At 43.2% G+C, this 72,089-nt stretch overlaps 2 protein-coding genes and 1 pseudogene across 2 annotated transcripts; 1 reads left to right on the forward strand and 2 right to left on the reverse strand.

The window, feature by feature from the left end:
* Positions 1 to 451: 451 nt before the first annotated feature.
* VPS33A (VPS33A core subunit of CORVET and HOPS complexes) lies at positions 452 to 22,606 on the reverse strand. Its single transcript, XM_088449165.1, has 13 exons — positions 22,427 to 22,606; positions 21,607 to 21,672; positions 21,384 to 21,511; positions 20,705 to 20,894; positions 18,983 to 19,099; positions 14,926 to 15,100; positions 14,307 to 14,500; positions 8,245 to 8,371; positions 7,269 to 7,336; positions 5,964 to 6,101; positions 4,021 to 4,158; positions 1,878 to 2,046; positions 452 to 1,472 (listed from the first exon to the last, which is right to left on the reverse strand). Exons 1-13 carry the CDS (start codon positions 22,556 to 22,558, stop codon positions 1,279 to 1,281), a joined length of 1,836 nt encoding a protein of 611 aa, XP_088305291.1. The 5' UTR covers positions 22,559 to 22,606; the 3' UTR covers positions 452 to 1,278.
* Positions 22,607 to 34,736: 12,130 nt separating this feature from the next.
* Positions 34,737 to 39,915, forward strand: LOC148502915 (hydroxycarboxylic acid receptor 2-like; annotated as a pseudogene).
* An 8,475-nt stretch (positions 39,916 to 48,390) lies between these two features.
* Positions 48,391 to 62,866, reverse strand: LOC148502916 (uncharacterized). Its single transcript, XM_088449083.1, has 4 exons — positions 62,567 to 62,866; positions 54,766 to 54,895; positions 53,482 to 53,615; positions 48,391 to 49,600 (listed from the first exon to the last, which is right to left on the reverse strand). Exons 1-4 carry the CDS (start codon positions 62,684 to 62,686, stop codon positions 48,791 to 48,793), a joined length of 1,194 nt encoding a protein of 397 aa, XP_088305209.1. The 5' UTR covers positions 62,687 to 62,866; the 3' UTR covers positions 48,391 to 48,790.
* Positions 62,867 to 72,089: the final 9,223 nt, after the last annotated feature.

Genomic DNA, 72,089 nt, shown 5'->3' on the forward strand with positions numbered 1-72,089 from the left:
CTCCGGTCTGTCTCCTGAGACTGGAGGCAAGACTGCGCATAGACGCGGGTCTCCGCTTTACCTGTGCCCTTGAGTCCCGGCTGCAGTCTGGGGTCCGAGGAGTACCTAGCCGAGGGCTGGTGTCACGGCGCCACAGAGGGGTGATGGAGCAGCAGTGCAGACCGCCAGGATACTGTCTAGTGCTGCTGCTCTTTTGTAGTAAAAATAAATCATAAAAATAAAGCTTGGGCTGCTTAATAGCTATTGTTCTAATGGTGATCCAGCTCCTGCCGGACACCAACGAAACTGAGTTGCCCTCTGTGGGCAGGGCATAGGGGGAAGGACTGGAGCATCCTGGGACAAGAAAAATCTTTGCTGTTGGTGTCCAGTCCTCCAAGTACTACCTACACCCCATTGTCTCCCTGTGGAGCCCTATGGACCCTGAAGAAAAAAAATATACCTTTATCATAAAAATACAAATGAATCTTTTAATAGGAAGTGTACCACTTGTTTATTAATAGAGGAATGATTACAAGGCTCTGTGCAGCTCTTCGAGCCTCCTGGACGTTCCGGGAGATTATAAAGAATAGTTTACCCTTATCTTTAGTTTGTATTAACTTTTGTTATTTCAACCTCTTCCTTTTACATATACACAGAAGTCACTGATCCAGGCTCACCTTGGGTTGTTTTTCCTTCCAATCTTCTGCTTAGTGGCAGCTTAAGAGCGGAGGGGGCACATGTGCAGTCTCTGTGCAGACCCTTACTCTCTTGTGGGTATAATAAAGGCAGGTGTAATCAGAGGGTCCTGATACTTGGGCATAAAGCTGTATTTGAACAATTTTATAGCCTCCATGAAATAATGAACTTCTCCTTATTTGAGCCCATCTAGCACTACTGAAATATATGAGGAGCACAGAACTGTTCTGGAGTGTTTAAGGATTCCAAATCATTTTCATTTACTCACAAATATTTGTGATGAACTTATAAGTTCCTTGGCTAGCTGAAGGCTTCCTGTTAACTGTGAGAGGTTCAATTTCTGGGTTCTCTTTCTCAAAATAAAATACAGAAGTTGGAATTTCATCTTCTACTTGCTTATAAAGTGCTGCTGTGGGAAGCATAGATGTTACAGATCTTTTGCATAATGCTGTGGGCTCAGCAGCAGCAATCTACTGCGTTTGCCCCTAGCATTGTCACCATATAACAGCACAAACAATATTATGCAGGAACCAGTTAAGTGTCTTGAAAACGTCTTTTGAAAATTCAGGTCTTGAATTCCCCAGTTTAGGGGGGCTTGTATCTTTAAAATGGTGGTGCCTCAAGCTTTTCCATCAGAGATTTAATCCATGTTGTGCCGCTGATCAGTTTGGTAGTGGCAATAATGTATTCTGTTCCCCCATCCTCCAACTGCGTCAGGAAACGGAGTGCAGCAATCTCCGCAAATGTCACTCCACCAAGGAAAAAAACTAGTATTACCTTGTTCTCTCCTTGCTGGCCTAGAGTATAGAAAAACAGTTGTTAAAGTACACATGATATAATAGCAATATACAACTCCTAAATATATATGCATACAGCATGCAGGCCCTTGTCCTAAAGGACCAATGCACATAAACCATTGTCACAGGCAGTCATCAAGGCAATGCCATTATCAGCACCTGAAATGTAAAGAGAAAACCCTGAGTATATAGGACCTTAGCCTGAAGAATAACAATCTGTCTGGTCATCTTATTCCTTAGGAGGAGAGAGGACCCCATGTCAGCTGTGACTGGTGGAGCATGAGAGTCTATTCCTAATATTAACACTATCGTTCTCTTTGTTTTTATCCTTTTAAGTGTAGCCTTAAACTATGACTAGTTAGTGGCTCTTTGATCAATTGAGACATGAATGAAGAGATCCCTTACGTTTCTTCATAAGGCCAGCAGGTAGGGATTGCCGCTCTTCAAACTGCGGCCCAGGAAGAAGTTTGAGAACCTCCTCGATGCTCCTCCAGCCTGGACGAACCAGCACCTGGGCCAGGCGGACGCTGAGAGGAGCATAACCGCTATACACATAGGAAATATCATTAGGGTTCTAGAGATAAAGACAAATTATTCAGGTTTGTGAGGCTCAATTGGATCATGAAATACTGAAAGCAAATGAGCTATTCCAAAAGAAAACAAATATGTAAAGGTACAGACAGCGCTAAAGGGTAAAGCATACACCTATTCAGATAGCAGCTGTGGATAGCAATTTTCGTAATTATCCCTAATTAGGGGAGTATATAGGAGATTTATTTATAGCGCCTGGTTCTTCTTTTTCCTATTCCAAAAGAGTCTCTTTGTTCTCTGCACAGTAAACAACTAAGGGGTATACACAGATCTGTTCTACGAGTGAACTGGACCTTTCTGGTGTTAGAAATGTAACCAGAACCACACCATACCACCACCACACCATACCATACCATACCCACAAAATTGACGCAAAGGATGTGCTTGGCAAATATAATACCTAGGGCCTGATTCATTACGGATCGAAACTGCAATCACACGCGCAAATCGGTTGATTGTTGCGATCTGCTCATGCATCGCAGTGCGTGAACTAGCCACCGCGATCTCAGGGACTACTCAGACCCATCGCAGAGTGATTGACAGGAAGTGCATAAATTATCCACTGCGATGCCATATGCAGCTCAAGTGCTCAATGCGTGCGATGAGGTCAGCAATTCCTGAGTAAGGTCAGAGCTTGTGCAAGTGTGGCTGCGATTGTTCTCGAGGTTACCGAGTCTTGCTAAGTATTACAGATGTGTGTAAGGTAAGGTGGGCGATTTCTAATGAATCAGGCCCCTAGTCCTATTTGCCAACACTATCTAGCAGAGTGCATATAGGGTTTAGCTTTCCTGTAGCATCAACAACGGAGAAGAGACATATACTGGCATGGAGGTCACTGATCTCTATTTAGAGATAGGCAGACGGGTGCTTTACAGAGGTGGGAAACATAGGAAGGATGTTACTTTCTTCATCCCTGCTTTGTCACTCATCCCTGCTCAGACATCCATCTCTGTAAAGTACAAGTATGGACCCGTCTGTCTCTATAGAGACCATAGGTTACTATGTGAATGAATATCTTATTCGTTCAGCTGCCTAAAACCAGAACTCTGAGATAATGGATATAAAACTGGCTTTTAGCCTAAATGTTTTCCATTGTCAGCGGTTATCGTGTATGACATCAGAATACTCTGACAGCATGTAATCATTGAAATTATTACTAATTACTCAATAAATGAATATCCATTCACCACGGCATGTGTCCGTTACGGGATGTAGTTACTATGCCTACAGACAGGATGCCAGCTCTCGAAATCTCGGCACTAGAATCCCCCACTGCCGGCCAGAAGGTAGTAGTGGAGATGCCGACACTTGAATCCCGAGACCCGGAATTCCGATCGTAAGTATAGTGGGGTCGGTTAGGTCTTAGCCGCCACTGTGGGGGGTAGGTTTCAGCATCACGGAGCGGGTTAGGCAATGGAGGGGAGAGGTTAGGGTTAGGCACCACTGGGGGGAAGGGTTAGGCACTAAGGGGGGCGGGTTAGGTTCAGGCACCAAGAGGGTAGGCTAAGGTTTAGGCACTAATGGGGAGGGTTAGGGGGAGAAGTGGGGAGGGTTACCATACTCACCGGAACCGTCGGGATACTGAGCATTGGGGTGCCGCTGTCGGTATAGTGACAGCTGGCATCCCGAATGCCGGTATTTCATACCCAACCCGTCTATCACTACTTTATTACACAGAAACTAGGCCTCACTGCTTTTCTAAAGAATGCTCAGGAAAAGTTAAAGGCATATGAATTATGGTTATTCTGCAGTCTGACCTCTGGATATTTCTATACAATAACAGCAGATATAGACAAGACACAGTAAAATGTGATATAATGACTGTACTAGCTGAATGATTCTGAAAAACCAGAATGGAAAAAAATATAGACCTGGCTTATCTATTGTAACCCTCAATCCAGGCATCTCGCTAACATTATTTGATTCAGCAAAGAGATTTATAAGCCTCCCAGTTTACCTGCTCATTCACATCATCCATCCAAAGACGTAGGGTTTTCCTGATAGTTGGGTAATTATTCCTGCTCACTGTTTGGGATTTTAAAAGTCCAGCTTTTTCCAAATTATGCAGCGTTAATATGTGCTCATAGCCATAGGTCTGCAAAGCAAACAACCTGTTATACTAGATCAGAGAGCACGTAGTTACAGTATAAATCACAGCAATCATATTTATGCCTCATCAGGTTTATGCTTTATTAAACGTGCTTTCCTCTCTACACACAGACCAAAACCTCAAGACTGCTTATTACATTCAAAGGTCATTTAAAGCTTATTGGCAGAAATGTAAAGTGTATCATCCTAATGACATTCTATCATGTCTCCAGGTGTTGCTTAACAAAATTACTAGTAAAGCTCCTCAATGCGGTTCTATGCCTTATAACAAGTGATTGGAAACTGCTGCACCCCACCTCTACAACAGGTGAGCAATAAAACATGTCACCTTTTTGTGTAAGTTCATCGTGAGAGCGGCTAGCATGCCCAACTTGCACCTAATTGAATTGACCCTCTTTGTTTATTCACCATATAAATGTTACTGTTTATTTTGGTTTGCAGATATAAATACAAAGTTTTAGAAGAAAAAATAATCATTACGAATTAAAAAGTGTGCGCTATATTTTTGGCAAAATTTGCTTCTCAAAGCCGGCTACACATCAGAATGGCGTAATGAAGAATGGAACATCCCTCTTTCCGTCCTTCATTACCTTGGACAGCGCCGCATGCAATATAGTCTGGTTGGCTGTGCAGCACAGCTGCCCGGAAGATATCGCTAATGACTGCGTGAGCGCACAGATTGGTCATACACACAGAACAATCCGGACAATATGTGGTTCTGGTTTGGCTGGAAACTACATATCGGGCAGATATCGCTCCAGTGTGTACCCAGCTTAACTTTTCACTGCCCTTCCCCTGTGGTTCCTTTGGCTAGATAAAAAACAGTGTGTATGGGAAGCTCCAGGCGATGATGAGACAGGAGTACCCAGTGCAGGGAAACTGTCATACATGACCAATTAATATCCATGTAGTAGTTAACATTAAAATAAGGTGATGGCACAAAGAGATGTTAATATTTAAACCCACAGAACCCTAATAAAGCACTGAGAGACACAAGGCTTCACCTGTAGATTCAGAGAAGATTTCAATTTGCAAAAGTTCCAAAACTGTTCTACCAGTGATAAAAGTATGAAAATATGGCACGTGTATGGCGAGAAAGAGGATATACTTTATGAACAGGAGTTTGGTCTTCTCTTAAAATCGGGTTGAATCAGCTATTCTCATAAATACAAAGGAACTCCCATCTCATGTATTATTCAAAAGTAATCAATAGATTCCAATGTCCATTGCTGTATATGAGCTTTCTATACACAGTATTTATTTGCAGCCTTAAAACAGGTACTGCACTCTATTAACCCTAACTTCATTTGACATTTTGCAACATGCTAAAAATGACTGTGCACAGTGACCTCCCTGGAGCACAGTCTGTAACAGCCAGAAGGTGCTACATATTTCATATGGGATGTAGCTGAAATCCCGACTGTCGGGATGCCGACGCCGGAAGACCGACACAGTCAGAACCCGTGGCCAGCATCCCGACGGTAAGTAGTGGGGTTAAGGGGAGGGTTAGGCACTAGGAGGGGAGGGTTAGGTGTACAATGCGTGGAGAAAGGGTTAGGCTTAGGTGTAAGGGTAGGGTTAGAATACTTACCGAAAGGTGTCAGTATTCTAACTCTGTTGGGATGCCAGCGTTGGGATTCTGACCGCCGGGATCCCGTACCCAACCCTTTCATACAGGACTTGTTATCCTAAGTCTAACTATATGAGCTACTTCACAAAAACATAATGGCACTTAGAAATAGAAGATAATCATTTTAAGTTGATTATTGCACCGGATAAGGAAAGGATCACCTGTAGAATCTCTTTCTTGTAGAAGTCTAGCACCTTTTGCTTGAGCCCGGTGTTGCAGACAGACTGGAGGCACACCAGTCTTAAGATCTTTATCAGGGGATCTTTTTTTGCAATACAATCCTCTATGTATGGATTCACCTGTAGCAAGAAAACAGCAACAATAGACAAAGCAGAACTGCGCATGTGTGTGTTGAGGAAAAAAGTCAGGGCAATATAGATATTTTCCATTATTACCCCTTCTCCTTACTCACAGAACACTGCTATTCACCAGTGTATCAGCTGCCTCCAAATAGTGAAAGTATTATATTGTCTTAATTAACCGGGAAATCAGCAAGTCGACGGGTCACTCACAACAGTGATAGTGGTGGGATTAGGCATGGTATTATATTGGGGTAGGGCCAGATTAAGATTTGGACACTTGATTGGACAAGGTCAAGTGATCTGCTCAAGTAAATTAGCTACAGATTTACTAATGTTGCTGGTCAGATGACCATGTACACAGACTGATAGTGGACATTCTGAACACATATTCCACTATGGAAGATAAAGTGGTTTTCTGTAGGATAATTATATGGCCCCAGACACACCAATATTTGGGCAACTACCCAGTACTGGCTGTGATACCACATTTTGTGGAGCCAGTATTGAGGCTTCGGGAAAGGTATATATTTTTTTTACTCTGAAATTTTGAGCACTATGCCTAACAGACGCTAAGAACAGGTACCCATTGGTACTTGGAGGTGTAAACTCTGCATGTCAAACATGGATGATTTATGCTGCACACAAAAAAAATGGAGTGTTTAGTACAGGAAAAATCAGCCCATTCTACAATACAAATGCAACACTTCAAACCGAAGTATGACATAAGTGGCATGGCGACATTTTAAGCAATGAGGTTCAGTGTCACCCCCGTTTACATGTGTTCTACTCATTTTAAAAACAAAAAGCTAGTAAACACATGCAGTTTTACACCAGTATGTATAGACATGTGTGATAGAGATAGATAGATAGATAGATAGATAGATATATATATATGTGCATACACACACACACACACACACACATACATACATGCATAAACACACAAACCTTGACTGACTAGTGTTAGAGGGAGAGCCCCCTGGATCCGCTACTATCTCTAGCATTCTGCTCTCAGTAAGCTGTGCAGCCTGCACACACTGAGCAGCTCAAATGTACACTTATTTACTGATTTTTCGGGCTTTCTGGATGACAGGTTTCTGTAGAATAGCTCCCATTCCTGTAGTAATTGGATATATTACTTAGATTATATAAGTCAGCACTAACCTTATCAGTGTCAAACCCTGACATGAATTCTTGCTCCACTGTTAACTTGGCAAAAAAATCTTCAGAAGCTGAAAGATACACATAATTGGCACACAGTAAATGTACATGTGTGACAGCATGTAATAGCAGTGCAGGGATACAGATGTTGGAATTTCTAAGCCACCCATAGTTAGAGGTATGTAATAACTAAAAATTAAGTCACCTGGAGAACCTTACTTAAAAAGACAGCCCCTACAGGGGCGACAATGAGGCAGGAGAGAACAGTGTCCTCCACCCCTAGGATTACGTATGCGGAAACAAGGTTCTCATCTTGCTTCATGGGAAGAACAGCTCCAAGTGTAAAGGCCCCATATATCAGCAATCTGAAAACCACAACTGAACAATTTGAATTTATTGCCCGATCTTAGGATTTCCCAATCTAGCAATCTGCGCCCATGCATTACAGATCTTTTTCAGTGATCTGCAGATCATTTTCAGCAAACACAGATCTGTTAATCTTGAAAGGCCCATCATTTTACTAGTAACGTCTGCAATCTGCTGATCATCTCCATACACTAGCAATCTACAGCCCCAATCCATCTGTGAAATCCAACATGTTGGACAATCTGATTTAACAATTCCAATCACTTTTTGGTTGAAATCTGCGATCTGTTAAGCCCATACGTGGCAGATTTTTACACACAATCTATTGCAAATTGCAGAATTGCCACAATTGATTGCTGATGTATGTGGGCCTTAAGACACACTATTACAATTTGCTGAGCTCTTAATTTCACAACTGGAAATGCTCAGGTCTCTTCAATATAATCATTATGCTAGTTTATCTGCTCCACCTGTGCAAGAATATGTCCCAGTTAATCAATAGTCTCTAAAAGCATGGGTGGTCCAAAGCCAATAATTTGCTCAACAGAATAGCATGACTTATGATCTTTAATATAATGAGACAAATACATATTGGAAAACAACTGTGTCTTACTTGTTATCTCCTTAATGAGTTCAGCAATGGATGTATGATTTGCTAAAGAAGCTCGCTCTGCTTGCATATGAGGCAGTTGTGAGACAAACTGTTTGATTTCCCCCACTGTTTTTGCACTGTGTCTCCCCTTCAGCGACAAAAAAAAAAAAAGAGAAGATTTTGACAAAATGTAATGCAGATAATCAGAGGTTACATAAGAGGTGCAAGTTGTGTTAAAAAAAAAACAAAAAAAACACCACAATAGATTACTGTAGGTCTTTCGATTAGCTAATCGAGATGTTGAGCAAGAACATTTTGCCCTGATATTGGGTCTTCCTTCCCATAGTCGATGCTACAACATCAGACACAGTAGCCTAGATGTATGGGCAATAGCAATTGGTGGGGTTCGCCATAGCTATGTAAAAGTAGCACTGGCAATCATAATGAGACCTCCCCAGTTATCTGCTATCCATTAAGACAAAGAGGAAGAGAAAATGTTCTAAGGTGTACAATGGCTTAACAATATACATTAGCTAATTATATAAATGACTTCATCCCGATCAAACACCCCCCCCTTCCCCGCCCAGGAAATATAAGAAGTTGTGCAACACAGATTGTAAAACCAACACATTCTACAAAGCTGGCAATGAGACAATGAGACGCACATTGCTGGTCATGACGTGTTGGGCAAGTCTTGGCAGGAGGGTGATAATGATGCACAGCTGTTAATTATTTTATTTCAATGGGACATTCAGTTTCATTATCACCTATTACAGACATGTCTTTTGTTCAATAACAACAATTTCTCACTATATCTGGGCAGACGTAGCAATTAATGGCATTAACCTCTGTCAGAATAAAGTTACAACGCTATTAACATTCTATTACTCAGTGCAGTGAATGCTTAACCTCTCCTAATCAAGTCCCTAACCAAAACAATTGTTATAATATACTGAAGAATACACAGTTCTATACAAAAATAGTCAAAATCATCGTTTCACTTTAATACCCCTTTTACACCAAACAAATAACCCGGGTTATTGCCAGGTCGATCCGGGTTGAGGCTCTGTGTGAACGGCTCCCAAAAAAATAACCCGGGTCGATTTACTGGGCAATCTTACTCGGGTTGAGAGCAGGGTTGAAAACGGGTTGTTCCCGGGTCATGAGGTAGTGTAAATGGGTGCTACCCGGATTATTTGACCCGGCTAGCTCTGAAAGATGCTGACTGGAGCTTCTTGGGCACCGGCAGATGATGTAATTTGTCAGTGCCCTGCAGAGAGAGATGCACATGAAGCGTCTAACCTCCTGCACCACAGCAGCCTGACCAGCAGCCACAAAAGCAGGAAGACAGTGCCTGCCACAGCCAGAACTGCAGCCTGACCAGCAGCCACAAACGCAGGCTGATACACAGGCTGCCACAGCCAGAACTGCAGCCTGCACCACAGCCTGACCAGCAGCCACAGGCTGATACACAGCCTTCCACAGCCAGAACTGCAGCCTGCACCACAGCCTGCCCAGCAGCCACAAACGCAGGCTGATACACAGCCTTCCACAGCCAGAACAGCAGTCTGTAGCAATGCTGTAAGCAGTCCCCACCCCTCTCTTTTGTTGCCTTTTGTGACCATCTTTGTCAGACTTTAAAACAGACCATTTTTAATGACTTCTGCACAAGTTAAGGGAAACTGGCCAGATTATACAGTACCAGGCAGAAACCAAGTATCACAGAAAAGATGAAATAGTAGTAATGCTACAGAGTACTATACTTTTATACAACAATGATCTGCATGGAAGAGGTGTAGAAGAAAACATTTCCTAAGAGCTCATCACAAACCTCAACAACTGAATTATACAAAACAATCCGTTATGTAAGTGCTGTGGAATGATAAAACAAACATTTTACTTTTTGGTCACAACCAAAAGCAGGGGGCAAAATGCCAAGCATGAAGCATGGGAGTGGATTTATTTTATTCCCAAGTAGGAGGATGGCATCTCCTAGACTCATTTGAATCACAGCATTGCTACCTGGGAGATGATTTGGCTTGTGGGGTGCCAGACCTGGGAGCAGGTATTCTGCATGGTACTGCAGGTGGGAAATAAATCAGCCAGTCCAGGTAATCCCTCCTGGCAGTATGTGGGCGGATGGGAAAACGCACACAGGGTGACTCACAGGTGCACAGAGTTGCTGCCGCGATAATATGCAGATAACACTTTATGACTTCACCTCGTATACTAGTGAGCACCTGAATGTGCAAGCACTGAGATGTTCCATTTTTACATCGCTGAACAGTGTAACACCACCGGTGATATAAGATACTCCACCATTGGCACACCATTGCGTGCACCAACGACACTTCAGGCAGGTGCAGTATCTGTCTGATCATGGCATATCTGGCTGTGGCTATGCATCTGAGAACGCAGCAGTTTTCAGACACACCTGTGGCACTCCCACTTTTTTACATTCACTTCAGGCCACCCCCCAGTCACCACCCTAGAATGCCCATGGTTTCCCCTAGCTATTTGTTATAACATCGGTCCCATAAGCAACAGCGCATTTGTGCATACACTCAGGGGTTACGCATGCGCAGTAGTGGTTTTCAGAATAGTTTGCACATGTGCAGTAGCAAATAATCACCCAAGTACATGAATGTCGGTATTGCGTGCAGTTAGCGTGCATCTCTGAATGCTGCCACTGAGTACAATGCTGCAAGTGAGAACAGTCCAGGCTTATTTGTGTGCAAGATAAAGGAATCAAGGTTAACTGAATTACCTCGCGTCACCTTACCTGTGTTACACGCTATAGAGAGGGCTGAAATGCCCAAAGTGTGTGCAACAGCTGCTAGTGGGTGTTGTGTAAAACAGCTTTTAACAGCTATCACTTCAAATAAAGATCCTGCTCTATTCCTGGGTCACATAGACAGGAGCTAAAACTCTCATCCATCCCACAGCTGTGTCTCAAACCCAGCATCTGTGGTTCTGCCCAAGTCTCCGCAGTCCTGATGTAAAATAAGCAGTCGAGAGGATCCAGCCACAGTACAGCACAGAAGTGCTGCAGCACCTACATCCCACCCAGTAGTAAGCTGGTGCCAGTGACGGAACCTAGTAGCAGCAGAAACTATTCTCTTACAACTGGCGCACCACAGTGGTGCGCAGTTGTCACAATCAGCGAGGCTCTGGGGCCAAGTAGCTTAAGTGCGAGTGATCCGTAAGGACAGGTTACAGGTGATAGTGTTGCAATGCAAGACCATCTGGTCACACTTTGCAGGCTTCCCTTCTCCAACCAAACCTGTATTTTGAGAAGAATAGCTACTGGGATTGATAAAGGTCTGATAAAAATGTATTAACTGGGTCACAACCATAAAACAAAAATATGTAATCATCTATTGAGAATATAAGCTATATTACATACATTTTAAGATATAAAATGTAAACACAAATTTTCTATTTTTTCACGTTTTAAAAAACATTCTTTGTATATGGAAGTTTTGTTTTACAGCATAAGAAGTTGAGACATGCAGTAAGGCAACAACCAAATATCACTCAAATACCATGCACAATGGGTATTATGTATGACAACGGTTTCATGTAACTGTAGAAAGTGTGTGTTGTCCATGACAACCAGTTAGACTCCTTCATTCATATGTAAAGTTCCCGCTAGGCTGTTTCAGCGGGGCGCAGCATCCTGCTCTATTTCTAAAGGGCAGAAAGCACCCTGCTCTCCAGCCGGCGCCCCGCTGAAATAGCCTGCGGGTGCTGTCCCCTCCGGCTGGCGGCAGTGTCCCGCGGGTGGGGAAAACGGCGGTGCAGCAGTCACTGCCGGTGAATGGATGCTGGGCGCATACGCCCAACATCCATTCACAGTGACCGCAGCGCTTGGGAGCTGACTGGCATTTCTGTAAGTGCTGGGCATGCCCCCAAGAATGACAAAAAGGGAATGCGTGATAAAGACATGCCCCCTTTTTCTTGGCCACACCCCCTTTTCGGGGGTAGGTGCTAGAGGCGTGCACAGAAGTGCCCTTTCTCTAGATCTGGCGCCGGACCTAGAGTGAACACTACATATGTCTTTTCAGCATAATGAAAAGAAAAAACCCACACAACAAAATATGAAAGCATATTTGCTTTGTTGCTATGGTAGACAACCACTAACCATGTGAACGATTTACCTTCAACAGTTTTCAAAATGTCCCCAAATGGTTTGAGAATGTTCATAAAATTGTGGCTAGTAAGTTTTCTATAGCGTAATGCGATGCGGATCACTCCGTCCATTTTTCCTTCTACAGTAATGACCTCTCAGAAGGTAGATCATGTTATACAAAAACATTTTACATTTTTTATATTGTGGTTTTAAACTCTAGACAACTTTGGGAAGTCTATGAAAATCTTAACCAATTGTATACAGTCAGGTGCATAAATATTGGGACATTGACAGAATTTTAATATTTTGGCCTCTATTCACCACCACAATGGCTTTGAAATGAAACAAACAAGATGTGCTTTAACTGCAGACTTTCAGATTTAATTTGAGGGTAATTACATCCAAATCAGGTGAACGGTGTAGGAATTACAACGGTTTCTATATGTGCCTCCCACTTTTTAAGGGGCCAAAAGTAATGGGACTATCAACTCAAAAGCTATTTCATGGACAGGTGTGGGCTATTCCCTCATTATTTCATTATCAATTAAGCAGGTAAAAGGTCTCGAGTTGATTCTAGGTGTGACATTTGCATTTGGAATCAGTTGCTGTTGACTCTCAATATGAGATCCAAAGAGCTGTCACTATCAGTGAAGCAAGCCATCATTAGGCTGAAAAATCAAAACAAGCCCATCAGAGAGATAGCAAAAAAATTAGGTGTGGCCAAATCAACTGTTTGGAACATTCTTAAAAAGAAAGAACGCACCGTAGAGCTCAGCAACACCAAAAGACCCGGAAGACCACGGAAAACAACTGTGGTGGATGACAGAAGAATTATTTCCCTGGTGAAGAAAAACCCCTTCACAACAGTTGGCCAAATCAAGAACACTCTCCAGGAGGTAGGTGTATATGTGTCAAAGTCAACAATCAAGAGAAGACTTCACCAAAAGATGTAAATCATTGGTGAGCCACAAAAACAGGAAGACCAGATTAGAGTTTGCCAAACAACATCTAAAAAAGCCATTACAGTTCTGGAACAACATCCTATGGACAGATGAGACAAAGATCAACTTGTACCAGAGTGATGTGAAGAGAAGAGTATGGAGAAGGAAAGGAACTGCTCATGATCCAAAACATACCACCTCATCAGTGAAGCATGGTGGTGGTAGGGCATGTATGGCTGCCAATGCAACTGGTTCGCTTCTATTTATTGATGATGTGACTGCTGACAAAAGCAGCAGAATGAATTCTGAAGTGTTTCGGGCAATATTATATGCTCATATTCAGTCAAATGCTTCAAAACTCATTGGACGGCGCTTCACAGTGCAGATGGACAATGATCCGAAGCATACTGCAAAAGCAACCAAAGAGTTTTTTAAGGCTAAAAAGTGGAATGTTATGCAATGGCCCAGTCAATCCCCTGACCTGAAGCCGATTGAGCATGCATTTCACTTGATGAAGACAAAACTGAAGGGAAAATGCCCCAAGAACAAGCAGGAACCAAAGACATTTGCAGTAGAGGCCTGGTAGCGCGTCAGCAGGGATGAAACCCAGCGTATGGTGATGTCTATGCGTTTCAGACTTCAGGCTGTAATTGCCTGCAAAGGATTTGCAACAAAGTATTAAAAAGTGAAAGTTAGATTTAGGATTGTTTAGTTTGTCCCATTACTTTTGGCCCCTTAAAAAGTGGGAGGCACATATAGAAACAGTTGTAATTCCTATACCGTTCACCTGATTTGGATATAAATATCCTCAAATTAAATCTGAAAGTCTGTAGTTGAAGCACATCTTGTTTGTTTCATTTCAAAGCCATTGTGGTGGTAAATAGAGGCCAAAATATTAAAATTCTGTCAATGTCCCAATATTTATGCACCTGACTGTATGTATCTTGTAATGTAACTTTCAGTGCAAGATTAGAATGTAACTATTAGTAAAAACACTTGTCCAACGTTACCTCAAAAGCTGCAGATATAATTTTGGCCTTTTTACTCAACACTGAACCCACAGCATTGAAGTTTTTGTCTCGGATTTCAGCGTAGAGCTCCTCTGCAGAGTTTAAAAGCAGTTTCTTGGGTTCTGTAGGCAGATCCTTCCCACTCTCACCCTGCTTCTTGGGAGCAAATTTTTCTGGGGGAAGCTTCACGTGGCCTATTGTGAATACATAGTTCATGTCAACATGACCACTATTACCAAACACATATATCCTTAGACCCTAGCCACCATTTTCCCAGCTACATTGTTAATTGTCACCTTACAGTTAACAATGTTGCTAGGTAAGAAGGTACATACATTTTTACCTTTAACTACTGTAAATATTGGATTACTTTTTTTTCTCATTAGTTCTCTGTATTACATTCACTTTCTGTTTCTGCTTATGCTATAAGAGCACATTAGCAGAAGATAAATAACAACACATAGCTTATGCCTGTGTAACATAAACCACCCACAATAGGAACTCTATAAAACACACACAAATAGAGAAGTGCAGGAAATACAGAAAATATCCAATAACATTAACACGTGCAAATGTAGCCTGTCAAGAGGTTTTCAGAGCAGCACCATGAGCTACTTACCATTCTGAATCCCATACACCTCATCAATAAGTCCTTCATAAGTGAGCTGAGTTGCCAGAGGTGTCATTAAATCAACATTACGATCCAGTAACAAAAGGGTGTCGAACACTGGAGATACCTGGTTGTGGCTCCCACCCAGCTCTCGCTTCATTCGGATCATCATATTTGCAACATGCTAGAAAAAGTCCCCAAATTACTGTTATTTTGTTTGCTCTGTCTGTCTTAGAAGTTTTTGTAAAGAAATAGACTATAAAATATTGTACAAATACATTTTTTACTTTTCCTAAAGACGACAAAACAGGTCAAGCATAAGTTCCACATCAGTACAGATGTGTCCTTGCTCACCTCAATATGCCATGCCGTGCGAGACACCTGGCATCAGTGAGCCGCCAGGACCTTTGCGATTCTGCTTCGGGCCAAGCGTCTTTTTCACCTGAAAATGCATCTTAGTTGCAATGCAATGTGACTAAAGGTGCATATCCACTACACGAGTGTAGAATGACTGTACGATTACATCGTAATCGTTCATCATACTGTGCAGTGGATAATGTGCCCACCCTGAACAATATGTCGTCGTTCAGTGCAGGCACCCTCCATCATCCCCGAACATGCACAAACTGACGATATCAGCAGGTTGGCCTGCATGTTCAGGCGATGACAAATGCCGGCAACAACCAGTGGGAGCGCGCATCGCTGATTGTTGCCGGCATATTCACTGCACGATTAATGAACAATTGAACGTTAACAATGTCGTAATCATTCATTTTGCCGCATAGTGGATATGCGCCTTTAGACGAATCACTAAACTGTACTGATTAACTTGATATGCGACATCAGAGTCAGAATTTGAAGCACAACGGAATTTGGCGTGGAAAAAAGCTGTGGCTGCTACATCATAGCTCTTAATATACAGATTCAGACCCAGCACACAGATATACAAGTGTCACATATAAAATTAAGTAGTGCAGTCTTGTTGTGAAAAAGATACTCGGCGCAAGCATTGTCGCATGGGACCTGTGCGCTGAGAGGGGCTGTTTGGCGCTGCGACAGCAATAGTGTATGACGACACATCTGTATGATCAGGAGGTCATTTTTTATCCTTTTCCATGAATTTTAAAATTTGCCACGAACTGTAAGATGGAAACATGAGAGAAACGATCCAGTCATCAGACGTATAATATAATTCCAACCTTTCATCTTCTTACATAAACAGTGATATAAAGCAGCACCAGGGGCCAAATGTAAAAGCCTATGGAATTGTGGCAAGTGGTTTTGACATTGAAAACAATTGCCACTTTCATTTATAGGGGGAAAAGCGCTCAACTGATCAAGCTTGCTGTGTGTGTGTTCAAAATAATGACCTTGTACTGGGAATTAAAACAAATGTGTGTATTTATTATTCCAATAAAAAATCGTCAAACAAATTTAAACCCCTATTGTTTCGTCACAGGCAAGGCGAGTGACAGGGTTAGTAACCTCTACTCTTAGTCACTGCAGGAGGTCAGCTTTTCCTTCAGGGATGACTTTCCATATAATTTGTGCTTGTGGCATATATCATATGTTCCCCAGGGGAACTGCTGTGCAGCCGTCAGTGAGGGATGAGTGAAATGGAAGAGGTGAGTACTACGTTTTGTAGGCGGCATCCTGGACGTAAACTCACCAAACTCTTCTGATAGTGTATCCTGGGTCACTAATGTAGCTTGGTATCGGTCACCTTACTCCTTCCAAGTTGTCTTTGTAGATATGAATGATAAATACCCCCTGGAGATAGAAAGTGGCTGTGTTGTACTCATAGATAGATGGGTTCAGTCCTATTATGCTGATTGTAATTTGCAGTCTGTAATCCGTGCACTGCATAATAGGACTGAACCCATCTATCGGTACAACACAGCCACTTTCTACCTAGAGCTAGTGGGAAGATTCTCCTTTCTTGTGACCTCCTGGAGGTATTTATTATTCATATCTCCAAAGACAACTTGGAAGGAGTAAGGTGACCGATACCAAGCTACATTAGTGACCCAGGATACACTATCAGAAGAGTCGGGTACTCACCTTTTCCATTTCACTCATCCCTCACTGATGGCTGCACACACAAGATATATAACTACTCAGAGCACAGTATATACAACCCACATTACAATTGCCACTTTAAAACTTGCAGTTAAATCACTGAAATCTTAGCCCTGACCATAAGCTCGCAGGCTATTATATTTGACCCTCGAAGTGGAACATTTATTATGATAGCTAGCAGTTTAGTTTACCCTATCATGTACCAATGGAAATAAATCAAATCAGTTTGGAAATTGAGTACATTGCAATGAAGTAAAGAGGGCAAATTTCATGAATGACAAGAGGCTATCCACAAAATATGCTGTAGGGATAGCCATCTGACTTCTACCCGAGTCTGTCTGCTACAACGCTGGGTTCCCCTAGGTCAAGGCCCGGCCAAAAGGTTGATCGTGATCTATAACGGTAGCACGCGGAGGTCCCGCTGGTAGATCGCGACCAGCCTGCTGCAGTTTTTGGGAATGCTGGTCTCTGAAGCGATCAGAGACTAAAGAAGCCTCTGATCGCTTCAGAGGCCAGCGTTCCCAGTGATGCAGCGCGCGGGTGCGTGGGTGACGTCATGACGTCACCTGCGTCTCCCCCGTTGTGAAGAGCCTGTGCACTTGCTGGATCTAATTAGATCCAGTCAGCAGCAGGCAGCGGACGTCTACGCGGGACCGCTGTCCAGGTAAGTACTGCACAGGGGAGGGGGCACCAGTACTGGGGGCACAGCATAAGGGATACTACTAAGGGCATTAGTGGGGGAACAGCATAAGGGGCACTGCATAAAGGGCACAACTGTGGGCACTGCATAAGGGGCATTGCATAAGGGGCTCTAATACAGAGGGCATTTCATAATGGGCACAACTAGAGGGGCATTGCATAAGGGGCTTTAATACAGAGGGCCTTGCATAATAGGCTCAAATACAGGGGGCATTGCATAATGGGCACAACTACTGGGGGGCATTGCATAACGGGCACTACTACAGTGGGCATTAAATTAGTGGCACTACTACAGTGGGCATTAAATTAGTGGCACCACTACAGTGGGCATTAAATTAGGGGCACTACTACAGTGTGCATTAAATTAGGGGCACTACTACAGTGGGCATTGTATAAGGGGCACTTCCATTGGGCATTGTGTATAAGGGGCACTACTGTGTGTCGTAACGTAAGGGACACTACTATGTGGTGTTATGTGAATAAGATTGTGATGCTATGTGGAGTAATTTGAATTGGGGATAGTATGTGTGATTTCGCCAGGACAGATCCCACGTCCCTTGCTGTGAGGCTATGCCCCTTTTTTGCATGCCACGCCCCCTTTTTCGGCTCGGTAGATCACGAAGGGTTTTCAGTTTTAAAAGTAGATCACAAAGTCCAAAAGTCTGGCCACCCCTGCCCTAGGTCATCAGAGGAGTATCTAACGCTGACAATGGGACTAGAGCAGAGGTTCTCAAACTCAGTCCTCAGGACCCCACACAGGTCATGTTTTCCAGGTCACCCAGCAGGTGCACAGGTGTATTCATTACTCACTGACACATTTTAAAAGATCCACAGGTGGAGTAATTATTTCACTTGTGATTCTGTGAGGAGACCTGGAAAATATGCACTGTTTGGGGTCCTGAGGACAGAGTTTGAGAACCAATGGACTAGAGCAGTGTGTAAATACAGTCTCTAGTCCCTATTAATAATGAAATGGAGTAGGTTATCTCCTGTATAACTTGTACTGGGGGTGCTACCTCACACTCCTAAATTATCATCACAAAAGTACAGTTAAACAGATGACTGTGTTACTAATATATACCATTAAGAGTTAAGTATTACAAATAAGAGACAATCATCTCTTGCTTTGTTCCTCTGTGATGATTGGACCTCATTTATTCTGGAGAAATCAGGAACTGACACACATATGGAGGGAAAAGATGGCTGCTCCATAAAAGGAATATATTTATATCACTTCAATTTCTGTGTAACACCAGGCAAAAGTAAGTAATGTGTGGTCCAGACTTACCCTGGCACACTCTCCTTTCCCACATATCTGAGGAATGGTTCCATACAACGCTTGTAACGTGGCGAGTCCTTTAGCTGCATGGTAAAGAGTGGTCTGATCATTCTCCAAGTAACATTCCTGGTAAAATAAGAAATAAAACACCATATTTTAAACTGTTGAATAAAAGCAGTTGTTTCCAAATTGAATAGTGGTCAGATATTAAATTCATTTCACAGTAGTAAAAATCTAACTTTCTGAGTAAAAAAAAAGGACTAAATAACAAACAAACATTTCCCAGGTAGCAAATGTTTTATAGTGCTGGGGGTCTGCTGTCACACAGATTAATGTTTTAGATTTCTAGTCTTATGAAGCAAAGAAGTGCCATGGTATGGTAGTTCTTCCAATTATTCAATGAGTTGTTGCTATGGCTCCATTTATGGCCTAAAACATTGTTTCTCAACTCTGCCCCACAAAGGAATGTTGTGGGGTCAGTGGCAATATTCAATACTGACCATTCCGCCAATGAGTGGCGGGAAACAATCCACCTCCGCTTCACTGCAAAGATTGTTAGTCTACACCATGTTGACTCTTCACCAAGCACGGCTCGGAAAGTTCTATGCCTCGCTGTAGCCCAACTGTCAGTCAGTTAGCAGAGCTATAGACGCAGTGGGCGGAATTCAATTGTTTTCGCGGCCCGCATCTCCCGTCTAAAGTGACAGGAGATCGCGGGCCGCTATACAATTGTCCAAGATTTTCGTGCTGATTGCACCCATAGAGGTCAGGTTTAGCCGCGTAAAGCAGCTAAACCCGACCAAAGTGCTGGGCGCGATCGCGAAAAGTGATGTTTGGGCGCCCAAACATGACACTTTTCGCACATTTCAGCTCTCATCCCCCAGGGGCTGCGAGCTGAAATGTAGCGCTGGCAGCTCATCGTGCCCGACGGGAGCAATAATTGAATAGCTCCGTTGGGCGCGATAGGGGCTGGAAAGAATTGAATTCCGCCCAGTGAGTTTTATATGCTTGTTTTTGTGAACTTTTTTTATGGCTAATAAGTGGTCATTTGAAGATAAAACTAGAAGAGAATACACCCAATTTAAGTTAAGAAACAGGGGAACCCAGATAGTCTCTTAAAGGCTAACGTAAACCTGTAATGAACAGGTAGGGGATGATCAGTAAGTTCTGTAGCTGTGTTAGAGTTCTGTGTGCCAAGATAGACTGGGAGCCACTGCCCTAAAGGATCTTTTACAAAATGAACCATTAAACACATACACTACAAAAAACAATAAATACCCCTTTTACACCTAGCAAATAAACCGGGTTATTGCTGGGGCAAGCCGCTGCGACCCAGGTCCCAGCTCAGTGTGAAAGAGTCTACCCAGGTCGTGCATCCCGGGTCGCAAGCAAGGTTTATCCCGCGTCCAACCTGGGTAGGTGACAGAGTGAAAGCGCAATCTGGGTCATGCTAAAAGTAGCAGAGAACTGGATGACAGGCGCTTGGTAGATGAGGTCATCTCCAACCGCGGGCTAAGGGATAACCCAGGTCCAGCCAGCAGTGTGAACACGGTTTCAAGCAGCTGTGACACGAATTGAAAGAGTTTTAATAACCCAGGTTGGACTCGGGTTTTAGATGTGAAAGGGGTATTACTTGGTGCATACCACTGCATTTATTTTTAAGATCAAATCTTGTTTAAACACATGCCTATTAAAATCACATGTAATTTGTTTTAGCAAAGCTTTGATTACCTTAAATGCATGTTCAGATTCCATTGACAACAAATCACCATCAAAAGGAATCAAGTTCAGACGGTATTCCTCACGCTTATGGAAAGATCCCAGGACCCCCAGATCCTTTAGCCGCTGCTCACACAGCAAGCTATGACGCGGGACAAACAAGATGTGGAAGTCCCGTTGTGGGAATCGCCCCTTGTCTTCTCTGTGGTAGCAAATGAATCAATAAATTAAAGAAATATTTATAAAATATTTTTTTTTAATATTATTATACACAAAAAACACATATCAATTATCTCCTGCTGCAGTCAGAGGCGCAATGTCCAATTATTTCATTTAAGGAGCAAGCAAAGTGTAGCATAGGAGAAAAACAGAGGCATTCAATAATCAGCAATTTGAAGGACCGCACATAAATGACAATTACAGTACCAAAATATTGCAGATTTTACTGCGTACCTCTGTGAGGATACATTCCCAATGTTGGTGGTCACAAGATGCTCAAGAAATAGACCAAATTATGGTACTACACAAACATTTGCGATACTTAGTTTCCTCCTTTAAATGTTATTTAGTAGTATATTCTAGCCTTGGTGCTCTAGAAATTCAGAATAACTCCTTACCAGGTATATAATGCCCCATGTACCGAGCATTAAATAAAAGATAATAAAGTTATATAGTCAATAATCACAAATACCTCAGAATATTCTCAGCAATTATATCCATTAGTTCAAGCTTGGGTCTGACAAAAAATATGATGTTTTTAACATCAGATGATGGTAATGGGCCCGCCTTAAGTGTAAACATTTTGTCAACTTCATGTTCCTGAAAAAAAACATTGAACAAAATGTTTCAATAAATCAAACACACGTGTACGTGTGTGTGTGTGTGTGTGTGTGTGTGTGTATCATGTACAATACCTTTAAAAGGGAATATTGTGCAATTAATCCAAAAGGACCGGTCAGATATTCATCCCAAACGATTGCCTATAAAAAAATAGAGCAGATTTTGTCTGAGAGTTCAAAATATAATAGTCATTAATACACTGGAAGAGCTCCAAAGTTAACATATAAAAAATGTGGATCACTGGTATATGATATAACCAGAACTATATATATTTCAACTGATCTGAACACATATTAGCCAGGTTTACAACTGCAACTAAAAGAACATCTTGTAATTCAGCTAAAAAGTAAACTAGTGATTAGCATATATGACACTGGGAAAGATGTATCAAACCTTCAAGAGAGATAAAGTGAAGTTACCCCTAGCAACCAATCAGCGTCTGACATTTCATAGACTGTGCTGGATAAATAATAGCCAGAAGCTGTTTGGTTGCTATGGGCAATGTCCGTCTCCACTTTATCTCTCTTGGAGATTTGATACATCTCCCCAACAATGAGTAAGAAACCAACACCTCGATTTCGAGGTGCTTGTTTTCTAAATTGCCCAAAGTGTAATTATGTAATATCCCATATTAGAGAAATATTATTACATACAATTATGGCTAGAATTGCGTAGGTTAGCAAAAAGTATTGTCAATGATTGTCAGTGCTTGCAAAATAAAATGTAACTTAAACATTATCCGCAATATAAGTAAATTTACACTGTATGAAAAGGAAATATATCATGACAAATAGTGACAGGAGTAGCATCAGACCGGCCAGAGACCCGTGTCATGCCGCTACAGAACTACTACAATCCCCAGTGGGGTCTGGCGCTGCTACAACATGCCCCCACCTTACTGCCAGCACATTTATCTAGGAACTCCCGCAGCTCAATGCGCATCGCCTCCCGTAACACATTCAGATTCACCCGGCCGCAGGACAGGTGCGCCGCCATCTTGAAGCTCCTATTGACAGTCAGATTCATGTGACAGATCACGTGAGGATCATGTGACCACCGGGCAAGGGAACAACAATGAGAGCGCCGCTTAGTGACTGAGGATACACTTCCGTACAATCTAGCAATATCGTATGGAGCTACAAGTATCACGTGGTCTTCTCTTCAGCGTGAGAGAGTGTATGTGGTGATGATGATGATGATGATGAAAGAATAAGGCAACATGTAGTTACTTAGATAAAACCTGCTGCATGCATTCTCCTTTGACTGTTGAAATCTGCCAGGACCTCAGTGGCAGGTTGAACCTTCTGAACCTTATAGCGCTAGTGTTAAAAAAACCCACTCTTTTCCCTACACCGACTTTTTTTTCTCCTTTAATATGTAATAGATGCTTCAATACTGCAGTGACTCCCTCTCCTTCCACTTGAATGAGATCTTACAAAGAATTACTATGAACACATATGTGCATTTTTACTTTTGGAATAGGCTTAGGCACCCCCGGGGGGAACTTATGGTTAGACATCACCCCAGGAGTTTTAGGGTTAGGCACCTCTAAGGGAGGGTTAGGGTACTTACTAGCGTCGGGATCTCCTCCTGTCGGGCTTCTCCTGTCAGGATTTGAACCACCACTATTTCATTCTGATTTGCTGGGTAATCATATATTTGCACCAGGCATCTATTATAGAAAAACCAATGCTGTCTGGAATTCTCTGATTTGTTAGATATACTGTCTTTAATTAATATCTGTAAACTCCAGAGTAACTTTAAATTTAATTATATAGTCAGATCTTATCTCTTAGCTTCATGGGATGCTGTTTTGGCTCTGCTTGTTTGTATTAGAATTTTATGACTTTTATCTGTTGTGGATTAGGGTATTGAGGGTGGGTGTAATCAATGACTACACATGTTATGCTTAACTATATAATCAGTAGGTCACTAGGCTTTAGGCTTGTACAAGGCTGCTAGGTTTTATTTCAAAGTGGATTTTTTTCTAAGTGGGACTACATGTACAGCATAACTTAAAGAGTTAGTCAGGAGTTAAACAGGAGGAAGACAGGGGGACAACATTTTAAAAGAACTCTATAACTTGGAAAAAAAAAAAAAAAAAGGATCTTCTGAGCTTCTGGAAACCCTGCTACTCAGCAACCAGCTTCCATTATAACCTGGACACACCTTTTGCCAACACCCTGCTTCAGCATTGCAAGCAACCACCTGCTTACTGAACATTTAATACTTGTATGTTTGCTTCTCCTCTCTACTTTGTTTAAATCATTCCAATACCACTGTAGTACTTACCATTGTTTCACACGTATTTATATATATATATATATACATACTTTTGACTAATTCTCAAGTCTTGCTACTTTAACAGCTCTATACTCCTTTTTTGTTTATAATATACTTTTGCAGTTGTGCCTTTACATCTTCCAGCACTGTTCTTCCTTTTATCTGATTTTGACCTTTGACCTGTACTGCTCCCACATCACTACTACTGATTTCCCCCCCGACTGCCTCATCTACACAATGTCTCTTTTATTCTACTCCTCCCTCACTCAGCTGCTACATTATTTTCTCCTCTACCACCAGTTTTCACCTCTTTTCTCCATCCATAGTCCCCTCTACATTCTCCCCCTCCTCTGTCTCTCTTCATCACATATAAGTCTCTCAACTGCATCTCCTACAACTCCAGTATTATTCACTACTCTTCCACCATGGTCCTGCTGCACCACCACTAAACCCTGCACCCTCTCTTTTCTCCAAGATAACTATCCTTCTCCCCCCCCACACCACACTAAACCTCCACCTTACCCATCACCTGCTGTCATCCTTCCTCATTCAGAAGCCAGCCACATAACCCCACACTCCTTATCCTCCTTCTCTAGATCAATATCACCTCCACACTACATCAACCCTAATAATCTAATTCTCCTCTCGCCTCTTAACTCTGTCCCTCTCTCCTGTTCCCTCTGGAAAGCCAGTTTTGTCTATAATTAACTGGTCCCTGTTCATGAGCACTTCATCTGCAATACCTTGATTCTCCTTGCCATCACCAAACCCTGGCTATACCCCTCTGACACCACTGCTCCTGCAATATTCCTCCATCACTTGGCTTCCTGGCTTTTAATCTTCAACTGGGCCCTCAAGACCCATTTCTTCCTCAATGCTATCCAGCGCTCATCCTAACCCACTACTCTATGCTCTTTCCTCACTATCTAGCCCATCTGTGTCACCCCTGTTTGTCTGACCCTCCCCTCAGAATGTAAGCTCTCACAAGCAGGGCCCTCTTTCCTCACGTGCTTCTTCTTGCCTTACTTTTACTTTCATTTACAATGGTGCCTAAAACTGCTTACTGACACCCTGCTGCTTATTTAGGTGTTATGCAGCATTATTTATAAATCATGTACTTGTCCTGCATTGTCTGTACTGTTAATAACTGTTGTCTTGTGTGCTCATTTGTTTCTGTACTTTGTAAGGCGCTGCGGAACCCTTGTGGCGCCATATAAATAAAGGATAATAATAATAATACTGTTTCCGAAGGTAGACCCTTTGATGAGTCGCACACAATGCCAATGTTCACAGAGTTGAGTGATTTGTTGGTAAAAACTCGAACACTGCATGCGTTCCACTGTGTGGGCGCAGTTGCGATTGAGCCGCACGGTGCCAAAAATGTATTGGAGGTGGCTATTTATATGCACAAAGATGGTCAGTCTTATGGGCGTGTTATGGAAGTGTTGTGGGCGTGTTGCTGAGCTGGTTGCGAAATCGGGGCCTGATTCAGAGATGTACGTAAACCCGATGGTTTGCGTACATCTGTGATATTTTGGGGTCTGTACCATTCCCCAAGCTGCAGCATGATTGACATGCTGCGGCATTTGGGGGGTGGAGCGAGGGCGTGGCTGGCCAGCTAGCACGCTGTGATACAGATTGGTACATCCTTATGCACCACCATCGGTTACACCATCCATACTATAGCGCTCCTATAACCAGAGCCGTAACTAGACATTTTGGTGCCCTGTGCCAGAGAGAACATTGCGCCCCCCCCCCCCCATTTTTTAAATATGGACCTAAGATAGTGCACCTGAAAAAGTCCCAAGGCTTCATGAGGAAGGGCCAGGGAAAAGATAGGGGAGGCCATGAGATGCTGCAGATAAAAGAAGAGGAAGCTACAAGTGAGGATTATAAACAGAAAATTGGCAGGCTCAAACAGTGCCCCCTGCCCTGGCACATGTCGCTCTACCCTAGTTACAGCCCTGCTTGGAATGCCACAGTATTTTCTTCTACTATATATACGTACATATATATGTAATGTAAGTTTATATATGTATATACTACACATATATACATATTTCTATATACTGTATATAATTTTTTTTTTTTTCTGAATACATAGTCTTTAATCATCATTCAGCAGCACAACCCAGCTTAGGGTGGGGCCACTGCTCTTGGAATGATACTGCTGCCCCAGTCTCTGTATGGACTGGATCTCACCTGGCAGGTCCTCCGTCCTGTCATCCAGTCTAGTGTCCACACTCCACAGACTCTGCCAGTGCACACAGCGCCACACCGTGCCGCTCCCTGCCAGCCAGCCCCACCCGACAACACACAGCAGCCAGCAGCTCCTCACTGAACTGTGGAGTCTTGGGCGGGGAGACGTCATGACGTCTTTCCCGTCCCAATAGCTTGCCGGGAAGTCAGAAGGAGGTGGGGAGGCTGCCGCTGTCTGACTCCTCTGTGCTGGGCGCCGCGGCCGACCGATGCCAGATTAAAGAAGATAGAATCATGAAGTGGTGGACGACCAGTGTTCCGCCCTCAGCGCTATTGCACTCTGTGCGGAGGCACCGACCGCACCACCATAGCTACGGCCCTGATGCTCACCATAAGATTTTTCTGAGATTTGATTAGATTTAAAGCGACAAGTAGTTTTAAGGCAAAACCAGGTAAATCTACTGTAGCAGCTATACTGTAAAATTGCAGCGGTGCCCCCAAATCGTAGGCTATTACATTTGGGACTTAGCATTAACCTTGGTAGAGGTTAGACCAGTGGTTACCAAACTGGGTGCCGTGGCACCCCGAGGTGCTTTGGGTTACTTATAGGAATGCCACGGATTTGTTGTCCAGGACCAAATCAAATTTTCTACTTCAGGGTCCATAGGGGTTCCACAGGGTTGACCTTGGGGTATAGCTGGATCTGGATCCACGGGCACCACGCATTTAAAGCTTTTGCTGCTCCCAGGATGCACTGGGTCCATCCTCCTCTATACTCCGCCCCAGCCACAGGCACCTCAGTTTTAGTTGGTGCCCGGCCGGAGTCGGGTCACCTTAGCGCAGGGGGGCTGTTTAGCAGCCCCTAAGCTTTATAGAGTTTTTTTATTACATTTTTTTTAGTGACTCTTCAGAGCGGCAGCATCAGACTGTCCATTGGACGTCCAAGCTGACGCTCGTACACTCCGTTGGTGCCGCAACGCCAGTACAGATCTGGGGATCGCGGCGGGACTCCAGAGTTTGTACTAGCATGGGCTCTGGGCTCTCCCACGACTGCTGCCGAAGCACCGGGGATAAGGTAAGACGCGGGTCACTGCTTGCGGTGACCCGCGTGTCTATGCAGTCGCATGCATCCGGTCTCTGGGGACGGACCGGAGGCATTAGCAGTGGCTACTGGCTTCCCCTCTCTGGAGGCATACCCCACGGGACCACTAGACCACCAGGGTATTATGCGGGAGCCAGCATGCGTGGGGTTAATTGCTAGCCAGGGGAGGCAGCCTTCCCTGTTTAGCAGCTCCTCCCCTCAGCTCAGCGCGCCTTTCCGGTTAGGTCTGGCGATGCTAAGTTGCTTCCTCCTGCGGCCACTCCTCCTCTGAGGTCTCCGGCGGCCATCTTCTCTCCAGTGGCAGCGCAGATCTTGCAGGCAGTGTGCGGTCGGTCCCCCTGTGTACCCAGCACTATAGCCCTCCCAGACACTGAATCTGGGCGGTTGATTGTAGTGACAAGGTGCAGTGAGTATCTTTCTACATTGTATGTGACTTTTGCTAGTGCTGACTGTGATTTATTTCTACTTACTGTCAGTCTATGACTATCCCTTTCCTTCTCCTACGGCCCTGACAGGTGTGTGTGGGAAGGGCTTCGCTTGGATCTCACTTATATAAATTCATGTACACGGTGCCATATTTGTGGGCTTGTGTGCTGCATGCTTGTGGGTGCACCAAGAGTAAACACTGAGCTTCCATATTGTGTTGATAAAATATATATACACAGATATATATAGCATGTCTGATGAGGAAGTTGAGTGCTCTACGGCTCCCACTCTGCTGTCCTGCAGACGCTACGCTGCAGGGGCGAATATGGAGGAATTATCACAGGATGTGTGAGGTGTCGTCAGTTACCTGGTCCCTCTAACCCCCCAACCTTGGGACAGGATCCTCCTTGGGCGGTGTTTCTCAGGTGCTGGCTTCCATCGCGGACTGCCTGGCAGTCCTGAATGCTCTTCCCCCATAGGGGGTTACCCCGTACAGCCATCACCCCTTCTCCGGGTATACCACAATTATTGCAGTTTCCCCCTGGGCCTCTGACTGTTATCCATATACGGGGTTCCCTATGTATATTCAGCCTCCGGTGACGCAGCAGTCCATCATTCCCTTCCAGGGTCTCCCGCAGGCGGGTCAACCACCATGGGTGGATGTGTTCTCCAGTTCAGTCCAGAGTTTGGCGGCCTCATCTTCAGTCTTTCAAACTATGTTGCGTAGTGACAAGTCTCAGAAGGCATCAAAACGCACTGTTAGGTCATCCCATTCTGCGGACTTTGATTCGGATTCCCCTGCCCGGTAAGTGGAGACGACATCTTCCATTAATGTGCAGGCGGTGTGGTCCATTCTTGATATAGAGGATGAGGCCCCGGCCCCTAAGTCCAAGTATCCAAATTTTAAGCAGGCAAAGGCTGTTTTTCCTCTCTCTGACCAGCTGACTGATCATATGGCGGAGGCCTGGCAATCGCCTAGTAAGAGGTTCCAGCCGCAGAAACGTTTAGCATCTAGTTATCCGTTTCCTGCAAGTCATTGCAAAAAGTGGGAAACCCACATTCAGGATGGAAACTTTGCACTCCATCATTCTGGCTATGGAACCGGGGGATTATATGGTCTCCCTGGACATCCAGGACGCCTACCTCCATGTTCCTATAGCACCTTCACACCAGCGGTATCTGAGGTTTGCTATACGTCAGCTTCACTTCCAGTTTCAGGCTCTGTCCTTTGGCCTTTCCACAGCTTCAAGGGTGTTCACCAAAATTATGGCTGTCATGGCTGCCCATCTGCGCAGCCAGGGTATACGGCTTCTGCCGTATCAGGACGACCTCCTATTGCTGGCAGGCTCTCCGGAGGTACTTTTGCAACATCTGCACCCGACGATCGCTTGTCTGCAAGCGCACGGGTGACTGATAAACTGGAAGAAGTCCTCCCTTATTCCGTCACAGAGGATGGTTCATTTGGGAGCCCTTCTAGACTCTCGTCAGCAAAGGATCTTTCTGACTCCAGACAAGATTTCCTCCCTACAACTACGAGTGAGCAGTAGTCTGATGAGTTCCCAGGTGTTCGTTCACTCGGCAATGAGTTCTGGGTACATGGTGTCGACATTTGACATGGTGGAGTATGCCCAGTTTCATTCCCGGCCCCTTCAGGGGCTGATCCTATCCAAATGGAATGGATTACCACAGCAGATCAGGACTCAGATGCTGGTGTTATCTCCGGAGGTGCGCCTGTCGCTGGCTTGGTGGCTTCAGACATCTCATCTCAGCAAGGGTCGCCCCTTTTGGATCTTGGACTGGGTTCTGGTCATGACAGATGCCAGTCTCCGGGTTTGGGGGGCAGTGTCGGGTCCACTTTCACTTCAGGGCCGTTGGATGGCGGAAGAAGCCGTTCTTCCTATCAATATTCTGGAACTTCGGGCCATGTACAGGACCTTCCAGTAATCTGGTCACGCTCTTCAAGGCAGTGCAAGTTCAGTCCGACAACGCCACCACGGTGGCGTACATCATCCGTCAAAGGGGGACTCGCAGTCGAGCAGCAATGTCAGAGATGTCACACATCCTGTATTGGGGGGAGTGCCACCTTCCAGCCATCTCGGCAGTCTTCATTCCAGGAGTTCTCAATTGAGAAGTGGACTTCCTCAGCTGTCACGACATGCATCCCGGGGAATGGTCCCTTCACCCAGAGGTATTTCAACTACTTGTGGACAGGTGTGGACTGCCGGAGGTGGACCTCATGGCCTCCCGTCACAATCGCAAGTTGCCTGTGTACGGGTCCAGGACAAGAGACGCCGCGCAAGCCTGGTGGACGCGCTGTCAGTGAAATGGACATTTCTGCTGGCGTATCTATTCCTTTCCATATCCCTGCTGCCTCGGGTCCTTCTGAAATTCAAACAGGACAGCGGCACGCTTCTGCTGGTGGCTCCGGCTTGGCCCAGACGTCCTTGGTACTCCGATCTTTGGGGCCTATCCATCGACGTTCCGTTTCTTCTGCCTCAACATCGGGACCTGTTGTCTCAGGGACCCTGCCTTTACTCGGATCTGGGTCGTCTGTCTTTGACGGTGTGGCTCTTGAGACATCTGTCTTAAGGTCCCGGGATTTTTCCAGCTCAGTCATCAGCACAATGCTACAGACGCACAAGCCTGCTTCCACCAGAATTTACCACAGAGTGTGGCATACTTATTTTCAATGGTGTGAGTCCAGAAACTAAGATCCTCAAGCGTTTTGTGTTTCTAGAATTTTGGCGTTCCTTCAGTCTGGGTTGGACCTAGGCTTACAACTTGCAATTGCTTAAATAGAGTACAAATGGGGGGTTCCGCCGGGGTGCCAGAGCAAGTCCCGCTGTTTTTTCCTAAAATTATCGATTAAAGAAAAAAAGCACACTTGCTCTGGAAGTGCGTGCTTTTAATTCTCCCTGCGCGTTAAAAAAGAAAAAATCTGCATATTTTTCAATTGCAAAAAACCCGCACCTGCAGGAAAAACCTTGCAGGTGCAGGTTTTTTTCTATTCTTGCACACAATTGAATATGCTCCTAAGCAAGGGCGGGTTCAACTCAAGCATCATGATATCAGGCTCTTCCAGTTTTATGAATGATCCAAATAGTGGAAAGTAGGGCAATGTGTAGGAACCACCATCAACTAACTGTGTGGGGCCAGGATCTCCTCGTGAATAGTGTGATGTAGATAGTAACGGTTTGCATCCCAGCTGCACCTGTTGCTCAGGCTAGTTCTTTGTTACACAAGGGCAACCTGCTACTTTGCCACTCCAAGCTCAATGCCAGAGCCAAGTAGTAGCTGCCAGCCTGTCTAACCCCGGTACTGCATCCTAATTAAGCCACCAAGGGACCATTTATAAATCCAGCAATAGGTCCGGTGCTGTAGTCAAAGCTTGTGATGGGGTTCTTCAAAAAAAAACACCAAATACACTATGTAGACAAAAGTGATTGGACACTGACAGCAAATACATCAATAAGTTTTTATTGACGTCAGTACTTTGTAGGTCCACCACATGCAGTAATTACTGCAGACACCCTTCTTGGAAAACTGCCCACAAGTTCCTGGACAACAGCAGGCAGTATGTTTTGCCATTCCTCCTTAAGTACAGTGACCATCTGTGACACTGAAGGTCGAGTCAGCCTAGAATACACCTGTCGCTCCAATTCATCCCAGATGTTCTCAGTGAGGTTAAGCTCTGGACTCTGAGCTTACCAGTCCATCCGGGTTACTGAATTTTCTGTATACCAGTCCAGCGTCGCCTTGGAAACATGACAGGTGGCATTGTCTTCCTGATAAAAGCATGTGTTGTTTCTGTAGAACTGTAAGTGTATGGGCCTCCCTAAGAAGAGTTCTTGTTGAAACCGCCACATTAGTGGCCATTTGGAACTCGTATGCATGGTATGCATTTCACTTGCGCGGGGGTGTCCAATCACTTTTGTCTACAGGAACTCTAACATGTTTCTTCCCATCAAAGGGGTGTATCCTAATCATTTGGTTGGTGCTAGTGAAAAAGTTAATCTTAAATATCTATATAACCACCTCCAAGTCACAGCAAAACAGTCTTCAAAGAGAATAAATCCAAAATGGCTCTTGCCGGAAGCTGAATGTACTAAAACATCAGATTTGTGCTTCCATTACACTCCATTATTTTTGGATTAATTGCAACATTTTATACCACTCATAATTAACATCATTTAGTATACAGACAAAGAAACTAGCACTACACTTGTGTCAAATTTTGGATTATCAATTTCAAAATAACATATATTAATAATATTAAGAATAATATATTGTAACTAGATGGCAGTATTATACTCAGTAAAAATAACTTCATCTCTTAGCATGTAAAGCCTTAACATTTTATCATAAGTGCATTCACAACCTTGAACATGATACATAATAAAATATTTGTTATGAATACACAATGGCATTCTATATTCCCCTTATATACCTTATCTTACTAATAAGTTCACACAGCAGAATTTCTCCTGCAAGGACAAATTCTTAGTTGAAATCTATCGTATAACATGTCTGTGTTTGAAATATTAAAATTGAACACACATACAAAACAAAATGCTGTTTCAAACGCCATCTTGTTTTCCTGCTTTTATCACTAGTAATAGACCAGCTTCAATTAGGAAATAATTACAGCCTTAGTAGACAATTATTTAAAACAACAAAACTGCAGCATTAAAAATGGAGTCTAATGGGTCCAAAATATGTATGAAAAGATTTTTTTGAATATAATAATATTACTAGTATGCAAAATATGCAATAAATATACAATAAGGAATATGAAGATCGAACTTTCTTTATGAGCCATATCAGAAATTGTTGCCGATTTTGCAATCTTAACAAATGCAGATGGAAACGTTTGAGATATATTACCCTTACAAGCCCTAGTTAGCGAAATTAAACTAAATATAATATGAGGGTGGTTCATTAAATAAGATAACAAGACCTCTCATTGCATAAATATATTCAACTCGTACATATACGTATAATCAATAGTATGGCCTTGGTACAGATTATTTTTCCACAATGTCCCCATACTTATCTAAGCATTTGCTCCAGTGGTACACTGAGGCATCTATCCTGGTATAGAAGAAATCAGTGTCAAGCACCTGACATGACGACTTGCTGAACTTCACTGTCAGTTGCGTATCACCTGCTTCTTGAATGGTCCAAAGAGATAGAAATCACTCGGTGCCAGGTCAAGGTTGTAGTGAGGATGGTCCAGTACCTTCTAATGGTAGTGCAGTAACAACTCATGGGTGCGGTTGCTTAGTGTGGTCGTTATCAAAAGGAGTAAACCCAGGGTATGACTGAGATACTAAAAGAACATGCAAAGCATCACTAGACAAGTCCTGAAGCCATATCCACAGATGTACTATATGAGCTGCAAAATAATATTTGAAATTCAGCAATCCAAGACCTCTGGCAGATCTAGTCCTAGTAAAAGCATCTAAACTAATACAAGAATGACGATTCGCCCAAACCAGTGAAGAAAGGAGATTATTTAGTTTCCTAAATATACCAGCAGAAAGAAGAACTATTATATTTACAGATGAATGGCAAATTACACATTTTGTCTGGATCTTCCTGATCCTGATAAAAAAAAACCTGTTCTTATATTCATTCCTAATGGATAACCTCAGAAGATTATCCCTCTCCATAGAACATACTTCAGTGTGTGCCTTCTCAAGAAAGGTCAAAGGATAACTTATTTCCACAAAATTATTATTCATCTCATCAGATTGTTGTTGAATTGTCAAATCATGGCTACAATTTCTTTTCAATCTCATGAGTTGATCCGTATATTGTTGCGCCATGGTTTGTGTTTTGCACTATTATAGTGAAGTTGTTAGTGTCCACCTTCTTCCTATATGTGGAAAAAAATGATGAAATCATTATCTATAGTAAGGCTGAGATTTAGGTAAAAAAATTAAAGTATGATAGTGATTTAAAATTATAATCACTGTTATTAAGGTGATTAATAAAAGAAAGTGCAAGGTCTTCACCACCAGCCCAAATAATGAACAAATCACCTATCTAACAGCCATGTATGACCAGATTTGCACCAAAGTCACTGCCGCACATGTGTTGGTCTTCAAACGTCCCAGTGTATAGATTAGCATAGCATGGCACGAACCAGGTCCCCATGGCTGTCCTCATCACCTGTAAAAAATGGACACCATCAAACAAAAAGTGATTGTGAGTGAGAATAAACCAAATTAAATGTAATATAAATTTTTGTTGGTGTTGTAATACCAAAGAGCTACCTAAGCACTAGTTCTACCTGAAGAGTATGTATCGCTTGAACCAGACAAATACAGTGGGAGTACCAGAGGCATCAGCAAGATCCATAAGGAAAGGCTCAGTTATCTGGCTATGTACAGCTATGAGGCTGATGGTTAGTGTGCAGGGAAATATCCCATTGGTAGCCACAGAGATGACTGGAACAGTTGATATAGTCAAGAGATTTGGTACATAGACAAGCAGATTAGCATATCCTGAATATAATTTAGGCATAATCCAGAGTTATAGTCAAGAATGAAGTCAATTTCTGCACACGATTAATCGAGAAATAGTATAGGACTGCAAGATCAAGGCATAAAAGCACAATAACCTAGAAGTTTTTGCACAGTGTGATAACCTTTAATAGTCACAATGTGCACAGTATGCTTGATTTCCACATATGCCTGGGACAGGAAGGATGCTGCAGAGCTTTCCTAAGACATCAGTACGTACATTATGGGATTTGGGACCGTTTCCTACACCTTAATCTTAAAGTCATATTAATAAAGGTCTGTGATGGATACTTGTCAGTAAGATGCCCACAGGTGCTGGCTCTGATGGCAAAATCATAACTGACACAGATAGCAGGAACACACAACTGACTCAGACCAATGACAGTATGAAAATGTGTGTAAAAAATGCAAAATGAGCCCTGTTGTGTCTTACATTAACATAAACCGAAGTTTAACCACTGCACGCAATAAGGATCAAGATATCAAGATTAATATTTACATTTTTGTTTTAAACATCACTAAACTTCCAAGCAAACACTTTGCATTCCCCCCCCCAAAAAAAATAAACTCCACTTGATCACATTATTCTGATGCATATAAGTGTGCATCAGTTTCTGAATACATTATATGGAGAAAGTTTATACAATAAGAACAGACAATCTACACTATGAATAGCAGCTGCTGTGCTTTTGAGGAACCCATGTTAGATCTTATTCTTCCTCCTATTCTAGTCATGGAGTTCATCCTTGGCATGGTCGGTAATTTTCTTGGACTGTGGATCAGTGGGTAACTTCATCCCAGGTGCCCGGAGGCAAGATAAATGTTGCCCCCCCCAATTAAAGTTAACCAACCCCCAACACCTATGCCAGCTGCCGCTGCCCCCCTATGCAGTTCCCCCAGTAGTGGCCCCCTATGCAGTGCCCTCTGTGGAGGTCCCCATATGCAGTGCCCACCTATGTAGTGCCCCCCCAGTAATGACCCCCTATGCGGTACCTCCAGTAGTTGTCCCCCTATGCAGTGCCCCCAAGTTGTAATGCCCTTGTAGTGCCCCCAGTAGTAATGCTCCCTGCAGTACCCCAGTTGTAATGTCCCTTGAAATGCCCCCAGTTGTAGTGCTCCCGATAGTGCCCCCAGTAGTAAGCCCCCTGTAATGCCCCCAGTAGTAAGCCCCCTGTAGGGCCCCCAGTAGTAAGCCCCCATAGTGTTGGGGTCCTTCTATCCCCTGGTTACTCATACCAACATATACCATCAGAACCATCCCTTATATTCTCCACATTTGAAGTTTCATGCTATACGCCACTTCCGACCAGTATACCTCAGAGTAGCTGTCATCTACCGTCCCCCTGGTCCTCCCTCCAAGTTCCTTGACAACTTTGCTTCCTGGCTCACTCACTTTCTCTCCTCAGACCTTCCCTCTATTATCCTCGGTGACTTCAATATTCCTATTGATATCCCCACAGAATCTGCTGCCGCCAAACTACTCACCCTCACTTCCTCATTTGGCCTCTCCCAATGGACCTCCTCACCCTCCCATGCGAGTGGGCATTTGCTTGATCTGGTATTTACTCACCGTTGTGATATTTCTGCCTACTCCAATTCCCCATTCCCCCTCTCTGACCATCACCTCCTCTCTTTTAACCTATCCCTCTCTCCTTCCCCTCCTCTACCTCCAAAAGCCACCATCACTAAGCATAACATTGAAGCTATCGACACTGCTTTCTTTTCTTCCCTACTTGACTCACTTCTCTCCCCTATCCTCTCTTTCTCCTGCGCTAAACAAGCTGCTTCCCTATACAATGCCTCCCTTCTGCTCTTGACTCTGTTGGCGATCACTACTCACCCTGCAAAATCCACACCTAAACCCTGGCATTCCAAATGCACCAGAACCTGCAAAAATGTTCACGAACTGCCGAGCGACAGAGAAGAATATCACGCTCTCAGGCAGATTTTCTCCATTTAAAATTTTTGCTGTCATCCTACAGTGCTGGCCTTTCCCTCTCTAAACAGTCATATTTCAAGAATCTCATCTCTTGCCTGTCCTCAAATCCCCAGCATCTCTTTTCCACCTTCAACTCTCTCCTCTGCCCACCCCCTCCTCGTTTCCCTCCTTGCAATCTGCCACTGACTTTGCTACCTATTTCACATCTAAAATTGATTCCATACGTCAGGACATCATATCCAACCAGTCCCCCAGCTCTCCATCTCCTCCTTTCCCGGATCATCCTTCTCCCCTGTGACTCTAGAGGAAGTTAAGGCCCTTATCCAGTCCTCCCACCCCTTCCACCTCTCCCCTCGACCCTATATCCTCCAGCCTCCTCCGCTACCTCTCTCCTTCTGCCTGCTCCCATCTTGTCCATCTCCTTAATCTCTCCCTCTCTCCTGGCACTGTTCCTTCTGCATTCAAGCATGCCCTTGTCTCCCCCATTCTTAAAAAACCTAACCTTGATCCTAACATTCACTCTAACTACCGACCAATCTCTCTCCTCCCTTTTGCCTCCAAACTCCTTCAGCGTATTGTTTACAACCGCCTCATCACATTTCTTACCTCCCACTCCCTCCTTGACCCTTTTCAGTCTGGCTTCCGTTCTCTCCACTCCACTGAAACTGCCCTCACAAAAGTCAGCAACGACCTCCTTGCTGCCAAATCCAAGGGCCACTACTCCCTGCTCATTCTCCTTGACCTCTCTCCTGCTTTTGACACTGTTGATCACCCTCTACTGCTGCATATCCTTCACTCCCTTGGTCTACGTGACACTGCTCTCTCCTGGCTGTCCTCCTACCTCTCTGACCATTCCTTCTCTGTTTCCTCTCATGACGACTCCTCCCACCCACAGCCTCTTACAGTAGGTGTTCCCCAAGGTTCTGTTCTTGGACCTCTCCTATTCTCTCTCTCTCTATATGTCCTCTCTAGGTAAACTCATCAGCTCTTTTGACCTCCATTATCAGCTCTATGCTGATGATACTCAGATCTACCTTTCCTCACCTGATCTTTCCCCCTCTCTACTGACTCGTATTTCTAACTGTCTCTCTGCTATCTCTTCCTGGATGTCCCAGCGATTTCTCAAACTTAATATATCTAAGACTGAGCTGATAGTCTTCACACACCCTCCCACATAACATGTCCCACTATTTCTTTATTTATAGATGGCATAACTATCTCATCTAGTCCCAAAGTGCGTTGTCTTGGAGTCATCCTGTACTCTTCCCACTCCTTCAAACCACACATTCAGAACCTCTCGCAGTCCTGTCATTTCCATCTCAAGAATATTTCCAAGATCAGACCCTTTCTCACCCAGGATGCTACCAAAACCCTTGTACATTCACTGGTCATGTCCAGATTGGACTACTGTAACCTTCTCCTAGCTGGCCTCCCCAAATCCCATCTCTTCTCCAATCTGTGCTCAGTGCTGCTGCTCGGCTCATCTTCACTGCCTCCCCTCTTTTGCAAGCCCTCCACTGGCTCCCTTTCAGAACCCAGTTCAAGGTTCTCACTCACTTACAAAGCCCTTACCCATTCCTCTCCCATTTACATCTCTGATCTCATCTCCATTCACTCTTCTGTCCGCCCTCTTCGTTCACTTAATACATGCCGCCTTTCAGGCCAATTGATTACTTCCTCCCACTCCCGCCTCCATGCTGCTCCCCACCTTTGGAATTCCCTCCCTCTCCCCATCAGTCTCTGCACCTCTCTACAATCTGAAAAAACGAGCTCTTAACACCCACTGCTTCATTAAAGCCTTCCAGCTCTCATCCTAACTTGCTGCTACATCTTCCTTTCTCCCCTCCTACCCCATTCTGTGTCACTCCTGTTTGTCTACCCCTCCCTTAAAGAATGTAAGCCTACTGTAATTTAATTTATCTTACTCCCCACTAGGGCAAGTAACACTTGGCTGCTTATGTGGGCATAAAGGTTGCTAATATAGCAATGTTTATTATCCATGTCCTGTATTGTAATGTAAGTCACTGGTTACTTATTTGTCTATGTACTTTGTAAAGCGCTGCGGAACACTTGTGGCGCCATAAATAAATGATAACAAAATAATAATAATAGTGCCCCCAGTAGTAAGCCCCCTGTAGAGCCCCCCCAGTAATGCCCCCAGTAGTAAGCCCCCTGTAGGACCCCCAGTAGTAAGCCCCCATAGTGCCCCCAGTAGTAAGCCCCCTGTAGTGAGCACCCCCCCAGTAATGCCCCCTGTAGTGAGCACCCCCCCAGTAATGCCCCCTGTAGTATGCCCCTGTAGTGAGCACCCCCCCAGTAAGGCCCCCTGTAGTAAGCCCCTGTAGTGAGCACCCCCCAGTAATGCCCCCCGTAGTGAGCACCCCCCCAGTAATGCCCCCTGTAGTGAGCACCCCCCCAGTAATGCCCCCTGTAGTAAGCCCCTGTAATGAGCACCCCCCAAGTAATGCCCCCTGTAGTAAGCCCCTGTAGTGAGCACCCCCCAGTATGCCCCCTGTAGTAAGCCCCTGTAGTGAGCACCCCCCCAGTAATGCCCCCTGTAGTGAGTACCCCCCAGTATGCCCCCTGTAGTAAGCCCCTGTAGTGAGCACCCCCCAGTAATTCCCCCTGTAGTGAGTACCCCCCCAGTAATGCCCCCTGTAGTAAGCCCCTATAGTAAGCAGCCCCCCAGTAATGACCCTGTAGTAAGCCCCCCCCTCCGCACCACGCGCACACACACAAAAAAATAAAATAAATAACACTTATCTTAATCCCCGCTCCAGTGCTGCTGCCTTCCGTCCCTGGCGCCCGCTCCTCGGAACTATGGGAGTGACGTCATGACGTCATTCCCATAGTGCACTGCGGGACCCGGAGCTCAGGAGTGAGCTCCGGCTGCAGCTGTCGCCGGGGGAGGGGGAGAGGAGCCGGGCGCCCGCTGGTAACACACAGCGTGCGCCCAGCAAAAGGAGGGTAGTTACGACACTGGAGTTGGAGCGCCGATCACTGGCGCTCCTCCATGTAGCTCCTCAGCAGTGGCCGACCCGGATGACAATGGAGCCAGGTGCCCCCTTCAGGGCTGGCACCCGGCGGCAAATGACTCCATTGTCTCTGGGAGTTCTGCCACTGCTGTGGATGATCTGCCTTGATGTGAAGAAGTGGAAGCCAAACTCAGTGTATCTGCTCAGTTTAACTCTGGCTGACTTTGTAGTTCTTTTCTGTGTGATATTCCGTGCAGATTATTACCTGCAACATCAAAACTGGCTGTATGGTGATATTCCCTGCAGGCTGTTGCTCTACATCTTGAATGTCGCCCGAGCTCCTGGCATGCTCTTCTTGCCTCTCATTGCACTTAATCGTTACTGCAGAATCCTGTTTCCTTTCCATAAAGTGAATAATATTACTGTGAAGCAGTGCACATGTATCTGTATTCTGCTGTGGATATTTACCTTCACAATTCAGTCATACATTATAACAGATTTACATACTTATAGCCTGAACAACATAACACAATGTGAAAGTTTTACCATATGCCCATATTCGCAAACTGCATGGCAAGATGCAATGTATATATTATGCTGTCTTCCCTTCTGATTATCTCATACTGTACAATTCACTTTACCTTACATGTAAAGGACAATACCATTGACACAAAAGGAAAGGTAGGGAGAACATCAAGGCTCCTCATGTTAATCGCTATTGTATTCATGGTTTGTTATCTACCAAGTGCTTCTGTCAGAGTCGCTATTTGGGTATTGAAGTCAATGAAGTACAGAAACTGTGGGTACTTTGCAGATTGAAACCTTGCATTTTATTTCACTATTTGCTTCACTTTTACAGCATGCTCAATCCCATTCTATATTACTTTTCGAGTCCCTCTTCCCATATACTACCAAAATTATGTAAAAAATAGTGAAGGAAATTTATGTTTACAAAAAGTAACTAACTGCAAAATGTACTGTAGATTGTGTGTATATTACCATCACTAGATAAGCTATATACTCTGAAATGTAGGTTAGCAATAAATGTAAAGACACAGATTGCCTAAATTGTAGTAAAAATGTTCTCATAAACCTAGCGTCTTTAAGCCATATGGCGAGAGAAAGTTGGCGTACCTGAGGTGTTCAAACATAGGCAGCATACTTTTCACAAAATATTACGTCTAAGGGCCGCATTCAATTAGGTGCGAAAAGCCAGTTTGTGCGGAAAAGTATCGCCGATGATGTCATTTCGCCAGGCGAAAAACATATCCCCATATTCAATTCCTAAGACTTTTCGCCAGTGTGGAAAGTCAATGCATTGGAATAGGCGAAAAAGATTCGCCTATGAAAGCTGTTGGAAAAAAATACAAAATTGGGGTTTTGGGGTCCAATCTTGCGGGAACCACCCCGCAACCTTGGGAAAGGTCCCCAAAGGTTACCTGTGTCAAAAAAAGTTTAAAAGATACTTAACACCCCAAAAAATGACTTTGAAAAAGGGGGCGAAAAAGTACAAAGTTGAGGGCCAAACTCAAAAACTAGCGAAATTGACTCCATGGGGGGGCCCCAAGTATGCCCCAGGTGATTTTAAAATTGCAGGTGCTTGCAGCAGGTGGATTTTTTTAAAACTTCACTTTAGCAACTTTAAAATATGCTAACACCCATTTTCATGTACCCCAAATTTGCTAAGACTACTTATTTTCTCCAAAAAACCCCCCTGCTAAATGCTATTCTACACCACAAAGACGCTAATTAGCAGCTATTGAGATCATTTAAGTACTCCAAATACCTTCAGCAGGCCTATTCAGGGGTATCTATAGTGATCCCCAATGGCAGTGCATCTTTTGGCGGGTGTCAGGCTGATTTCCCCAAATCTGACAGGACTTTTCGCTGGTTTCGAATTTGCCGAGTTCCGTTTTCGCTGATTTGTAATTGAATACGGGGATAAGCGGGGACGAGCGCGATACTTTTTCGCTTGGAAAACCAGCGATGTCGGCGAAAAGTGCGGCATGCGAAAAGTACGGGACTTTTCGCACCTAATTGAATATGCCCCTAAGTTGTAACTATTATTACAAATGTTAATGCTGCACACTGACAAAGTATCTCTTCACCTTGAGAGGACTTTCCTGCTATAAAACTTTCATTATACTGTTGATGCTATATATTTTTGCTGCTGCACAGTGAATCTTGCACATAAATAGGTTTTATATTACCATATGACATTTTCTTATGATGCACCTTATGCAACACTGCTGCTTAACAAATTTGTTTCTAAACTCTGCACTTTATGCTATGTGAAACTTACTTTCTGCCATTAAACAATGCACACATGTCCTGTTATTTAGAAACAACTTTATATAAATGCTGCTGCCAATGAAATTTGTCTTTGAACTGTGCACCTGATGCTGTGTATTACTTGCTGGTAGAAATAATACTGTTATTAAAGAATAATAGCAAATACAGCTGCTAAATTGAATGTATCTTTGAACTTTGCACTTTATGTTGTCTAATAAGTGCTGCTATGCACATGTGCACTTTATGATTGAGAATCAACTGCCTCTGTATCAATTTTAATAACTCAACTACATTGTGGATGACTAAGGCTGGGTACACGTAAAGATTTTCTGTCCAACCATCCAACTAGTTGATTGGTTGGAATGAAAATCTGGTAACGTATGGGAGTAACTGATGATCAGCAATTTGCTCCTAAATGCCAGAAAACAGATGAAAATGGTCGTCAGACAAGTTTGTTAAATGTTTGATCTAAACAATTTGTACAGTTTTTGTCCATTTACCGGCGTTTGGGAGCAAATTGCTGATTGTCATTTGCTTTCATACCTTACCAGATTTTCATTCCAACCAATCAACTGGTTGGACAGAAAATCTTTACGTGTGTACCCAGTATAAGACTATCATTTTTGTGATCATAAAGAATATTTGCACCAAATACATAACTAGTGGTTACTAACAATAGATTTATACATTACTTATCTATCATACTCCTTTCGTCTCCTGCCTATAGCCCAGTAGAACTTCTCATTCACTGTTCTATGCATTACAGTGCAAGATACGGAACAGTAGAGACGAACGGTGATAACAGGGATACGTAACTGGCTGTTGTTTCCAAGGGTTACTATGGAACACATGTCTCTCACTCCCCACCCTATGCCCTAGGTATGATGAGATGCAGCATAACTGAGTGATACATGTCTTTCACTTCCATCTTCCACTTGGTATCAACCAAGTGCTTTTTTATGTGAATAAACTGCAGCAATTGATAGCATCAAGAGAGAAATCAATTCAGCCTATTTTCATGCATGAAAGCGACGATAATATACCTATAACATTCTGTCCCTGGGTGTATTTTATATTGTTTTTGTATTATATGTATTTGTATATGCAATTGTCATCTATATGTCAATTTCATTATGTTTTTTTCACATTTCGCCACCCCTAGAGGGTTGAATCCCTCACACCCTTATCCTTATACTTTACACACTTTTCTTATGATGTCTGTTTTTGTAAGTCTATTTTAATAAGTTTTTGATATATTAAAAGTTATGTTTTATACCTAATACATATACAGGCTATAAGAGTGCTCCCCTATAGAGGCTTGTGGGTCAATTGCTGATCTTCTTTCTTGTATTAATAGTGGAACGGGCTCTGGTGCACAAATCAGGACTATTTGACGCGTCGAGAGCAAAGGGGTATGAGGATACATCTGTAGCGTGTATAAAATATGAGATTGATTATTTAGAAATGGCTGGTTTGTCCTTTTGATTTGCAGTTGTACTTAAAATAATCAGGTTCATGTACCGAAAAGTTTTATTAAAACCTGTTCTATGAATAATTATTGAAATGTATATCTGGGGTTTTACATTAAACTAATACTTGATATAGAGTTTTATTTTGTATTTTACATCTGAATTTAAATTGTCCTATTGTTCTTACATAAACCTATTTTACTGGTGTGGCATTCTGTTGAAGAATCTGAAAATAGTCTTAAAAAAATGATTAATGGAAAAACTAATTATTTTACTCCATAGTCTATTAAAAAGTATTTAAGATCAAAATAGTGTTTTTTTGTTCATTAAAAATTTTCTTTTTTTTTTGTACTGCTTTTCTGTCTTCAGACAGGATAATGCCATACTTTTTCACTTGAAGGGCTGATCTGGACACATTTATTTATTTTTTAAATAACTACATTAAGTATATTTTATAAAAGTGATATTTCATTATGTCATTGACTAAACAACGACCATATTACTTTTTGGCATAAGGAGGTGGTAGTGGTGGAAAAAAATGGCACTATCACCTGTAGAATCTGAAGTAGAAAGGTAACAAATCCTAAGTTAAAGGTTAAAGTTCCATTACTTCTCTTTTCTAATACATCCTTCTAAAGCAGTTGTTCTCCGTCTTTTGGTGCTCATAGGACACCCAAAAAGGGAAAAAAAAAAATCAGATTTGAAGTATACTGATTGAATGTCAAAACTGGGAAAGAATTGTTTGATTGTGGCCACGATTTTAACATTGGTGGAACTTAACACAATCAGGTAAATGTTAAAGCCACATCCAACACCAAGCAGTCTCATTAGAACACAATGCAGAGTCTCATTTTAGTGACCAATAAACAGCCCCATTCTGGTCCCCAGAATAAATGTGTAACTAAATGTTGTTGCTTACCTGCGTACTCCACCAGAATTACAGAGAGCTCTCCTAGACTCCTGGGAGTGTAGACCATCCTCTTGGAACCATTTTACAACATTTACAAGTCCTTATGTCTTTTTCTTTTCCCTTCATAGTTTCATTTGGTACTTTTTCTTCTATACGGCTTGAAGATCTTCTCTGCACACCATTAAATTGTAGTCTCCCAACATGTTTTTACACAGATAATTAAAATACTCCCCTTCTTTTACAAACTGATTCATAATTCATAGTTTCATTTAAAGTAAGGGTAAGAGGGCTTTTTTGTGATCAACCAAACATGGCCGCATAACAGTTTTGTATCCATGTTTTAACTCAAGTTTGCTTGGGCATTGTTTTTTTTTTTTTTTATCCAGTGATGGTCCTTTGCTGGGCTGTCTCATTCACGCAATTTTTTTTATTATTATTTTTTTAACTGAAATCAGCACTCAAAAATGTATGGAAAAGTGTGACAATTTTGCAAATAGTTTTTCCATTAGAGAACTGTTTAATATTTTAACAGCAAAAGGGGGCACATCAATATTTTTTAACAATAAAGAAAAACTATAATTATTAAGAATAAAGGAGGCACTTTTTTTTTTACTTTTAACTCTGGTACACACTAGCTAAGGTCAGCAGGCAGTTTGCATACTAGCAAGTTAATGTATTTGACAATTTATATTTATTTTCATAACTTGGGGTAGCGATTTGTGGTGGATGGTGTTAGAAAATGGCACTTTTTTAATGAAGTTTGTTTCTAAAACATATGGTGTGGAGCAGTGGTCGCCAACCGGTAGCTCGCGGTCTTAATTTTGGTAGTTAACCTAGCTGCTAGTCAACTAGGAGGAAATGACCTCTGACACACACGCTCCCCCGTGTCGTTGACGCCAAGGGTGGAGCCACAGGAAAGCTTGTCAGGCGATTGCTGCAGCCTCTACAGGAATCGCCTGGCGTGCTTCCCTGTGGTTCCACCCACGGCGTCTACGCTATGGCGGAGCGAGTGACTTCCGCTCAGCCCTGCCAGAAAATCACACAGCAGCCCTGCCTATATCTTTTGCTCCTCTTCTGCATTTATCTCCTTGGAGCTGGTAATTAACAGTAAAATGTGCCTGTTGTTAAACGTTATTTACAAACTATAATATCACTGTAATAATTAAATGCATTGTTGTTTTCTATTAAACATTTTTTTCATTATCATCAAATGACCTTCAATTGTTTGGTTATTAGCCAGATTTTTTTTTCTACAATTTTAGTAAATCTTCAGGAGGTATAATTTTTCTCAAGTAGCTCACACCTGAATTAAGGTTGGCAACCACTGGTGTGGAGCCTATTTTGGCACTTTAAGAATGATCACATTCTGACTTTATTATCAGTAATATTTCAATGCAGTACCCACACAAATGATATTTACTTTTGTTTTGTTTTTTCAAACATCATCAGTTCCTATATAATCGAAGACTAGAATGATCAATAGTTGTCGGCAGGTGACAAAATAGCTAAAAATAATCCATTTATTAAAAAAAAAAAAAGTTGAACAAGCCTTTCAATAGAAGTGACTCATACTTTTGTATCTCTGGCACTCACAATGTTACTACCACTTTTTGTGCGATTTATAGAAAATAAATAAAAATTAAATGAGCGCACACAATTTAGGAAACTAGACAACTTATTGCATGAATTGAGTGCATCAATACACACTATATAAAGCTTTAAATGCACAATTGTTTTATAGAAAAGGTGCAACACAGACAAATGTTTGTTTGTTTTTTTAAATTTACTAAATTGCAGGTAAATTGTTGAAAAAAAAAAAAAATCTATAAAATAGAAACAAAATTGTCATACCAGGAGTATAAATAGAGATGTAGCTAGCATTCCGCAGTCAGGATCCCGGCGCCAAAATCCAAGCAATTGGAATCCTGGTTCCAGAAACCCGACGAGCAAGTATTAGGGTTAGGTTTAGGGATTTGGCACTAGGGGGAGGGTTAAGGCTAGGCTGTGGGGGGAGGGCTAGGCTGTGAGAAAGGTGGGTGGGGGAAGAGTTAGGATACTTACCTAATCCTGTCGGAATGTCGTTGTCCGTATTCGCCGGGATTCCGTACCCAACCCTATAAAAAGGCTTTTTGCTTAAAAATTACCTAAGGGTATAGAAAGGAAAACCTGAAACTGCCATTACAAGCAGGGATCCAGCAATTATTTACAGCACCGCTACAAACCAACATCCATTTGTTTCTTCACCTTCGCGACTGTGTGTATAGCCTCTTGTCTACCCATTGGCGGTCAGCCGCAAGCCGCTAGCCTTCCCAGCACTCGCAGCCCATCACATGGTAGAGACGGCAGTGTCACCGTGTGGACATATCTTGAGAGCAGGATTGATGCTGGAAGCCAACGGACCGAGGATCCATTATTGGAAACTGCCATCCGGAGAAGCAGTCCTATTTACAAGTCCCACAATTACTGGGCTATCACCGGATCACACTGGAATCATTGTGCAGATTTAAGGGTGAGAAACTATATATCTTATTCAATAATATTACGGACATTACCGCATTCTATCAGCGGATATTTAACACACAATATGCTGGAATAAGAGCGGTGCTTCCTCGTTCTCTTTACTTTCAGAGATCTGGACAGTAAATAGTTATATATGCCACTGCTGCTATTGCATAATAATACTCTTTTTGTGCAATATTTTTATATTTGCTGGGACCCATGCAATATTGTATTTTCAGATTTTAATAAATTATGTTATTTGATGTTTTATGTGTACTGGATGATTTAAACACTCATTGACAGTTAAAGCGCAGTTCCTCAATTTTCTTTTTTTATTTTTCTGATATAGTGTTAAGCCTGCAGAGACTTAATTGGAACAGCAGCTAAATAATCAGTTCATGAGTGGTGTTATTAGCAGACAGGAATAATTAGCGCCTATTGGTTTATGTTATATTGCTTGCTCTGAGTGTCTTTTTCGCCCCCGAAATACGTTTGAGTCGCAAACGGACAAAACGCTTCATGAGACTGCACCGATTCATTTGATAAAGCACAACGGAACTTGACATGGAAAAAAACTGTGGCTCAGTCGCATATCAAAATTATCAGTGAAGTCTTGTGTATTGATTTGTCTCATACGTTTGCGACAAAGGGCTGGATTCAATTAGAGGCAAAAAGTGCCATTTGGAGATAAGTTTCCGTGGATTCAGACTTTCCGCCTGTTTTCAAAGTATCTCCATATTCAATTCCAGGACGATTTTGCCTAATAGGCGAAAAGTATCTCCTATGAATAGCAGGTGAAAATAAGTGCAACATCGTTATTTTGGGGTGCAAACGACTCAGAACCCTTAGGACAGCCCCCCAAAGGACAAATCAACCAAAAATAAAAAATAAATTACCTCAAAACACCCCAAAAAAGTACTTTCGTTTTGGGGGCTAAAAAGTAAAAAGTGGGGGGACAAGTATAAAAACTAGCGAAATAGGCTTCTTGGGGTGCTTTAAGCATGGGTCAGGTGTTTTCTGAGGTTGCAGGTGCATGTATGAGGGTGGTTTTTCACGTTTTTTAAAATTTCAATTTACAGACATAAAAACATGCTTGCACCCATTTTCAAGTACCCCCAAATTTGACTGGACTACTTATTTTCACCAAATAATACTGCTTTATGCCATTCTTCACTATTTTTACAAAGACCCTAATAAGAAACAATTTAAACTACTTAAGTACCCCAAACACTTTTATTAGGGCTATTAGTACACAGCAACATTGATTCCCTATGTTAGAGCATCTTATTTTGGGGTACAGACTGATTTCCCCAATTCTGACAGTACTTTCCGCCTGTTCAGCATTCGCCGCTTTCCGCCTTCGCCTATTTAGGAATTGAATAGGGCGAAAAGCGGGGACGCGCACAGAAAGTTTTCGCCTCTGAAACAGGCGAAGGAGGCGGAAAGTCGGACAGGCGAAACTTTTCCAACTTTTCGCCTCTAACTGAATACGGGCCAAAGACGCATTTTCGGGTGAAAAAGATGCTAAAAAGACACACGGCGCAAACCAAGTTGCACTGTTTAGCGCGACTGCTGCAATAATGTATGCGGACACACCTGTATCATTAACAAAGGTGAATAGTTGCACTGAATTGTTTGCATAAATTGTTGCAATAAGTAAGCATTATATAAAATGTTAAATATGCAGTCTAGTCAGTACAGTTCTAGACGTATGCACAAGTCTCAAATGTGCTAATGAGGATCCTGCTCTATTTCACTATCTTTCTGCTAACATTCTTTTTATTTCTCATCCTGATACTACTCTTATCATATAAAGCTCAGTCCTGATTAATGTAATCATACAAGTGGACAGGTTACTGCCACCCACAAATTCAGCACATTCCACCCCAGAATATGCTGTGCAGCTATACACATTTTGATAATCTGATTGGCCTCAGGGGGTTTCTACACCTATCCACTTCAAATTAAACTAGAGACTTAATTTGGGTACACACTAGGTTTGGTCGTCCCGACGACGATTGGTAAGGGTATACACATTTACCTATATGTCTACCTAATGTGCCAGGCTTGAGAGCTCAACTGGACGGGCACAGCAGACCGGCTATGTCTGTGAACGACGTACTGTAGATATATCTCCGGTTCAATGGAACAGGCAATATATCTATCATTTTGTACCCAGCTATACAAACATAAGGGAGATAAAGAATGAGAAAAAAAACAAGTTGTTTTAGCCCTAGTTAAGATCCACCTTAAAATATTTAATAGCAAGAATTAACATTAAGACTGCAACTTCCACAATATGGCATTTTGCAGAAATGTAAATACCCAAGCTAACGGATTTAGAATATTTAAGGAACTGTGATCAGCAATTATGCAGTGGGTATAAGTCATCACCTGAATTACTTGCCACAGTCCTACATCTAGGGAGCCACAGGTGATGTCAGAGATATCTTACTTCAGCTGTGGAATTCTGCAGGCACCAACTCATGGGCACGGCGGGATCTTGGATCTAGTTGGTGTGAGGAGTTGAATATATGAAGGTAACAATATTTAAATATTTAGCCATTAACTGATTGTTCACTTGTTTACAATAGAATTATATTTGGGGTAAGTCTGCTGTATTAGAATACTATTCAGTTATTTACATATCAATGTGGAGTATAAAACATGAGCAACTCCTGTGATAAGATTTCGATTTGCGAATTCCAAAATAAGAAGTAAAATTGGATATTCACTCTGCAGTTTAGATACTGAAGCATCATCATAAAGTCCCATCCACTTGAGTAAAAAAACTTTCATGGCATTGGGAAATAAAGCAGCAATCAGCTCCTCAGCGGGAGGTAAGTCTGAGATGCGATCTATGTGTTTCCTCTTAAACTCTTCCACCTGTTGACTGATACGGTCGTTCTCACTGTGGAACCGGTTTCCCAGCCAGCTGCTAACCTCAAGCAGCAGCCGGTTGTCATACACAGAGTAGCTCTCTTTCTCAGCATCGTCCTTGTCCTGCAAATGACTTGCTGCTTCCAGAAGTTCCACAATGCTTGTAATCATCTTATCCAGGTACATATGTCCACTGAGTGCTTGTTCAACAACATCTAACAATGCCACAACTGTCTTCATCAATTGTCCACTAAGGTTAATTACTGTGCTAGAGCACATCCCCCACAAACATTTAATCCGTTGAATGAAGAATTCATTATCCACATTAACTTGTGGTATCCTAGCTCCATCACACTTGGTCATGCAGTAGTTGTGTTCTGCTGGAATACTACGGATAATCCTAGGAATTTCATCAGTAAGACTGGAAGAACAGCTTAATTGGTCATGGCTTTTAGGTCCCTCTGACTGGTTATAGACTGGCACCACATACTCTCTGGCTCCGAGGCAGATATTCAGGTCATAACATTTGCTTAGAGGATCATCTTTAAGGTGAGACTTCCAGAGGTCCTGGAACAAGCAGAAATATAGGACTTACATTAGAGGCTGGTAAATAATATAAAAAGGTAAACAGAGATGTGGGATGCACCTCTGGCTAGGTAAAAGGACTAATGGGAGGAAGCAAAAGGATAGAGTGTGCTCTTTGGGTTACCAAACTTCTTATAAAATACTATGTTACAGTTACCTTAATATATATTAAAGGAGAATAAATGGGGACCAGGAGACTCCACCTCCACAGCCAAATGAGATGCAGCACAAGATAGATAGAGGTGTACCTGGTAAACATATACCCCAGTAGTATTACTGTCCAGCGTCTATTGTCCCACTATATCAGCCTTGCGGCCTGCAAAACAATGGCCTGGAAGGCATATGGGTTGAGCACAAGTGCCTAGATTGGCATGCATAAACATGGCATATTAGATTATGCACTGAAATAGAGTAAAAGATACCTTAAAAACTTGAAAAAATATTTTTCTAGTTCTGATTAAGCCATAATCTTGTCAGCAGTATCTGAGTAAAATGTAATTTAAAGATGGAAATACATTTAATTATTAAGCCATTTCCATAATTATTTCAATTGTACTCCTTATCAATACAAAATAAAATATATTAATATGGTCAGTATACCTTCCAAAGGTATAATTTATTATAGATAACCTGTGAAATCACTGCTTCAGTTACCAAATGACTAAATATTTTCATGTATGCTACAGAGGCCTGGTTCGGATCGCCTACCTTGAATTGCTCATACAGACATGCCTGGTTTCAAAGACAACCAGGGGACAAAGAATGCAGGTGCACACTCTAAGTACTAAGAACAAGGAGAGTCATAATAATCCTTATAAACTATACAATTAATATGGCGTATAAGTGAGTAAGTTTATCAGGATCACTTTGACTATCAGTGTTCTTAGTACTTAGAGTGTGCACCTGCATCCTTTGTACCCTGCATTGTACTACAAGTCTCAGCATGGTAGCACCTCTTATTATGTTTAAAATAAGGTTGTGCAGTCCAAGCCCCCTCCTCCTTTCCACTATATTTGTGTATATATTGTACACTTGAAGGCTGAGATGCCTTCTGCTTGGTATTTGCACCCCACCCATCTGCCCTGCATCTGTTTTATATTAGTACAGGTTCCTACATTGCTGTCTACATATTAGAATGGGCACTATTATATGCAAGTCCTGGATAAATTGACATAGTGTGTTAGTATTAGGGATGTTAGGGACCCATCTTATGGGGTCCACCTTGACTCGGTGGATGGGCAAACATTTTTAGCCAAACATGTACTAAGAACCTCACTTAGGAGTATATGTACTAAAGTGAGAGTTTTTAGAAATGGAGATGATGCTCATAACTGCCAATCTGATTCTACATAACATTTAACTAGCACCTTCTAGAACATAATATCTAGAATCTGGTAGGTTGCTATGGGCAACATCTCCACTTCTAAAAACTCTCACAATAGTAAATATTCCCCTTATACTCCATGTTAATTGTAGAGTTTAACAGGATTATTTTGACTATCATTGTTCTTAGTACTTAGAGTGTGCACCTGCATTCTTTGTCCCCTGCATTGTACTACAAGTCTCAGCATAGTAGTACCTCTTATTATGTTTAAAATTAGGGTGTGCAGTTCAAGCCTCCTCCCCATTTCAAAGACAACCAGTCAACTATGGTTTAATGGGTATGCAGTCATTAGGTAGACAGTAACATTGTCGACAAAGTCATGGACGGCAGCGCTATTACAGCACCACGATGATAACAAAATTAAAATGCTATTTAAAGCATTTTAATGGTGTCGGCAGTACAACTTTAAACAGTATCATTTCAAACATTATTAAACTCCATGTTGTTATTAAAGTAGAATGTTAAAAGTTATACTGCCAACAGTTAAAATGCTTGTCACTGTCGACAAATTGTATATATTCCATTCATAGCACTGCCCCCTCGACACAAAAAAATATGTCATTCCTTGTGACCACACAACATCACATAGGAAACAAAACACGCTAAAGCAGTTCCTTCCATATCCATGTTTGAGAAAATCTCTGGACAAATTTTGTAAGCCGTAGAACATAAATACGAGATGTGTTAGCAATAGATACCAGCATATAAGGTAGCGATGGAGATACTGTATTCCCCCCAAGGGATCCACATAAAAGTCATGTTTCCTATGTGTATGTGCGCAAATCTTCACTCTTTTCATGGTCTTTTTGTTAAAGCTATGCTATGTTCCAGAAAACTTGTATTCTATTTAGATAACTTGTTACTAGAATTGTTTTTTGAACTAAAGGCAATAAAAAGAATATTATCACACTTCTTTCACTTAAGAGTTTTTAAAAAGTTGTGGAATTATATAAGAAATTGTAATTTATTTATTTGGGTAGTAGAATTATGCAAAAAGTACTTGGAGTATGCTGTGATCGATTGTGTTTATCCCTTTTTCTGTAAATTGTGTTGATTAACCCTTTCACACCCACGTTATGCATGCTCAGGTGAGTTAGGTCATGACAACTTCTCTTTCTAATAATTACACTTTCTTGGAGATCTGTAGTAAAAGACATCTGACACAGCAGCTATAACGTAAAGCCTTAGATCTATTGCTAATGTACTGTAGTTAGATGAAATTATGAAATAAGTACTTAAGAACCTTTTGTGGTAGTGATGATTGCTTAGTAGCATGCTAGATTTCATATTATTTATTTAATATTCTCTTTCTTTATTTACTTTTTAACTGGTGTAGTAAAATAATACTACCGTATACTGGAATGGAACAGCTGTGTGGGGAGAGCAGACGCAGGACAGGTGTCTATTCTCCCTAGCACACAGTGTATGGAGAATAAACACTGCAGCACACTTCCCGGGAATGTCTCCTCTGCTGTCAGCACTGTACATACTGTAGGTCGGAACGCTTCAGAATCAGGGTGTGTACTACTGGACTGGACCAACTTTTGGAGATCGTTTGCATTGGGACCCACTTATCCAACCCCTTGAAGATATCCAGATATTTGGGGAACCAGTGGCCAAGGGGTTCCGATGCTAATACCGCCAGTATGAGTCACATGCAATTCATAGTGTGATTGTGTTGTTTTACCTTTTTTAAAGAGTAATTGTCTTTTTTTTTTTTTTTAACAAATATAGCTGTAATTTAGAAATTCCCTTGTATTTAAGAGTAATTTTATGTCCCAATTACCAGTCCAGTAGTATATATTATTTTCATTTAACACATGCTTTATTGCTGTATACATTAGTGAGCTTCCTAACATTTAGTTGCTCCAGGATATCTTGTTTTTAACCACTTAACTGACGTGATTGCATGTGATGCGATTGGAGCCAGAAGTGCTTCATCCAACAAGGTTGCATCACATGTGACCAAGCCAGCCGCTCTGTCCCCAGGCATTCTGCATCCCCCCTGCAGTGATGTGGCGGTCTGTGACCGCTACCATCACTGCCAGAAGCGCGCCCCAGAATGCTTTGCAAACAGCACTCTGGGACACATGCACCTAAAGTAAAAGTGCAAGGAGGGGAACATAGCACAAATATGCTGATCTCTACATTCAGAGATCATTGGAAGCAGGGGGAACTGATGATCAGTCAGCCTTGCATCACGCTCCGCTGTGCTCTGCAACAATGTGAGGGGGCAGGGCTAGGTCATGGGCGGGGGGAACTCTTTTAGCACTGGGGGACGGGGGGTTATGCACCATATATAGTCAGCCCCCCCCTTTATTTTGAAACCTTATAAAATAAGGCTATTTTTGCAAACACCTGCCAACCATGATTAGTAAAAGAGCCTTTAAAAACCTGATTGTGTAAAGGCTGAATAAAATAAATTACATATATTGGACCGTAACATAAACATACATGCAAACTGACAGCTAATCAGTACCTGAAGACTTTCAATGACTGCCAGCTGTTCTTCTCTGCTGTACATGTCAAAAGCCACTTTAAAAAGTCCCTGAATACTATAGAACCACAAGTTATTCAGTCCGCCAGGTAACCTCAGCCTCTCAAACTTGAAATCTGTAAAGAGAAGATGTATAATATAACAAATTATTATTGGAAACATAAAAAACCTGTCTGCTTACGCAGCAAAACCCAGTTTTACCAGCCTAAACTAAGTTTACCATTAGATGCACTTTATAATTTACAGCCTGTATATTTTATTTATAAACAAAAAAAAAAAGAAGCCATATAATACATGTGATTAAAAAATGTACAAACTAATAGAAGTAATCTAAGATTTGGGAACTTGTAGAGCCAGATCCTAAGTTTGGCATTAAAAGTAAAATGACTGGTAAAACAAACCCAGATGACCAGTCTGAAGCCGGGTACAGATTACATATTGTGCAATCGTTTGACACCACACTATCTGGTAAACGACCGCGCGACATGTCGCTCACCTGCCGCATCTATTAGCATGGGGTCGTTCATCAAATTGACAGATTGAACACCATGTACGCTCAATCTGTCAATGCGATGAACGACCCCGCAGCAGCGCGCATGGACCTCATAGTGGGTACACACTTGCCGATATGGACGATATGTCGGATCTGGCAACATATCGTCTAGTGTGTACCCATCTTAAGTCCACCCTTTAAAAATACAGTGTTACACTGGAAAACTGGTGTTTTGCTTCGTTGTATAGCCAACAAGAGGAGAAGTCAGCTATTCCTTACTTGCTGTCTAACCTCAAGTGGACTGAACCTTTCGCCAACATGTAAACACTTTTAATATCAGCCAATACCACTACATGGAATTTAAAACCTAGGAACTGATTCAGAGTTGGGAATAGAGTAAGATAGAGCAAGTAACTGTGTACCTGCACAAACCATATTGCAATGCAAGAAGTGTGAATACAGAATTTTTTTTTTTGCATGCAGGGTAAATACTGGCTGCTTTTGCATGTAGTCCACAAATACGGGACAGCTTTATTTTCTCACTGCAGTGTAGATGTCAGTTTGGACACACCTCTCCAAAATCCAAATCTCTGCACATTTTACATCTGCACACCTGCAGTGCAGCATGGTTTTACCAAAATGCACAGTTACTTGCTATATCTTACTATATTCCCAACTGTGAATCAGGCCCCTAACGCAGTATCTAAGCATAAATATACAATATCCCCTTCTGATTACAGTGCAACTTTAAATGAAAAAAAGATCTCCATTACCAGGGCTAAAATTAAGCCTCGCTGACAGACCCTTCTTTGCAAACTTCGCATGAATTTTTGGATGATTTTCTGTTCTAGTTCCTGTATGTGAGACAACATCAGCACCAAGAAAAACTGGAATCATGTTGTCCTGCAAAATAAAACAACATAAAAGCAAAAAAAAGTGAAAGGTTTGTTTGGTCTTGAATATATCCCAACCTAGAGGAGATACAACATGAAAACAATTATGAGATATGAACTATCATCGAGGGTCGTAACTAGGGGTGTGCAACCGGTGTCGATGCACGGAACACAGGGCTCTGTGGGTGGCACTGTCGCTGCTTCATGGCCCTTGCTTGTGGCTAGCAGGGTGCCTGGAACATCACCCTGCAGCAGGTAACGCTGTGGCAGTGCTGCCCATAGTGTCCTTTGGATGCTACAGGCAGGCACTCTGCCGTATATACAGCTGTACAGAGTGTCTACTAGACACTCCAGACACTGCCGTGCTTCCGGGTGCTGGCTGGCCCCACGCCCCTCATCATTACTTTGTCAACATTTATAATATTTATTTTTATTTCAAGAATTAAGTAATAGTTAGGAAGTTAGGATTTTACAACCAAACTAAAGGAGTGGTGCAGAAATGACCAGAGATTGAATGCACAAAGCCAGCAAATGACCAAACATCTCCAGTGATAGAACAATGTGACTTGTTATGATTGGCTGAGATGTTTAAAAATGATAGATAGATAGATAGATAGATAGATAGATAGATAGATAGATAGATAGATAGATAGATAGAATAAAATAGAGTAGTTCACTCGTATTTTAACTTTCCATTTTGGGAAACCAATCCTCATATTCCTAGAATTCATATTCTTTATTCTGACAGCAATTAAAAATTGCCCTCTAAAGCAGTGCTTCTCAAGCTTGGTCCTCAGGACCCCTAATGGTGGGAACACATTTGACGATATGTCGCCCGATCCAACGGAATGGGCTGACATAACGTCCACATTGCCAAATGTGTACCCACTGTGGACGACCATGTGCGCTCCCGCAGGTCGTCCTTGGGGGCAAATTTGTCGGCCTGTATGTAAGGCCGATGGAACAACCCAGCTGCCGACGCCAGGCAGATGAGTGGAGCCGGTGCCCGACATATGGGGCGTTAGGGCACCAAATCACGTACTGTGTACCGGACGCCCGATATGTCAGGCATAACATCGCTGGGTACACACAACGGTACGTGTGTACCCAGATTAACAGTTCATATTTTCCAAACCACATGTGGATCTTCAAAATGGGACTTAGTAATTAATACACCTGTGCACCGGGTGGGTGGTCTGGAAACGTGAACCGTTGGGGCTCCTGCGGACAGAGCCTGAGAACACTGCTCTAAAGCACTGAAAGTCCCCTTTAAAACTTCTCCCAGTCAATCACAAAGCTGAGCAAAGGACCTACCCCTCTTCAACTGCTTTTCTGCACTTGTCACCCAAAAGGTAATGAAAAATATGAGATATGGTAAGAACTTACCTTTGTTATCTCTATTTCTACGAAGTCCATAGGGTTCTACAGGATACCTTGGGGTATAGGTGATGACGTCAGGCATCGGGCACCTTAGAGTTAAGTTTTCAGCCTCCCAGGAGGCACTAGGGTCCCCCTCCTATACCCCGCCCCCGAGCCAAGGCATCTCAGTTACGTACCAAGCCATAGGCCGGAGGAGGAAAAGGAAGAGAGAGAAAAAAGATCTGGACACACACAAGAATCACATTCTCACCAGAGGGAGACGGAAAAACCGGTGACCAGAGTAAAGCCCATCTGCAGCACAGGTGCGACAGGGCAGGAGTCCTGTGGAACCCTATGGACTTCGTAGAAATAGAGATAACAAGGGTAAGTTCTTACCATATCTCATATTTTCTACTTCAGGGTCCATAGGGTATCCACAGGATACCTTGGGGATGTCCCAAAGCAGTATCCTTTAAGGGTGGGGACGCTCCTGTGCAGAAAGGAGAATCCGCCACCCGAAGGAAGCATCCTGAGAGGCAAAGGTATTAAACGCGTAATACCTCACAAAGGTATGGACAGAGGACCACGTGGCAGCCTTGCAGATCTGGACTGCAGAGGCACCACGTCGAGCTGCCCACGAAGGACCCACAGACCTAGTGGAATGAGCCCTCACAGAGGAAGGAACCGGCAGACCTTCATGAAGATAAGCTTCTGAAATTGCCATACGGATCCAACCTGCCAAAGTTTGCTTTGAAGCAGGCCAACCCTTTTTACGGAAGCCATAGAGGACAAACAAGGCGTCAGACTTCCGAAATGAAGAAGTGCGGTCAACATAAATCTTTAAGGCCCGCACAACGTCCAAAGTGGCCTCACCCACTGAAAGGTCAGGTGAGTTAAAAGCCGGCACAACGATTTCCTCGTTGATATGAAACCGGGAAACAACTTTGGGAAGAAAATCAGGACGAGTGCGCAGCACCGCCCTGTTCCCATGAAAAATAAAGAAAGGGGGTCTACAAGATAGAGCCCCTAAATCAGAAACACGTCTGGCCGAAGCGACTGCCAGAAGGAAAACTGTTTTTGCTGTCAGCCATTTAAGATCCACTGAGCCCAGTGGTTCAAACGGTGGTCCCTGGAGAGCCCTCAGGACCACCGCCAAATCCCAAGGCGCCACCGGTGGAACAAATGGCGGCTGGATTCGAATAACACCTTGCATAAAGGTGCACACATCAGGGATCGTAGCAATCCTACGATGGAACCAGACAGACAGGGCAGAAACCTGCACCTTCAAAGAAGCAAGGTGAAGCCCATGGTCTAGTCCCGCCTGTAGGAAGGCTAGCACTCTAGACAGACGGAACTCCCGAGGTGCATAACCTCTCGGTCCACACCATTGGAAGACCGTATGCCACACACGATGGTATATTCTTGCAGAAGATGGTTTTCGAGCTCTCAGCATAGTGCGTACTACAGAGTTGGAAAACCCCCTGGACCTTAACATGGCCGTCTCAACAGCCACGCCGTCAAAGACAGCCGAGTCAGGTCCGGGTGAAGACAAGGACCCTGTGACAGTAGGTCCGGTCGTAGCGGCAACCGCAGAGGAATGTCCACGGACAGACCCTGAAGGTCTGAGAACCAGTGCCGTCTGGGCCACGCGGAAGCTATCAACAGGAGCATCCCTCCTTCCTGTTTGAATTTCCAGATTACATGTGGAAGAAGGGAAAACGGAGGAAAGAGATAAGCAAACCATAACGTCCACCGGACGGACAGAGCATCCACCAGAGATGCCTTTTCGTCTCTTGTGCGAGACCCGTACACCGGCAACTTGTTGTTGTGCCGTGACGCCATGAGGTCGATCTCTGGAAGACCCCACCTGTCCACCAGAAGTTGAAAGACGTCCTGGTGCAGAGACCATTCCCCCGGATGAACGTCCTGGCAACTGAGAAAGTCAGCCTCCCAATTGAGGACTCCCGGGATGAATACCGCCGATATGGCCGGGAGATTGCACTCCGCCCAGATCAGGATGCGGGACACCTCTACGAGTGCCGCCAGACTTCTGGTTCCTCCTTGCCGATTTATGTAAGCCACGGTGGTGGCGTTGTCCGACTGGACCTGCACGGGATGACCCTGGAGACAAGTGTGAACCCGTGACCGCTCCCCAGCCCTGAAGACTGGCGTCCGTTGTCAATAAGACCCAGTTCGGCACCCAAAACGGACGACCCTTGTTGAGATTGGTCGTCTGCAACCACCAGGCAAGGGACAGGCGAACCTCCGGAGTGAGCACCATCGTCTGGGATTTGAGACTCTGAGGCAGTCCATTCTATTTGGACAGGATCAATTGCTGCAGAGGTCTGGAGTGAAACTGGGCATATTCCACCATGTTGAATACGGACACCATGGAGCCCAGTAACCTCATTGCCGAGTGAAGAGACACCCAGTGACTCTGTAGACAACTGCGCACCCTCAACTGCAAGGCAGAGATCTTTTCCCCCGTCACAAAGATCCGCTGCTGACTGGAGTCCAACAAGGCTCCGAGGTGCAGAATCCTCTGAGACGGGATCAGGGTGGACTTTTGCCAGTTTATCAACCAGCCGTGCCGTTGCAGTACTGCAATCGTCAGATCCAAATGGCGCAGAAGGAGCTCCGGAGATCCTGCTACCAACAGTAGGTCGTCCAAGTACGGCGACATGCGGACTCCCTGCAGCCGCAGGGAAGCCGCCATGACCGCCATCACCTTGGTGAACACACGTGGTGGTGTCGCCAAGCCAAAAGGTAGTGCCCGGAACTGGAAGTGATCGTGGCGGATTGTAAACCTGAGGAACTGTTGATGGCGCAAAAGAATAGGGACATGCAGATAAGCGTCCTGTATGTCCAACGACACCATGTAATCCCCAGGTTCCAGCGCCAGAATGATGGACCGTAGGGTCTCCATCCGAAACCTCGGCACCCGCAATGACTTGTTGTTGAGTGCTTTGAGGTTGAGTATCGGACGGTACGACCCATTGGGTTTCTGCACCAAAAACAGATTGGAATAGAAACCCAGGCCCCTCTGGGTAAAAGGAACAGGCACTATAACTCCAGCTTGGAGCATAGTGTGCAAAACCTTCCGCAGTTCCGTGGCTTTGTTCCGGTCTGATGGAAGACCCGTGGTGAAGAATCGGGACAGGGGCCTGTGCCGGAAGGAGAGGGCATACCCGTGAGTTACCACCTCGTGAACCCAACTGTATGTCGTGGTTACCGACCAACACTGGGCGAACCGTAGAAGGCGGCCTCCCACTTTGGGATCCCTCAAACCTGCGGACCGTCAGGCCGCAGGTTTGTCATCGGACTTAGGGGCCGGACGTCTGGTACTCCGGGCCTGCTTCCGGGGCTTGGCCGACTTCTTGGGGCCAGCCTGTCAGGGAAAGGACTGTGCTTTAGGCCTACCCTGGGCCCTGTAAGGCCGAAAGGACGATGTACCTGAACTGGAAGGAACTGCAGTAGACGGGAGACATGCCGATTTGGCTGCCGCCAGCGTGGCTACAATTTTGTCCAGATCCGGACCAAATAGGACTTCTCCATTAAAAGGCAAGGCTTCCAGGCCCTTGTTGGAATCAGCGTCTGCCTTCCAAGATCGGAACCATAAGGTGCGACGAGCCGCCAATGCAGCCGAAGAAATCCGTGAGGTCAGGGTACTGATATCTAAAGCCGCTTCGTTAATGGAAGTGGCCGAATCCCTGAGATTGCCTATCAGCTCGGTCTGTTCAGCCGAACAGTCAGAATCGAAAGACGCCTCTAAAGTATCTGCCCAGCGCTCCATAGCTCTGGCTACCCAACAAATGGCCATAGCCGGCCTGGCTGCCCCCCACCCGCAAGGGAATAAACGGACTTTAGGCAGATTTCCACCTTACGGTCCGTGGCATCCTTTAAGGAGGACATGGAGCGCATGGGCAATGTGGCACTTCGGACCAGGCGTGTCACATGTGAATCCACCTGTGGCGGGGATTCCCACTTAGCAAAATAATTGTATGCAAACGGATACGCCACTGCTAAACGCCTTTGAGGCTGATACCGTTTGCCTGGATGTTTCCACGCCTCCTCTAAGTGGTCCACTAATTGACCCGAAAGAGGAAACACTGTGGCGTCACCCTTAACATCCTTGAAAAAGGCATATTTGGATTTTGACACCGGAGGCTCATCATCAATAACTAAAGCAGTTCGGACTGCACGAATAAGGCCAGGAATATAAACCTTAGACTTAGCGTCCGACTCTTTAGTACGGGGAGGTTCCTGGTCAGAAAGATCCAGAATCTCACCATCATCGGACGTCCCGTCGTCATCCTCATAAGGAGCATACAGGGACGCGACCGGCCGCTTGTGAGGCCGCAACACAGACTCCCCTTGTAACACATCCAACAAATGCTGTACAGAGCATTTCAGCAAATTGACCCACGCAGGCTCCTGAGAGACCTGAGGAGGGGAAATAGGGAGACTGTGGGGTACCATCAATTGTCTCGGGAAACCCTGCATGGGCGACGACACCACTGACTGCTGGGACAATCCCATCTGTGGGAAGGTAGGCTGCGGAGCTAACTGGCCCACAAGGGTTGTAAGCGCTTTGGCGAAACAAGCCCAGGGCGTCTCCTGTACCGGAGCCGTGACAGTAATTGGCCGCGCCAATAAATAACACTGCCGACATAGCCCCTCCGCGTTACCCTCCCCCTCCGCTATTGGTACCTTACACTTAGTACACAAAAGCTGGAGAGGAAAGTCACTCTCAGACATGATGGTAAGTATGTGACCCCTCTCACTGATACTTGTTAGTATAGTGGGAGAATCACCCTGCAAGCACCGCACTGCAAGGGCTTTAGCAGAAGAAGAACAGGGACAGTGAAAAGGCTGACAGTAGAAAGTGAAAGTACAGGCAGCAGACGCTAGCATAAGTCACATACTATGCAAAGAAATCAATTCCTGCACTATCAGCGCTGATTCTCAACTACGCAGACACAGAGCCTTGTAGGACACAGCGCTGCATACACAGACCTGAACCAACGGAGGAGAGGTATGCCGGGGGACCCAGACCGCGATGCCACCGATCTTAAGCGTCCAGCAGCGCTCACCATGCTTCCAGCAACAGATGGCCACCAAGGAGCAGAGAGGAGGCCGGCCTGGGGGAGGAGCGCTTCCACAGGGCCAGTCAGCAGAGCGGAGAGGGCTATGTGCAGCGGTGGAGGCGCCGGCTGTGTTACAGGGAAGGCGCGCTCCCCTGGCATGCGATTAACCCCTACCGCTCAGCTGCGGTCCGCTGTCCCAGGGGGGTAGTGGAAGCGCAGGTCCGAAACCTGGCTCCACGCTGCAGCCAGTCCCCAGGGAGCCCCCTGCCTGGGGACTCTGGACCATGTGTTCAGCAGGGACCCACAGCAGGACCCCGCTGCTTACCTGCTGCCCCCTTGAATCCGGCCATGGTGCCAAACATCTGGGGTCACCGCTAGCTGTGACCCCAGATGCCTACCAGCATCCCCGGATCAGTACCGGCGTTCTGGTACCGGCGGGGCTGTAGGGAAGACAGCATGGACGTCAGTACTGACTGTCCATGCTGTACATCCAGATGAGCAGCCACAGCTGCTTGTAGAAAACTTCAGGGGCCAATTCTAGCCCCCCTCTAAACACGTGCATCCGACACCGGCCGGGCACCAAACGAAACTGAGATGCCTTGGCTCGGGGGCGGGGTTTAGGAGGGGGACTCTAGTGCATCCTGGGAGGCTGAAAACTTAACTCTATGGTGCCCGATGCCTGACGTCATCACCTATACCCCAAGGTATCCTGTGGATACCCTATGGACCCTGAAGTAGAAAATTACAGTAATATGCCATTTTATGTATGCCATTTTCAGCATGCACTAGCATAGAAACTGGCCTAGCTCTACTACGTGGAGCACACAGACATGACTTTTGTCTTCCAGCCTTTATTGAGACATCAGAGCAGTAAATGGGAAGGTACAGGTATGTAATGGAAGACATGAGGCAATGGATGCAGGCCTTAGCGAGGGCAGTATTGGCAGAGCACTGTGAGAAGCAGGCACTGTGGGTGTCATGTGTCTGCACAAAGACGGTGTGATGGGCTGGGGAAGAGGAATTATAATGGGATTCTGTCTGATATTCTACATCAGTGTCCAGGGGACGTTAGCTATAATGACAACACTGCATAATTATTATATTATTGCAATTAATGGTTTCAACTTTTTTTGTGTAATGAGTTATTATCTTTTACTAGCTCCAGTTATGACTAGAACTCTGAACTCCTATTCCCAGCCACATAGTTTTGTAACATCATCATTTTCTATACGAACCTCTGCTTTCTGTCCATGATATAATTTAAATGAGCAGGGGGGGCACAGGTACAGGTATCTCAGTCTTCTCTTCCCAGTATCCCACTCTGAAAACTGCAGTGTTCTTGGCACTACCGACATTATAGGGGATGCCCCACTGACGTGAAAACGGAGATGAAAAGACAAGGCGAGAGCTGTTACTGTGTCTGCCAGCAGCGTCGGTACTCTCACTCCTGTAATATTACATGGAAGAGGTAGAGAGCGCTATTACTAGAACAGCATTTGCCTGGCTGTGATCGTTCCCTTACTTCCGCCAGTCCACACATGACACATGTCCCACTGTAAACATCCGCCGCCGATGCGGAAACGGACATTTTAACTGATGGCATAATTCCGTAGTAGACTTTCTGGTTTGAGATTTATGACTAAAATGTTTGAAACGCGAGTTTATTTCCACCCGTTCTTACAAATTGGTAGTTGCCAACTGTCCCCAATTCCAGAAGCCGTTCCAGGAAATGTTCGTGCTTGTCACTATTGAATAACTGTATAATACATTTCTCTTTGTGCAGTGCTTACAATCTATTTTTATTCTATTTATTGAAAGCAGTATTTCATGTAAAAAAAAAAGTATGTTATAAGCAAACTACAGGATATGACATAAAAGAGTCCGCCAATAATATAGTACACGATGGCCATGGCTCAGGGCTGCACACAATGTTGATTTTTTTTTGTTACTGCGCATAGGTGAAAATCCCTACGAACTCCTACGGTGCATGAGTTGCACAATGTGCGAACAAAGGCGCTGTAGCGATTCAGATAAATGGTATCAAAAATGTCTTGCAAAAGTGGTGTGCATTCATGGGCATACATGCCTACTCTCCCGGAATGGCCAGGAGGGGGCAGCCAGAGTGTCGGCAAGCATGTTCGTGGGCGATGGCTAAACAGACTCACAGAGATGGTTCATCTTATGGGCATGTTATGGGAGTGCCGTGGGCATATTGCTGAAGTGTTTGCGTAAACAGATGCTCAATCATTCACATTGGAGGCCATAATTGGATGGGAAATCTGCACCTGCCCCAGGGCGGGTGCAAGTTTCATACTTGCCTACTTTAATTATCCCCTCACTGGGAGAAGCCTGGAGAGGAGATGCAGCTGACAGCTTCGGGGGCCAGGCCAGGCTCTCCACGTCATTAGGCTCTGCCCCTGCAAAATGTCATGATTCGTGGGTCCATGGGGAGGAGGCGAGGCCAAATGATGCGATATGCATCATTTTAGCCACGCCTCTCTGTACGGACCCGTGATTCTCCATATACTCCAGGAAGTGGGCGGGATATCCGCCTACTCTTTTGGGGTGCGGGAGACTACCCAAAAAAATGGGAGACTCATGCAACATTCAGGGAGAATAGGCAAGAATGGTGCAACCGATGGTTGCATCTAAAGATGCTCGAGGTGGTATTACAGCATCAGGGCCGGATTAAGGAGGTGGCGACAGGAGTGGTCGTCCTGGGGCCCCACTAGTAGTGCACACAGGGGGGATTTCTGAGTACTTAGAACCCCCCCAGACGGACAAATAACCTCCCTACAGCAGCCAAAGTGAAGGCGGAGCCAATATGGCTAGCCCCACCCCCATAGTACCCGCAAATCGCGGCATTACATTATAATGATGTGAGGTGCCCGCCAGCAACCTGCAGCTGTTGCATAAAAATGTAAGTGTATGTGTACTGTTTTATTGTGTATATATGTGTTTGTGTGTACAGTATATACTGTATGTGTATATGTGTTAGTGTGTATACTGTGTATGTATGTGTTAGTGTGTATGTATGAGTTTGTGTACAGGGCCGCCAAGAGCCAAGGCGGGCCCCGGTAATAGGGGGCGTGGACTAATCTCGGGAGGCGTGGCCACGCCCCCTTGGCGGAAGAAAAAAGTAAATAAAAAAGATTTGCAGCGCTGCGCGCCGGGGAGGGGGGCGCTCTGGGCCCCCTCAGCCCGGCGCAAAGCCAGGGGGGCGCAATCAGTGTGATCGCTCCCCCGCACAGGCATAGGAGACTGTTGTGGCTGCTGCGCAGCAGCCACGAGCAGTCTCCAACTGCAGCTCAGCACACGCTGTGTGCTGGGCTGCTGTGAGGGAGGGGGGGCGGCGACGGACCCGGGCCCCCGCCGGGCCCCTCAGGAAGCCCGGGCAATCTGTACCCGCTCCCCCCCCCCTCTCGGCACCCCTGTTTGTGTATGCTGTATATGTGTGTTAGTATGTATGTAATATGTTTGCTACATATATATATATATATATATATATGTGTGTGTGTGTGTGCATGTTTAACACACACGTGTGTGTGTGTATGTATATATATATATATATATATATATATATAGAGCTTCCCCAGAAAAACCTGCATTTCCCCCTGCCCACATAGGTTCGGTGTGACCCTGCCAAGGTTCCATGTGGCTTGGTGGAGGCCCCCACAACTTAGTTGCCCCAGGGCCCCCACAAGCCTTAATACAGCCCTGTACAGCATCTACTCAAAATAGGTGTCTCAGTCTTTGCACATTCATACGAATATATGTGCACCATGGAAGAGCTTTGTAGCAGGCTTTGCATAAAGTCACAGACTGGCGACAGCCAAAAGATGCAGCTGCAGCCATGTCTACACCCACCTATTAATCAGGCCCGATGTGTTTAGATGCCATACCTTAGATGTTTAATTAGGACAAACTGCCCTGTACCGGTGACATAAACGTAGAGATGAGCAATTCAGTTTTGCTCGGTTACATTCAGATCTGAAAAAGGCTTCTTACTGGCTATGCGGTTGTCAGGTGTTTTGGATAGCCAAAAAGTCAGATCCAAACTTGCGATTAATTGGCGAAAAGAACAGAGTCAAAACTGAACGCCCATCTGTACACAAAAGAGGACATTACTTTGAGAATGAGAGCTTGGCCATGTAATAATTTAGAGGTGAATATCAACTTCCTTTGCTTCCTCAAAACACCCATGCATTTCCATGGCACCTATTCACTGCTTGGCTGTGCAGAACAGCGGTACACGGATCATACCGCCAACATTCTGACAGAGCAGAGGTGCTGGTGGTTGGGACAGCAGGACAAACCCCTCAAATCTGGATTGTCCCACCTAAATCTGTACAGTTGGGAAGTATTTGCTTACCAGTAAAGTGTTCTTGATAACAATTAAGGTATTAGCGATCATATAAATCTAAAACTGAGTGGTCATACAGTTTCAGCACATTATAATTCATTCGCAATCAGAACATCAGTTTCCAAAGTCCAAGGAATTTAGCGGGGATAAAGCACAATGGGGGAGATGTATGAACCGCCGAAGCGGCATCAGCGCATGTTATTTGCGCTGATACTGCTTCTCCCCATGTATGACTGTGAGGCTGGGTGGTAAATGACAGGGGCGCTATGCAAGATATACAAGATAGCAGCGCTTATGGGCAGGGCTATGCATGAATGCTCAGTTCGCCTGACCGTTCCGCCTGCTGCAGCTATCGACAGCTGCAGCTTGTCAATGCCTTATCCCACAGCAGGGACAGCGCTGTACCAGCTGTGTGGGCTGCCGGCTCGAGGGCTGCACGCGGGATCTCGCAATGCTTGCGAGATCCCGCGCATGTTCAGTGGAGCCGGCCGGGACTGAGACACAGCACATCAGCACTAGGCTGGTGCGCTGTGAGCTCTAGTGGGGATCGCCGAAGGGGGGGTTATCACTCCCCTGCTCCGGCCAATGAGATGTTAATACATCTCATCGTTAGTGCTTCCTGCTTCTATAATACATCTACCCCATAGCCAGCAATTTATTCCACTTAGCTAGCTAAATTTATAACTGTTATTATTTTATTTATACACAAGGTGTATGGAGCACCATATAAGAGGTAAACATGAAAAGAAATAAAGTAAACAGCATACATACAAGCATGAAAAATAAAAATACAAGCATTGCTGTAAAAACTCAGGCAGTGTAAGTGTAGGGCAACTCACTGCAGCCAGAGTCAGCAGGCAGTGGTGAGTCGTATGGGAAGGCAGAACAGCCCTTAATGAAGCCTGGGCAGGACGCACTATCATCAATAATGCGGTCAAACCCCGGAAGATGCCGGGTTTGACCACAATTCTGATATGCACCAAGCTTTGGAAAGCAAAGCTTTCTGCAGCTTGGACCCGATGGGTAACACCATCTTTAGATGGCATTACCCAATAGAGGCCTATGGGCTTCTATCCGCAAAGTGCTGTGAGAGGGATCCAATCGGATCACTCCCACCACATCTCGGGCACGCATGTGTCGTTCTGTTCACTCTGTCTCCTAACACTACTTAGTAAATAGACCCCATAGAGTGAGGCCATAAAGGGAAAGCGATGAAGAGTGCATGGGTAAGGGTTTTAGTGGCATCTGAGGTGAGGAAAGGCCAAAACCTAGAGATGTTACGGAGGAGAAAGCAGCAGGACATAGAGATGGCTTGAATGTGGGAGAAAGGGTAAAAACCTTGATGGGAATGATACTTGCCCTTCTAGGAGACATTTTGACATGAGTTAGTCTATACTCAAAGAGACGTGATTCAATTCAGAACTCATTACTTAGCTGTAAATATTGATAAAATCTCTGAGTTGGTGTAGAAAACTTATATTAATTCATAATATAATATTCTTAATAATGAAAGCTTTACAAGATTTCTATGGGGACTTCCTTAATTGCTGAATTTATCAAGCTTTGGTATGTAGATCATTCAAGAGCTTGGCCTCAGTAGCTAAAGTAATCTTTTGATGGCATTAGACTACATACAGTATTATATTACATTATATACTACAGTCTTGTCAACTCTTTTAGAAATAATACTAGGTTAACCTTAATTGCGTTTTATGTACTGTATATGTGACCCAGTTTTCTATATTTTATTTGATATACCTCATCCTGTAAGTTTTGTATGACTTGACTTGATTGTATTTGTGTAGTAACATGAGATAGTGGTATGCCTTATCACATATTTGGTCCTGTACTCTCTCCCCCTAGGGTGCCGCGATGTATGCGCATGTTTTACTGTTTTGGCTTTTTTATTTTTCCGTAACCTGAAGCGTGCTGGGTCTCCATAGCAACTTTCCCAGCCATGAATGCATCATGCTGCGCTTCTCCATGATGACATACACCATGCAACATGCTGCGCTTCTCCATGACGACATACACCATGCAACACCCCAACGGTGATGGGAGACGGTCGCTCACTGGGTCCCAGTGGGATTAGTATCCCTATTTAAGGTAAGCACTGGCACTTTGTATCTTTTACACCCTGATGAAAAGGCCGATGTGGCCTTGAAACGTTGGTAATAAAAGTTTTCCTTCATGTATGAAGTCCATTGGAGTGCCACCTGTTCCATTTTATGTGGACATTGGACTGCTGCATGAATATAAGGAAGGCACCCCAGCACTTTATTTTTTGATCTGTGAGTGCCCCTCTACATGTATGTATGTGTATATATATATATATATATATTTACATGCATGCAAGTGTGTATTTATATGTATCCAATGACACTCCCTCTTCAGGAGTTTTTGGGTAATGTTACCACCCCTAATACCTAAATGCACTTTCTCTATACCGAATGCTTTCAAACCCTGGGGGTTCCCCTGATGTTGATCCATAAAATGTCTGGCTATTGCTGTTAACTGCTTGAATTTTTCTAGATCCATTCTTGAATTTTTATACTGCAGCCTACATGTTCGAGTATTCTCTGCTTGAGGGGTCTAGTAGTCATTCCAATATATCTTTTGTTACATGGACAAGTATCAGTTTACCACTCCTGATGTTCTACAATTGATATATTCATGGATTTTTTTTGTTTCTTCTTATATCTTCAAATTCTGTGGTACATGCCATATGTCCACAAGCCTTAAGGTTTCCACACTTAAATGATCCTTCTGCCACAGGTTGCCAGCATTACTAAAATTACTATGAACGAACTTGTCTTTTAAATTGGCCGATCGGCTCCAACTGATAGAGACCCTTGGACCCAAGGCTTTATTTAGGTCTGGATCTAATGTTAACACTGGCCATTGTTTTCGCATTATGTTTTGAATTTGCTGCCATTCAACACAGAAGTCCTCTACAAACCTTACTATATCCGTTTTCTTAGTTTCAATTTTATTTGAGTACAGTAGAGAATTCCTATTTCTCTGGCAGACTTCATATCTTGCTTTTTTGATTGCTCTCTTACTGTACCCTCTCCTCAAGTCTATGAGTGAGTTCTTCTGATCGTTTAGCAAATTGAAGGGGATCAGAACAATTTCTCTTAAGACAAAATAAGTCCCCTTTAAGTATACCCTTCAACACGGGTGGACATTGTACACTTGTCCTATGTAGGACACTATTAGTGGTAGTATGTTTTCTATGTAGGTCCGTGGATATCAGACCATCCTCCATCTGAGAAATCTAGAAACGTAATCTCAGACTCACTCACTTCATAGGTAAGTCTTAAGGTGCATACACACACGATTTTTGGACCGATTATCGATATCGTTCAATCATTGAAAAAATCATTCACTTTCTGAGTTAAAACGATGAACAATTACTGTTCATGCGTGTTCACATTTGTAATTTAGTCAATCTGACCAACTCGACCATTTTCAGTAAGGGAATATGCAAAAATGATATGTAGTTAAAAAAAATCCTTCATTACATTTAGTAAACCATTTTCGTTTATTTTTCCCTTGAAAACATGAACGAAAAATCGTTTACTAAAATTGTTCATTTACTAAATCGTTGTGTGTGTATGCAGATTTAGATTTACATCATTGTTGTTCAAAAGTCCAATAAATTTGTCTCGAGGACCATCCCATAATAGGAGGTCATCTATGAATATTCCTCATTATTCTCCTCCCACCACCCTAAATAGATGTTAGCATAAGTTCGGGCACAAGCTGCCCCCATTGCAGTGCCCCTGATCTGCAAATAGAACGTGTCATTAAAGACAAAAAAAGCTTTTAGGTAATACAAAGGTGAGATGATTTATCAGGAATTGACCGAATTCTGTCAGCCCTTCCTTCCCCAGATAATATTGGATTGACTGAATGCCTTTTTCATATTGGATGCTCGTGTAGAGTGATTCTACATCGCATGTTGCGAGTAGGACACCCGTCAATATGAATTTTGTTTAATTTTTTAACACATGCATCGTATCCTGAGTATACAAGGGTAAGTTGATAACAAATTTTCTCAGATATATATCCAAAAAGTGCATTTAGGTATTAGGGGTGGTAACAACACCCAAGAACTCCTGAAGAGGGAGAGTCATTGGACTTTCCTATTAGGTGGATTGCAACCTATGGGCCTAAATAAATATATACATTTTGGTGTATTTTTTAAATTATTAAGAAATTGCAACAAGTGAATTATGCTATATCTATTGTCTTATGAATATTACCAGCACTGTATTCAATAGATTATATTATACGCTTTTAATAACCAGAGTTAAGGGGGTATTTCGTTATTTTTAAGAATCATGGATTCCTATCATTGGGTGGAATTATTGGTGTCACTGAAGATGGATTATTTGGATTTTAATATATTTACACAGTACACATTGTTGGATTGCTTGGTTTCACACTTATTGTTTACACAATTATTTATATTTTCTCACTAATTTTGTTAATTGAAGTGATTAATATTTCTATAATGTGTGATAAATGATATATATTAAAAACAGTAAATATAAAATTAATAAAACTTTTATTAATTTTATATTTACTGTTTTTAATATATATCATTTATCACACATTATAGAAATATTAATCACTTCAATTTATATATAGATGGGTTTCATTTACACACATTATATTCACCTAATATCACTTTCTTTTAGTTTGACACTTTACTGTTCTGATTACTATATATATATATATAAATATAGACGCAATTGAGTGAAATAAAAATATATGAACTAGAGTAAATATTGGTATCCAATGTAATCAAATTAAGGATTTAGATATTTAAGATCAATATATATTTAGATTGTATGGAATGACAGTTAAACATCTGTACACGACTGATAAAATGTAATCCACCTATGAAACTATTAGTTATATGTATTAACTGGATATGATCATGGTAGATATTCTGGTGTACTTTACATATATCATTTACCACAAGGGTCACTTGCTGAATGCAATTATATTTATTTATCATTATTCTTTATCTCTACAGTAAAGATCGATTAATAGAGTAGGATAAGGTATTATTTGGTTTTAGTAAAATGGGATATTATTGATAGTGAGACCCTGACTATTATGGATGGATACTATGATAGTGAGTGAGCCAATCAAAAAAAATGACAGATTAATTCTATTGGCTGAGAGATCTACTAACTTTAGATATCATATTATAGCTGCTTTAAATCAAATTGTACTATTCTAAAGACAAATAAACATCATATAATACAAAGTTTATATCACATAACCAATAGATGAACAATCTCCAGGGAACTCAATATATCATCAATAATATCGGGCTCTGGTTTTCATGATCTATCATCAATGAGGAGGATTAACCAATTAGAAAACTGACAGGCTAAGATGATTGGTCGAGAGACCTGTCAATCTGTAACTAAGAAGTTGATTGGAGGAAAATTATAATATAGGCTTGTTGAACACGACAGATGGGTTGATCCTATGAATAAGCTAAAACAGAGAAACGCACATCAGGATGCACGTGGTACACGCTGTTAAGTGTGTACTATGTTGTTTTAATGTATGTTAACCACCGTTAACTATTATGTGAAATGGGTGTCTGATAGATGTTCAACCTGTAGTAAATGTCAGCCGCATATGACAGTCTGCAATTGCAGTTATATGAATGAGAAGGGAGACATCGGTCTATGTATTGGCTTACCAGTGATGAAATATATATGAGTGTGCTTTCAGACAATAAACTAATATTAGGAGAAGGCACTGTACGATTATAAATCGTGAAATTATAGCTGGATGAGAACCAGTAACAGATATATTAACCCTGCAGATTATTACTCGATCAATGTTAGACCTATATTATGTTGGAAAATAAGTATAATAGGGAATACATGGGATTTGCATTATTTCCTAAAGCTGGATTGTATTTTGGATATGCTGCTGTCCTACTGGCAACACTAAGGAGTGCCACTAATTGTTACTATAGTGTTAATAAAATTTGATACAGGAGTGAGAGCTAGGATATAGCAACATAGTATACTGATTATTGAATTACTGCCTATCTTGCAAGGATAATTATATTCTATATAATAAGAGTGACATAGCTCTGATGAATTGTGCTTCAATATCATTGTGGGATTTGCCATCAATCCTAAAGAAACAACAATAGAATACATCCATTATAAATTATATTGAAACTTGTAATATCTTAGGATTTGTATGAATTCCTAAATAAACGAATATTAGTATAGACCTATTTAATTACCATATGATATATTTGTGGGATTTGCTGAAATTCCTAATAATGTGACAACTGTATGTGTGCCAGTACAATAGAGGGACGAGATATATCTGAATTAATTTGGGTC

The sequence above is a fragment of the Taudactylus pleione genome, unplaced genomic scaffold (genome assembly GCF_031769625.1).
Source record: "Taudactylus pleione unplaced genomic scaffold, aTauple2 ptg000479l, whole genome shotgun sequence".
Lineage (NCBI taxonomy): Eukaryota > Metazoa > Chordata > Amphibia > Anura > Myobatrachidae > Taudactylus > Taudactylus pleione.

Excerpts from the sequence above, each read along its gene's own strand:
- VPS33A (XM_088449165.1), bottom strand. The coding sequence starts at position 22,558 with ATGAATCTGACTGTCAATAGGAGCTTCAAGATGGCGGCGCACCTGTCC. Across the intron at positions 6,102-7,268 it reads CAGGGTTTGACACTGATAAG|GTGAATCCATACATAGAGGA; the intron begins GTTAGTGCTGAC and ends TTCTTGCTACAG. Across the intron at positions 4,159-5,963 it reads ACAAGAAAGAGATTCTACAG|ACCTATGGCTATGAGCACAT; the intron begins GTGATCCTTTCC and ends TTTGCTTTGCAG.
- LOC148502916 (XM_088449083.1), bottom strand. The coding sequence starts at position 62,686 with ATGTCGGTAGTGCCAAGAACACTGCAGTTTTCAGAGTGGGATACTGGG. Across the intron at positions 54,896-62,566 it reads ATCATGGACAGAAAGCAGAG|GACAACATGATTCCAGTTTT; the intron begins GTTCGTATAGAA and ends TTTATTTTGCAG. Across the intron at positions 53,616-54,765 it reads GAGGCTTAATTTTAGCCCTG|ATTTCAAGTTTGAGAGGCTG; the intron begins GTAATGGAGATC and ends TTCTCTTTACAG.